Genomic DNA, 72,089 nt, shown 5'->3' with positions numbered 1-72,089 from the left:
TAGACTGATATATGACCAAAAATTGGGCACCAGAGCCTGACGGAGTTGACGCACAAAATGAACCATCACAACAGAAGGTGAGGACCTAGAGGATGGGTGACAACCACAGAGCCTCTAAATGAGAGAAGGAAACACACCCCTAGATGTGCATCCCTCCCCAGGGACACCTTGAGAACCTTGAGAAGTGATTTAGAGAAAGTAGAGGGGGGAACAGAGAGTGGGAGCTTGCCAGCAGTAATTGTCTCAAAGGGCCAAGTGCCACGATCAGTATTCCAAGCACAACACTCACCTTCTGCAATCCCTGGATAAATTCCTCATCTTCCTCACTAGATTTAAACCATTCAATTTAATATCACGGTTGCTCACAAAAGACAAAACTCCAAAGAAATCTGAAGCTTCATATGATATTGTTGTCAAGAGTACTAGCGTTGCAATTTTGCAACTGTTTCATGTAAATGTAAAGCAAATAAAACATATTGATGTTATAAGGATCCACAATTTTCTTTTTTTTTAAGATTTTATTTATTTATTCATGAGAGACACGGAGAGAGAGAGAGAGAGAAAGAGACACAGGCAGAGGGAGAAGCAGGCTCCATGCAGGGAGCCTGACGTGGGACTCGATCCCGGGTCTCCAGGATCACGCCCTGGGCTGAAGGTGGCGCTAAACCGCTGAGCCACCCGGGCTGCCCAGGATCCATGATTTTCAACACAAAAGAGATGAATGCAGAAAAGAAAAATCCTTTTCTTGAGGGGGGAGAAAAAAACCTCTAATGTTAAATTGAATTGAAATTATCAGTTCAAACACATGATTTTTTTTTTTTTTTAGTGTATATTCCCTCGCTTTGTCCAGTAGAAGGAACTGATAGCAATGACATCCCAATAGCCATGAGCACAACACCCAGACATGGCCTTTAAATACTATTCTCAATTCAAGAGAATGGGGCAGGGAGTGGGAAGGAAGGGTGCTTGGGCGGCTCAGTGGGTTAGGCAACTGTCTTCAGCTCAGGTCATGATCCCAGGGTTTTAGGATCAAGTCTCACATCAGGCTCCATCTCTGTGGGGAGCCTGCTTCTCCCTTTCCCTCTGCCTCTCCCCCTGTTTGTGCATGTGTGCACATGCTTGCTCTCGCTCGCTCTCTTTCTCTTTGTCTCAAATAAATAAAATCTAAAAAAAAAAAAGATTTCAGGCAGAGAGCATACAAGATTACAAGATGAGCCCAGAACACCTTTGCCAGGAAAGTAAAAGAAATCCATAAACATCAACACAGTCATAGCAAAGAAAATAGGGGGAATCTGTTTGACATTATCAAATACAGTTGAACATACCCTCTGAGCAAGCAATTCCACTCTGAGGTATGTGTCCCCCATCCCCAAAGACAAGTACCAGAATGTTCATAGCAGCATTACTGAAATAGAACCCAGAAACATCCCAATGTCCACCTGTACTAAAACAGATAAATAAGTTGCAGGAGCAATGAAAAACAAAGACCTGCGAGCTACACACATCACAGATGAATCTCATGAACACAGCGATACTCAAAGAAGCCACACATAAGTATGCTGTATGAGGCCATGTATATAAAATTCCAAAACAGGCAAATTGGACAACCAGGCTTGGAAGTAAGACTGGCGGGCACCTGGGTGGCTCAGTCAGTTAAGGGTCTGCCTTTGGCTCAGATCATGATCCCGGGGTCCTGGGATTGAGCCCCACATCAAGCTCCCCACTCAGTGGAGAGTCTGCTTGTTCCTCTGCCTTCCCCAAAGCTTGTGCTCTCTCTCTTTTAAATAAAGTGAAAAACAATATTAAAAAAAAGAAGAAGAAGACTGGTGGTTACCCTGGTAGGGGGCAGTAGTGATAGGAAGAGGGTGTGATGGGGCCTCTGGGCTGCTGGCAATGTTCTATTTCTTGATTTGGGAACTAGTTCCACAGGTATTTGCTCTGTGGGAAAAAAAAAAAAGAACTACAGGCTTGATTTTTTATGTGTATTGCTCTATGTTAAAATTTTATTTAAAAATTGTACTTTTATTTTTATTTATTTATTTTCTTTTGGAGATGGAGGAGAGAGGGAATCTCAAGCTGGTTCCACGCCCAGTGCAGAACCATAAAATGTGGGGCTCGATCTTAATACACTGAGATCATGACCTGCCCTGAAAACAAGAGTCAGCCGCTTAACTGGCTGAGCCCCCCAGGCGCCCCTTAAAAATTTACTTTTAAAAAAGCCAGCTTGAAGGGTTTCCCACTGGCCAAATTTAGTGCAATTTGAACATCAAAAGGGAGGTGTTACACTGTGTCTATAACTTCCGAGTTCGTTGCGCTAATCTCTCAACTTGTATGTTTGTTTGAAATGGTTCATAAGAAAAAGGTGAAGAAATGAGAAAAATTTTAAGCAAGGATAAAACCCTATTCATAAGGCCATATAATTTCCATCTATATTATTTCTCTCGAGAATTTTCCAGGAAGACCCACTTACAACTCAATTTTACACAAACAACCTCACACCACACCCAACAGTTAAAACTGCATTTCTCAACCTTTGCCCACTGGCTCTAAATAGAAGACACCTGGAAAAGATCTCTTATTCAAATAAGTTTTTAGAAGCTCGGTTATGCGAAGTTTTCTTGCTATCACATGACTCAGAAATCTTCATATATTTAATATGCATTGTCCTGTGTGGGGGAACACACCTACAGAGTAAAGCGACATTTCTTTTTCTTTTTTTTTAAAGATTTTATTTATTTATTTATTCATGAAAGACACAGAGAGAGAGGCAGAGACATAGGCAGAGGGAGAAGCAGGCTCCATGCGGAGAGACGGGTGCAGGACTCGATCCCAGGACCCCGGATCACGACCTGAGCCAAAGGCAGACATAAAGTGACATTTCTTAACCCAATTTTATTTCCAACCCTCTTTGAGCACAGACCCCTTATATCCCAGAAAATCTTGTAGGTTAAGGGTTCTCCAGGCTTTTAGGAAAGTACTAGTATGAGACATCCTCTACCTCATTTTACAACTTCTCTGTCTTTGATTAACCAAAGAGCCCTCAGATTTCCTTCTGGGTCCTGAAGTCTCCAATGACTCATTTGCAGCCACATGAAGATCCGTCTCCCAAACAGTGCAATTTCCTGTTCACCAAAATACAAAATGTAATTTTTTGTTCAGGAACCTATTGTTTAAATATGTATGCACTGAAAAAAAAAACATGTATGCACTGTTTTATGTGTATCTATGCAAGCTTTGCTTCAAGTACACGAAAAATATGTTTTTTTAAAATATCTGTTTAAAACAAAGGGTTGCTGGAGGTGAGGTAGGCGGGAGGATGGGGTAACTGGGTGATGGGTACTAAGGAGGGCACTTGATGGGATGAGCAGTGGGTGTTATACTATATGTTGGCAAATTGAATTTAAATTTTAAAAAATAAATAAAATAAATAAATCTGTTTAAATTGAGAATTCCTAAAAGACCACCCCATGCAGCTCCTTCTATTTGGCACCAAGGATGGCACCATACACCATAGACAGTACATGCTGACGCACCCAAACAGCAAGAAAGAAGTACTCCCACCCAGCTCAGCCCCTGCAGCACCACTATTCACAGGTATCTCGCTGGTTCTCCCCTCACAACCCTGTGAGGTGTGTGTTATAATCACAGGTGAGTTTCCTGAGGGTCAGAGAGCCTGTGAGGCCTATCAGAACCAGGGGGCCTGAGCCCCAGGAGCCTGAGACAAGAGCTCCTGTTCTCACACTAATCTGTTTCCTGTGACCCCAGCCTTAATCCTCATCCACAGCTCCTGCTTTGCTGCATACCATGTCAGGACTTCCAGGACTCCCAGGAAAAGCAGACTCAATCTACCCCTGCCACCAGCATCCTTCACTTCATGCATGGCACAAGCAACCTGGCAAGTGACAAGTACAGATTCAGAAGCTAAATCATCATTAAAGTCACCCTTTGACTAAGCCAAGTTGGCCAGCCCTGTGACACATCCAACCTCAAAAGACAGTTGGTAAGTGAAGGGCTAATGACAAGTTTGAACACAAAGTTGCTCAGTGAGTCACTGCCCAGAACAACCTGGCTGAAGCTCACCCTGAGGTTCTCCAAACCTTGAGGGCTACCAGCAACTCTCATGAAACATGACAGAAAATCCTGGAGATTTCCCACCACTCCCCTCCCACAAAACAGAAGCCCTGTAGACAGGAGCAATATGGGAGTTCACTCAACTAAGACCAACTAAAGACCAAAAACTGAGCTCAAACCAAAGAGATGAGAGTTTGTTCTCAGCAGATCTCAGATCTAGTATAGAGTTTCAACTGGTTGAGGGGAGAAGGGTCTCATATTATTTCTTCAGTTGATCAAGGCGGAAGGGAGACCTCAAACCATTCAACTCTTAAACCTGCACCAGAGCCCTAGGCTCTTGGGCTGAACTTGGTCAAGGCCAAATTAGTGGAGCACCATAGTTGCCACCTACCTGCCCAGAGTTCACAGTGGGTCCAGGAATTTAAATTCCTTCCCAGAATCTGAATCGGCCTGTGATTCAGACACATGAAGTTGTGGAGTAATGAAATGGTGAAATGTTAAGAAGTTCAACTTCAAGCCATGCAAAACTAGTTCCTCAGCTTACATCAGGGCTTTGCTCATCTCTTACCAAAATGGTAGACGTTGCAATCTGTCATAAGGAACATTTTTAAGCAACATAAACTTGTGCTGTTCAGCAAGCATTTCCCAAGCACTTGCTCTGAACTGTGACCACACTATATCCTGGTTTCAGGGACAGTTTTGTCCCAATATCATGGCAGTCTCCCTTCTCCCAAAAACCTCAGAAATGATAAGCACATTCTTCTTACAAATTAATTTGCAAGAGGTTCTGAACTCTGAAACATTGGTCTGAAGAGTTTTTACAGTGAAGTCTCTTTTTTCTACTCAATAATAATGAATAATTAGGTAGGACTTATATTAGTTTATCAGACTTCTAACTTTGGTGTTCTCTCCTTAAATATTCAACATTTTTAAAGTCCAAATAAACAGTCAAGATCCCCCGAGTCAGAAAAGGTTAACTAAGGATGCCTGGGTGGCTCAGTGCTTCAGTGTCTGCCTTGGGCTCAGGTCTCAATCCAGGGTCCTGGGATCAAGTCTCACATCAGGCTCTCCAAAGGGAGTCTGCTTCTCCTTCTGCCTGTGTCTCTGCCTCTCTCTGTGTGTCTCTCATAAGTTAATAAATAAAGTCTTAAAAAAAAAAGAAAGAAAGAAAGAAAAGAAGAATCAACCAAGCTGTATCCACAGTCAAGCATGGTGACAACCACCTGTGATGCACCTGTCTCTTCAGGTGAGCTGCCTCCCTACCACGCCACTGACAGTATCCAGGCACAAATTTTCCTACCTTCTTTGGACTTGACAAGTGGGCGTCTTCTAGTCTGTGCCAGAGGCGCTTCAAAGTAACAAGGCTGAAAATATTATCATGATGTAATATAAGCCCTATATGAGATATAAAATTAATCTACAACCATGCCCTGTCTGGTTTCTCGTGGGATGGAAACACCTAACCCATGCCCGTCGGGCTCTAGTGGTAATGTCTTAGCAAAGAAGGGAAGCTGTAAAACACGACAAATGGCAAAAGGCCATCTCAGCCTTTTCTCCTGGACTCTTCAGGGGCTGTGCCTAGCTGGAAAGAGCACAGTGATTAAGACGCTTGCCCGCCCACCGGCAAAGTGCTCACCGTCTACTGGGACAGACAGACACCTGCTTCTCATCAGGCAGATTGGAATAACGGCAGGGGTATTTCCAAAGAGATGTGGGTGTTCAGAAGAGAGAAGCATTCATCCTATCTGTGGGTTTTGGAGAAAGCTACCAGAACCAGTTCCTGGGTTTCTGGCAGTTGGAAATGTCAAGAAAGTGAAGGGAATGGTGTCCTGGGCAGAAAGATACATCATCAAAAGTGCCAGCTTGTGAGAGCGCCCAGTGTGCTTAGGAAATGGCACCTGGTCTGGGAAGGAGGAGGAGCAAGATAGGACCAAGACGATCTGACTTTTTAGCAAGGCAAATTTTACTTAGTGTGTCTGTCTGCTTCCATCCCATGTTCCTTTTACCTTTAGGTCCTTCCATCGTTATGTGACTCTCTGCTGTCTCTCTCCATATCTGTCTCCTTCTCTCCTTCTCCTTCCCTTCTCACCACTTCCCTCTCCCAATTACATTTCAGAGCCACAGAATGCTTCCAGGCCTGAAACAGACCAGTAATCTAGAATTAATTCCATATCATAAAACATTCCCACTGGCAGCCTGAAGACCCCAGTAACTCAAGGTCACTGTTAAAAGGCAAATGAAGGTAGCAGAAAAAAACGTGGACTCACAAATCAGACAGATAAAAACTCTTACAAGTTACACAAACCTCAGTCTCCTCATCTGTGAAACAAGTAACATAACCATCACATACAGCTATTGTGAGGAACAAATGCAATAACAGACATAAAGCTCTTAACACAGAGTCGGATATATGCTAGGCAGCTAGCAACAAAACCAGTTATGTTGTTACTATTATTACTCAGAGTGTCTTATTTGCCTTTAAACTCTGAAGCTAGCATCATACTTGGCACATAGTTGGAGCTCAGCATATGCTTGGAAAAACAAGACAGAAAGAGAAAGAAATACTGAGACACACATGGAAAGATACCAGACAGAGAGAAACAATGAGAAAGACAGACCTGAGGGAAGAAGGCGGAGAAAGGCAGACAGATGCACAGACTGACAGACACACCGATCAACCCACTGACCAAGTATCTTGCTCTGTCCACATTTTCCTTTCCTACTGTGGGTCCCATATATTTCCTTACATGATTCTCATAAATCAACATAGATGATGAACAGGGAGGTCACATCCCACCACCAGGCTTCCCATGCTGCAGAGGAGAGCTGAGAAAGAGGGGAACTCGGTGCCCACATCTGACATGGTATCATGGAGCAGTGCATGGCTGGCAACTGGCTGGTGCGGGAGCAGGCTGTCCTGGCACTCTCTGAAGCAGAGAGTTAAGGAGAACAGTGTTCAAGTTCAAGGAGAACAGTGTAGTGCCCTGTCCCGTCAAGTCCTGGCTGTGCAGACCCCATGACCTTGAACTCATTTGCAGACGACGCCTTGATTGAAGAGGCCACCCAACTACTCCATCCCTAGCAACACCACAGGGACTTTTCCCCACAAATATAAAGGGCAAGCTTTTATTTCCACATCGAAGGGAAGAGCAACCCAGTAGTCCAAAGGAGACATTTGACCCAGTCAGGAGGACACCTCGGGCCTCTCCGTGCTGCTGTTGGCCTTCAGGGCAGCTGGCTGTAAACCGTGGGCCCATTAACATCTGTCATCAAGGCACCATGACAGAACAGGGTGAGTATGGATAAGGTCACATGTGAACAAGGAGGTCATTAGGGAACAGGTGTTGAGTGAATCATTTTGAAGACGGTATCTCTCTTTCAAACGATGCCAAAGAAAGGCTGAATCCTGGGGAAAGAGGTGAAGACCACCAGAGTTGCATGCTTGAAATTTCTAAACTGCCACCCATCACACTCCCACCCTACAGCATTCTCAGATTGCACGGGGACAAAGCGGGGGTTTCCCACAGGATGTTAAATTGACTTCAGCTGCCCCGGGTGAGACCTTTCTCTCCTGTGAGCAGGCCGGGGCAGTGCCCTCCTCGCTCCCTGAGGACGGACCCTGTGCCGCTTCATCCGCTCACAGCCACCCTCCTGCTCCTCCTACTGCTCCCGTGCGGTGGCCGTGGGGGCTGCAGAAACTGACTGATTCGGGCCGGAGATGTCGCTGCCAGCATGTCCCTCAGCACGAAGCCCACGGGAGCTCCAGACACGAGGCAAACCTGGGAACTCTCGGCCCTCCAAATAAAACTCACCTTAGCCGGTCAGCAAACAGTAGCTTCGAGAACCTTCGGGCTGAGCTGTGATAGAAGTCCTTAACTCCTGGGGACCCCGCCATGGTCAGTCTTTAATGGGGGCCTCTTGCCTTCACATCTTTCCATTTCCTTTCAGAACCATTCCTCAAAAGTAAGAGGCTTCCCAGGAGCAAGGCGTCCCTCAGCCTGCCAGCTCACTACAGGTCCCCGCACAAGGAATCCCTGAAGCCAACACACAGATCATTTCCTTTCATTTCTATTTTGGAGACGGACGGTAGTGTCCGTAGCACAACAATGGGAATGTACTTAATGCCACTGAGCTGTATGCTTAAAAGTGGTTAAAACAGGAAGTTTTAGGTGATGTATAGTCTGCCACAATTTTTAGAAGTAAAAAAATTAAAAAAAACCATTTTTTGTAAAAGTACAGGTAAGTCCCAGGTAGCTTAAAAATATATACCCTTCTGCCAAAAAATGCTCTTAACTCAAAAATCAACACACTCTCCGGTGCATAAGTGTTGTCCCTGAGTAAGATTTTCTGAAGAATGTTGCTAAGCTTTTCTCTCAGAAACCGGTTCTTCCAAAATCAGAGCTTGGAGAACATTCAGATCACAGGAGTGGCTTAGAAGGGTTTCCAACCCTCCCTTCAACAATAATATGTTCAACGTTGTTCTCATGGTACCTCTCAGAACTGTCAACAGACACAGTCCCCCAACAACGTAAGTGGGAACTCTTATTTGTTTTTACAGATTATAAAATGAAAGCATGGGAGATCTTAAAGTCTGAGCCGAGATCATTCCATAGGACAAGAAATTCAGAGTTCAGATTCTGAGTCCCAGACCCAGACACCACCCTTTCCCTGCCTTCTGGCTCAAGATCATTTAAGAAACAAAGGTCATTCCCTGTAAATTAATTAACTCCAATAAATATCCACCCACATAAGTACCTACTTTCTTGAATCCTGCCCATTGACTCACTCTTCTAGAAGACTCCAACACCGTTTGGCTTCTGTTACTTACCACCCAAAAAGCTCTGACTAATTTAAACCTACTCTCACTCCTGGTTCACCTCCTCTCTCTCTGGCTTCTCCTTCTAGGTCTTCTCAGCAGGCAACTCTTTCTCTGTCCTTCCCTTAAACATTGGTTTATCAACCAGAATTGTGGGAGAGAGGGGATCCCTGGGTGGCGCAGCGGTTTGGCGCCTGCCTTTGGCCCAGGGCGCGATCCTGGAGACCCGGGATCGAATCCCACGTCGGGCTCCCGGTGCATGGAGCCTGCTTCTCCCTCTGCCTGTGTCTCTGCCTCTCTCTCTCTCTCTGTATGACTATCGTAAATAAATTAAAAAAAAAAAAAGAATTGTGGGAGAGAGAAAGAAAAGTAGTCATCCATGTCAGTGAACCAGCATGACCAAAGTCTTTGGATATCACTGAGCCAGGCCAGGCCTCACTCAGAACAAGCTATTTGCAACACGGGTTTCTATGGGAAATTTGAAGAAAAAACCATCAGAATAAATAGCTGCAAAGCTGACTTAAGCTATATATCAAAGATGAAAGACCTAGAACATGTATCACTTTGTAGAAAAGACCACCTATCAATCTAACATTTGGAGCCAAATCTATGTCTTTGTCAAGTGCAATAGTTTGGATGGTTTCAGATATATAGGTCAAAAATCTGATTATAAAAGGGGCCTGACCCCGACATTAGCATCTCTTCTGATATGATGCAGTGGGAGGTAAAAACATCACTTACAGTGAACTGCTGGAAATGGCTGACCTAAATCTAACTATGATCCAGAATGTGGACTGTCCTGTAGAACAACTGACCTAGACTCTCAAAGCACTCAGCGCCACGGACAACGGAGGGAGGTGGGGGACTTCTCAGACAGAGACAGTGGAGAGGTGACAGTCAAAAGCAATGAAAGAATATCTTGATTGGGGCCTGGGTTTTAAGAAACATCTGAAAAATACAGTTTGGGGAATTTGAGCATGGACAAGATTTTGAATGTTATTGAAGAAATGTGGATTTTCTTTGATGTAGAACTGATATCCTGGTTGTCTATAAGATAATCTCTGTATTCTTGAGAGACACCTGTTGTAAGACTTTAGGCTTGAACTGTCCTACTGTCTGCAGCCTGATGCTCTTTCATTTTCTGTCTTGTCTTCTCATTTTTCTTACTCGACTCTACTCTTACTCCTTCATCTACTCTACTCCCACTTACTTAACCACACCCACCCACAACATAACTCCCAAATCAATATTTCCATCCAGCTCAGAACATTCTTCTTAGCTCCAGACCTGTGGAGCCCCTGTTCTTCTTGGCGTTCCCACCTGAATGTTCCAGCAGTTCCTTACACTCACTATACTCAAAACCAAACACATCTTTTCTCTTAACCCCTCCCCACAAAACCAATTCCTCTTTCTGTCTTCTCTTTGTTTGTTTTTAGTTCTCTCCCAATGTGGGGCTCGAACTCACAACCCCGAGATCAAGAGTCACATGCTCCACAGACTGAGCCAGCCAGGCACCCCTGTCTTCCCTATCTTGATAAATATCAAACTGACCAAGCCAGAAACCTTCCTCTTCCTTGCCCCCCCATCTAATCAACTACCAAGCCCTGGATACTTCATAAATCTCTCCTCGTCTGCCCTATTCTTTCCCTCTCTGTCTCCCAAACTAAATATTATGAAAGCACCCTCACTGGCCTTTCTCACCTCCTACCTTCTGCCCTCTAACCATCTTCCATCCTTCCACCAGACTGGATTTTTCTAACATAAAAACCAGATCATATCAGTATACTGCTCAAAATCCTTCAGTGGCTTTCCCGTGTCTCCAAGATAAAATCTAGTAAACTCCTTTGCCATGATACTCAATGCCTTTCATGATCTTTGTCCCTGCTTTCCTCCCAAGTCTCATCTCCTTCTGCACCACACCCCACAGCCAGTTCTTCAAACATACTAAATTGCTGTGGTTACTCCAAGCATGCCTTGTCCTCCAAAGCTACTGGTCCCTTGCTACATGCCATTCTCTCAGCCTAGATGCCATCCCCTGCCACCTCTGTACCAACCTCTCCCCATATTGCATACCAGCACACTCCTACTAGAGAAGATAAGTCTGTTGGGAAGCCTTCCCTATGCTCTCCAGGTCAACTTATAAGCTCCATTTCTCCTATGGCCCCATTAACACTGACACATAATCTCATTAAAGCAATTTAGCTTATTATATTAGGCTATTTGTTTATGTAACTGGCTTCCCAACTGACTGTATGATTCTTAACAATATGCGGCGACCTTATTTTTAGTTTGTTTTTGAAGTGACTAGTCCATTCCCAGTTGATAGTAGGCACTTAACAATTGTTTATTTAAAAATTGACAGTCAGGGTAGAGGAATGAACAGGTGGAGCCCAGAGGATTTTAGGGGAGTGAAACTACTCTGTAAAATATTATACTGGTGGATACATGTCATTATATATTTGTCCAAACCTATACAAGGTACAACACCAAGAGTTAACCCTAATAATCACTAAGTTGTACACCTAAAACTAATGTAACATCGTTTATCAAGTATACTTTTAAAAAAAAGTGAACCCTGGGACGCCTGGGTGGCTCAGCAGTTGAGCGTCTGCCTTCGGCCGAGGGCATGATCCAGGGTCCGGGACCAAGTCCCACATTGGGCTCCCTGCATGGATCCTGCTTCTCCCTCTGCCTGTGTCTCTGTGTTTCTCTGTGTCTCTCATGAATAAATAAATTTAAAATCTTAAAAAAAAAGGGGGGGGGAACCCTAACAAAAACTATGGACTATATATGGGTGATTATGATGTATAAATGTAGGTTCACCAACTGTGTCAAATGTCCCACTCTGGTGGGGGGACACTGATAATAAAGGAGACTGCATATGTGAGGACAGGGGATATATGGAAAAATTAAAACTGCTCTAAAAAATAAATTATATATGGGGCACCTGGGTGGCACAGTTAGTTAAGTGTTCAACTCTTGGTTTTGGCTCAGGGCATGACCTCAGGGTCATGGGATCAAACCCACAACTGGCTCTGCATAGAGTCTACTTAAGATTCTCTCTTTCTGGGACACCTGAGTGGCTCAGTGATTGAGCGCCTGCATTTCATGCCCAGGGTGTGATCCTGGAGTCCCAGGATCGAGTCCCACATTGGGCTCCCTGAATGGAGCCTGCTTCTCTCTCTGCCTGTGTCTCTGCCTCTCTCTCTCTCTCTGTGTCTCTCATGAATAAATTAATAAAATTAAAAAAAAAACAGATTCTCTCTTCCTTGGGACACCTGGGTGGCTCAGTGGTTGAGTGTCTACCTTTGGCTCCAGGCATGATTCCAGAGTCCTGAGTTCAAGTGCCACGCTGGGCTCCCCGCAGGGGGCCTTCTCCCTCTGCCTATGTCTCTGCCTCTTTCTGTGTGTGTCTCTCATGAATAAATAAATAAAATATTTAAAAATAATAATAATAATAAAGTAAAAGTTTTTTAAAAATTCACCCTCTGCCCCACATCCACTCACTCTCTAAAATAAGTAAATACATCTTTTTAAAAATAAATACTATATATTAAATATTAAATTATATATATTAAATATATATGTATTGGGGGGTCATCTTTGAGGACTACAGTTAACAAAGAAATAGAGGTGAGGAAACATATAAATGCCAGAAAGGACCAATGCATAGCAGCTATTCAACGCCAAAATGAAGAAAGAAATGGACAGCAAGAGAGGAACTTTGCAAAGAGCTTGTTGAAAAACTATTTTAGATGAATCACCACAAAAGTACTGTTAATAAGCAGGAGAATTTTCAGGGGAAAATTAGAAATGCAGCTTCCTGTATTCAGCTGTAAAAGACAAGCAGTGGAGATGAGAGATAAGCCAGGAATGAAATGAAAAATTTGAAAGTCTCTTGCATAGACATGGCAAGATAATTATTTAAACCACGAAGGCAGTAATTTAGGTCTAAAATGTCACTGCCATTAATTCTAAGTTTTATTGTAGTCTGTTAGGGAAGAGTTCTCTGGGGAGTATGAATAACTGCTTCTTGAAATGGAAACTCTGCAAAAACAATTGACATTTCTATAATCCTCAAGGAATAGAACTTGGAGAAAAATGACTTTGCAGGTGGCTATCTGAACATCAGTGTCTGAATAGCTAATATTCATCCTTGCTTTGTGTCACCTTCATTAATCAGCTCCTATTAAAGATAATGCCATAGATGAAATTATATGGCAAGCATAACGTTAAATATTTAAGATGTTCCTATCACACCATATCTTGGGTGTGGTGATGATATATTGCCCCAATTTGAGTACACGTGTCAATTTTTCATAGATTTTCATCTATATTCATGACTCAGAGCCCCTTAGCAAATTAATAACCAAAAGGGTATAAACTCCTCTGCTTGTAAGTCCACAGTCAGGTGCTTAGCAAACTTCTCCATATTTGTTTTAACCCTAAAAAACTAGTCAGCTTTCTAAAAATGTCTACCCTATCTTCTAATTGCACTGGTTCCCACATTAGATTTTTTTTTAAGATTTTATTTATTAATTCATGAGAGAGACAAAGAGAGAGGCAGAGATATAGGCAGAAGGAGAAGCAGGCTCCCTGTGGGGAGCCCGATGCAGGACTCAATCCCAGGACCTCAGGATCAGGCCCTGAGCCACACAGATGTCCCTAGATTTTTTTTTTCTTTTAAGATTTTATTTTTAAGTAATTTCCACATCCAACGTGAGGCTCAAACTCAGACCAAGAGTGCACGCTCCACCAACTGAGCCAGCCAGGCACGTTATTTTTAATAATCTAACCACAAGTGACTTTAAAATTACAACACACTTGTAAACTGAGTCATCAAAACAAACAATAAAGGAAATAAGCATTGTACAATAAGGAAACACCAGATTAAACTAAGTCCAACATCTTGCAATTAAATCTATCTTATCCCACTTATTCCACATTTTTAACAAACCAAACCCACTTAAAAAAAATTACTCATTTTCATAAAGTATCCAAGTGCAAACATGGGATTCCATTCATTATTCCTTACAACAACCCTATGAAAAAGTCAGTTTTGTCCTAATTATATAATCAGTGCAACAGAAAAGGCAAGGCCCTTGTCCAAATGTCCGTGACAGACAGCTAAACGATGATCAGAACTCTCTGTTCATATGCTTCTAGTCTGTTTTCTCCTGCAGACTTTTTCTGAAAATTCTGCTGTTGGGCACCAGGCCTCTTCTGGGCTGCTCACATCAATCATTAACCACCATTAAGCCAATAAACTCCTGCTGCTTCCTTCCTGAACCCAGCCTGCTCTTGGGAGAGTGGTGGGGCCAGAATCCAGGGCCGGATACTGCTCTGAAGATGGCTGCCTCTTTCTTGGAAGGTTCTCTTCCACCAGAACTCCCCAAATAAATTTCCCTTACCCTTTCTTTTAAGTCACACAAACCCAAACATACTCTTCTAATTTGGTGAAAATCTATCTTGCTGTGTTCATTTAATGTCATAAAGAACAGGCATGGGGACACCTAGCTGGTTCCGTTAGTAAAACATGTGATTCTTGATCTCAGGGTCTTAAGAACAAGCCCCACTTTGGGAACAGAGATTACTTAAAAAAAATAATAATACAATAAAAAATAATAAAGAGGAGGCAGAAACTTTGTTTTATCCAAACGGATAAGTATTATCATCCAGCATGTTGGAGCAAACTCTTTAGCAGTCGGCAATGCACAGGCATAAGGTGTTAAAACTGTTGTGGGGGCACTTGGGTGGCTCAGTCAGTTAAGCACCTGCCTTCAGCAGAGGTCATGATCTCAGGGTCCTGGGATGAGCCTGCTTCTCCCTCTCCCTCTCCAGCTCCCCCTGCTTGTGCTCTCTCTCTCTCTCTTGCTTGCTCGCTCACTTTCTCGTCCACTCTCGCAAATAAATAAATAAAATATTTTTTTAAAACTGCTCTGGTACGTGGTGCTGATTATTATTTCTCCATCAGTGGCCTTAGAACAAGGGGCTAACAATGAAGATTCCTAGGTCCCAACCCAGACCTATCGAATTTCAGGTACTATGGTTATTCTTAGATGACCCGAAGTAAGAAAGCACCAGGCTCACCTGGGACTTCTCAGACTAGATTAGACTCTTCTTAAGGGCAGGAAGCAGCTCTTAGTCACCCTCACAGCTCCAGTGTCCAGGTGAGGTGCTTAATAATGCTCAAGAATGGACTGCATATGGATTGGCTGTGGCCAAAGTCTTTTATGTTAGAATTAGTTCATGCATAGTGTGAAAGAATTTCAATCTAAAATGCAACGAGGGATGCCTGGGTGGCTCAGCGGTTGAGCATCTGCCTTTGGCTCAGGGTGTGATCCCAGAGTGTTGGGATCAAGTCCCACATCGGGCTCCCTGCGAGGAGCCTGCTTCTCCCTCTGCCTGTGTCTCTGCCTCTCTCTGTGTGTCTCTCATGAATAAATAAATGAAATCTTAAATAAATAAATAAATAAATAAATAAATAAATAAATAAATAAATAAAATACAACCAGAGGAGGGGCGCCTGGGTGGCTCAGTCCCTTGTGTCCAACTCTTGGTTTCAGCTCAGGTCATGATCTCAGGGTCATGAGATTGAGCCCTGCATCTGGCTCCATACTGAGTGTGGAGTCTGCTTAAGATTCTCTTTCTCCCTCTCCCTTAGTCCCTCCCCCTTCTCAAAAAAAAAAATGTTAGTTAGTTAGTTAGTTAGTTAGTTAGTTAGTTAAAAAATACAACCAGAGGACATAAAATGGGGAATTTCACACATTTGCCCTCAGGAAAACAACTAAGAGTGATTCCACATAAATACCTGACATACAGAAAACTGATAGGGTGGGATTTTTTAGCAGATTGGAGGTTGATCAGAGGTTGTCTCTTATCAGTCTAGGGAAGTTTTGCCAGAGGCATAAACTGGAAATGACCTAGGTCAGACTGTCCCACAAACTGGGCTGAATTGAGCTTTGTGTGTATGACTGGTCTGATTCTATCTGCTTAGGAAATTTTTCAAAAAAAAAAAAAAAAAAAAGGAAAATTTTCAAGGGTGTTTCTGTTTGCTTTTTACTTGAACAGACTCTAACTGGACTCCCCCCCTCCTATGCTCCCTGCCAGTAGGTGCAGCCCACCCCAACCCTCAGCAGACCCGCCTGCAGCTTGCCAGTTTGCTTGTCCTGAATTGCGATCCCTTTACCCTTCCTGCATAAACTCATTTCTTTTAGCTTGCCTCAGTTTGCCTCTTTATTTAGGTCAACAATAGGTACTTAGGAGGCAGTATAAACACTTATAAACCTTTTAAACTGATTTTTAGATTCATCCTATTCACAGGATGTAGAGTGCAGAACTGAATGACCCAGAGGTATGACTACCTCTACAAAACCCACTGGGTAGACCTGCTCCTTCCCAGCTTAAGGCTCACAGATTCTCCAGCTACTCAGAAAATAAAAATCCTTCAGTCACTTTTAGGCAAAAACTCTTGTCTGCTCAAACAGTTTATCTACAAACTTCCCTGTTTTCTGATGGAAAACCTCCTGAGGATGGTGGGTGTGGGGCCTACCTTCTATGCCTACCTCAACCTCATCCCCAGTGTCCTCTGCTGCTTCTGGCTCCTTCCAGGACTGAAAGGGAAAACAGGTAATGACATCGAAGTCCTCCAACACCGGAGGAGTTATAATCTGAAAGTAGGTCTCAATGCGGAGATGCACAATTACTGGCTCTTCTTCTCACAGGACCCTCCTCCCCACTGAAGACTTTGATGTAGTCACCAATATAGGTGGGAGTTTCCTCCAACTGGCCACCAGTGGTGTCCCTCGGCTCCAGCTTCCCCTCTGCCCACCTCCAGCCTCTTTTTTTTTTTTTAAGATTTTATTTATTCATGAGAGACACACAGAGAGGCAGAGACACAAGCAGAGGGAGAAGCAGGCTCCCCATGGGGAGCCTGAAGCGAGACTCGATCCCAGGACCCCAGGATCAGGCCCTGAGGCGAAGGCAAACGCACAACCACTGAGCCACCCAGGCGTCCCTACCTCCAGCCTCTTAATGCTGGGCTCACCTAGCCTTCCAGGAGATCAATCTTTTTAGGACAACCCAAGTCCCACCTCCTTTTCCCTGGGGCCTCACCTGTTCACACCTTAAGCTCCTCCACCACCGGAAGTACATTTCTTCCATCTTCACCTTCTTGCCTTACTGTGCTGGCTCTGGCAAGAAAAAGACATGTACCAGTCCCTTCACCTGGATCTCTGAAGCTTCATTTGGTTTACAGCCCCATGGAAGCTCTCTCTCCTCCCCATGCAAGGCACACTGACAACTCTCCCCAAGAATTCTCATTGCCCACACTCACGATGATTCTTCACCCTCTTCACCCTCTCCTAGAGCATCTGAGGGGTGAATGTTGGCAATACCAGCTCACTGTCTCTCAGCCATGTCCTTCCTGGGGGGGGTCCAACATTTCATGAGTGGGGAAGTGGGGGCATTTGTCACCTGTCATACCATCTGGTGAGACAACCAAAAAGTCACTCTAACATCCTAACATACATTTATCAGACTCTCAGTTACAAGAAGAAGAAAAAAAAAAAGACTCTCCCAATTCATCTTAATTAGTGGAGACTTGAGATAAGAATACTCACGAAGAAATACTAAAATATTATGGCAGCCCAAGGGCAGTTGTACCCAGCCCTCACAATAACTGGAAGGCAGTTCAGAGTGTGAAACAGATATAATGACCAAGAAGTCTTGTCACCCCCTTAGCAAAAGAGTGCCCTCGCTCCCCTAATGTGGGGACAGAGCTGCCTCTGATTCTGCTCCCATTCGTCCTTTGGGAATGGTTGCTCTCATGCCAGCTCCTCCTCTAAATTCTGTTCCATGGAACACGGTTTTATAAAAGATGTTAACAGGAGAGAGTTCTGTTGTCAATTAAGTCTGGGAAACACCGAGTTAACATTAGACAAGCTTCTTCCTGGGGATCCTCAGAGTCTTTAAAATGCCAAAGCACCATGGGACTCTCCCAGAGGGGATGTACATATGGTGTTTCCTAAATGCCCTGGCCCAGGGAAACCCCCTTCAAGGATTGCCTGTATCTGGCTGCAAGACCCAGCTCAGGGTACATGACCAGGGACTGTATATGCTCTTCCTCTATCTCTTGACCTCAGCCTCCTCATGGCTTTGAGGAAGCCATGGCATCTGCAGACTGCCCTCCCTTTGTATTTTCAGTTCCTGCACCCACAACCAATCAACTCTCTCTGTATCTCAATCTTCTTAAAGATGAAGACATTGCTCATTCCAGTGTGATCACCATCAGAACAATCTGGGCAGATCCTTGGTATCGTGCCATCTTATAGACCATTGACCAACATGTAGCCTGACTCACGTTGGTCTGGGTACTCACCTTTGACTAGGAGAATAGAAATATGACCTCCCACCCTCAGCAGGAGATGGTGGAGGGGACAGATGAGACCAGCCTATAAGGAATTGCAGTCTCTTTAGAGAGAGACTTTTGTGACAGCCATCCACTAATTGAAAAGGGTATGACCAGGAGACTTAAGTCAAACAAATGTTTTTCAAGTGCCTTGACAGTCCCCCCAACCTAGTGAAGTATTCCATAATCAAAATGAGACCAGGATCCATATTAACACCTCCAAATTTCTTCAGTGAGTAAGTGAGCCATATTTTAAACATATACATTTTCAATGTGTGTGAGGGGGGTATATTTCAGTACTATATAGGTATATTTTAAGTATATATATTTAAGTAGCATTGACTCCTTTCCTTAATCCACTATATAGCTCATTTATCAAGGCTAAATTATATTTGTTTTTTATTACTATTTACCCAAATGCTTAAAGTCTTTAACAGCTAGAGGCAAACCAATAGTAAATGATTTTTTTCATTTAAATCATCCAAAGTAAAAAACTAGATGAAAAAATGCTTTGTAGGCTTCTATTTTTTTTTTAATGTTTATTTGCAACACTGAACTCTGTAGGTGGGTTTGGACTTTCTGCCATGTACAGCCCTGTTTCTATTAAACAGCTCATCCCTCCTCATCTTCAGCTCGGTGGTCATATTCAGCCCATGTGAGGACAGTAGCCGTTCATTGACATTCCACAGACTGGATCATAAAAATGCACCTTCGATATTATAAAAACATAAGTCGGCCACTGTGACCAATTTAATAAGTCATGCACTCGTCCAGTTGCTCCTCCATAGGGTCATTTGTGAGCCATAATTAATATGCAGTGGCGACAGAGGGCTCCTGAACCAAGAGAAGGCAGTGTAATGTAATGCACACAGACCAGGAGTCAGGCGGCCTAACTCCAAGACTTCAAGCAAGAATGTTAAATTGTCTAAGTGGCAGTTTCCTCTTCTCTAAAACGGTGAGCATCATGAGTAATATTCAGAAAGGGCCTGTGTACATAAAGGACCTGCTCTGTGCCTAGGACACAGGAGTTGCTCGATAATGGTGGTGATGGCAATATAGTCGTATAGACATCACCTTGGTTGCCTTTTTTTCCCATCTGCCCAAAATTATTTTCCTCCATATTCTAGTAGCAGCACCCCCATTTTCTTTGAGTAGCTACCCCTCCAATTCTTTGTGCTTCTGGATAAATACCAATCACAGTGTCCCACACCCTTGACCATAGAGATGAACTTTTGATCCAAGCTTTGGTAATCAATGTTCCCCTTCCTCCTAGCCCCAGGGATTAGAGGGCAGGGGGTAAACTGAAGCAAGGACAAATTAGGAAAGCAGAACCAATCATTCTTTCTTCTTTTTTTTTTTCCTTAAGTAGGCTTCACATCCAGCATGGAGCCCAATGTGGAGTCCAATGCAGGGCTTGAACTTACAACCCTGAGATCAATGCCTGAGCTGAGATCAAGAGTTCAGACGCTTAATCAACTGAGCCAACCAGGCACCCCCAGAGTTTTTCCTTGGTATTTTATGGAGAGATGTTGAGAGCAGCTTCCCATTCTTATGGGTAGACAGAAAGCTGCAGGCTAGCCGGCCGCCCTTCACCTCCTACACACCTCCTAACACATCTTGAAATAGGAGAGAATGTGGCCAACACAGAGAGTAGCAAAACAGAAGGGAAGAGAGAGAAAATAATATTTATATCCCTGGATTCAGCTCTACCCCTAAATGTACCAGTTTTAAATATGTCAATAAATTCCCTTTTTAGGCTTAAATTAATTTGAATTGAGTTTCTGCCTTTTGAATTAAAAGGTTCCTGTCTGGGACACCTGGGTGGCTCATTGGTTGAGTGTGTCTGCCTTCAGCTCAGGGCGTGATCCCAGGGTCCTGGGATCGAGTCCCACGTCAGGCTCCCCATGAGGAGCCTGCTTCTCCTGCTTATGTCTCCACCTCTCTGTCTGCATCTCTCATGAATAAAGAAATAAAATCTTTTAAATAAATAAATAAGAGGTTCCTAATATAAATATACTTTTTATGAATGAAAAAGAAAGAAAGAAGGAAGGAAGGAAGGAAGGAAGGAAGGAAGGAAGGAAGGAAGGAAGAAAGAGAAAGAAAGAAAGAAAGAAAGAAAGAAAGAAAGAAAGAAAGAAAGAAAGAAAGAAAGAAAAAGAAGAAGAAGAAGAAGAAAGGAAGGAAGGAAGGAAGGAAGGAAGGAAGGAAGGAAGGAAGGAAGGAAGGAAGGAAGGAGAGCGAGGGAGGGAGGGAAGAAGGATAGGACAGAAACCATACCCAGAGGCATCCTTGCACCTTCATTCCAGCCCAGCCAGCGGAAGCCAGCAGGCATGCATCATAGCTACACTGATGTGAGCAGCAGCCCAAGTGGCACAGCCCCTGAATCAGAGGCAGGTGACCTGCTGGAAGTCACAGAAAAGTGTGACATCACTGCAATTTCTTGCCTGCAGCTTAGGCAGTGGAGGTAGGAAGGTGACCCCTGATCTTGTTACCCCGGCCAGCTCTGTCCTCTGGTCTGCCCCCAGGATAGAGAGACGACAGCGAGCAAAGCCAGGGAACTTAGGAGAGACCATATTACTGTGGCCTCACAGTGAAGTGAGAACTTAGATTTTCTCTAATAAGCCACTGAAGTTTTAAGAAGGGGGATGACATGATTTTTGTGTTTTTGAAAGCTTTCTCTGGCCCAGAATGATGCCTGGGTTGGAGGAGGACAAAGCTGGAAGCAGTAGGACCAGTGAATATTGAGAAACAATCAAGTGAGTACTCAAACGAAGACAAACCAAAAATGACAGAGGATAGAGAATGTGCATTTAGAAGGAAAAGTCTATAAGACTCGGTGGTTGATCACATAGGGTGAGGTGGGGGCCCGGAGGCAGGAAGAAGGAAAGAACCTAGGACATGACTTCAGGGACCCAGAAAGGAGGTCCGAAGCTAGGCGTGGAAGAAGGGGAGGAGTGCACGTGGGAATGTGCTCAGTTGGAGGATCCATGGGGATATCCAGGTGAAGATGTCCAGAAATTAGGTTATTTGAAGATTATTTGTTTATTTGACAGAGATGGAGCGAGAGAGCACAAGCAGAGGGAGAGGCAGAGGGAGAGAGAGAAGCAGGCTCCCCACTGAGCAGGGAGCCCAAGCTCCATCCCAGGACCCCCAGGTCATGACCTGAGCCCAAGGCAGATGCTTAACTGACTTACCTTTCCAGGCACCCTGGAAATTAGGGTATTTGAGCTGCTGATTTTGTGATCATGGGCAGGTTACTTAACTTCTTAGAGCCTCAGTCTCCTTATTTGTCAAATGGGAATAATTTTTTTAATTTAAATTTTACTTATTTAACATACAGTGCTCAAATAGGAATAATATTCTCTAATCAGAGATTTTAATTACCTTGTCCAAGTTCCGCCCAGCATAAAACATTGTTCTTAAATAGAAAGAACTGGTAGAGGGGTCCTAATTACTCTGAAGGTGAGAGTAGGAGGCCACTGGTCCTGAGGGAGTATTCTGTTCTCCTCAGTCACCCATGCCCCAACTCCTGCCTCATCCCAGGGAAGCCCAAGGACTTGCGTAGCTTTGCCCTAGGGGTTTTCTTGCAACTCAGCCTACCTAAGGGTTCAGGCCCTCTTTTTGGCCTTTGCACATGGGTTCCTTCTGACTGGAACACCCTTCTTACACTGCTTAGTGGTTAGTTCTTCCATGGGTTCTTCCCCTGCCCAAGGAACTCCTTTTCATCCTTCCAGATTCACTTCCTAACACCAGCCTGATGATGTTTTATCTGCCTCGTCCCCCTGGAACAATTCAAATGTCATGCTGCAATAAATCATTCTTCCTTTAGTCACCAGACTGTCCCTTTAAGTAATTGAAATCTGTAGGCCTTACTTATGAGGCTGACTGATGCAACTTGAAACAATCTGAATTTAGACACCATCGAGGTGTATGCCAATTACTAAGCTATATACACAGCTTCTCAGCTCCAAACCTATCTTCTGTGCTCGGCTTCGTGGCCCTGGGACTGGGACTCTGCAAACCACATTTCTGCTTGGCCAGCAGTCTCCCAGGTAGGCTCTGTTCTGTAGATCAGGGCTGGGAGGCTGGAGGAAGGAGAAGAGAATCCTTCCCGTCTGTTCACAAGCCCTCTGAGCAACACATTGGCAACGCTTCTGCCCCAGCAGCAGCATTTAGATGCAGTTTGCAGTTTTGCTTATGCTACTAGCCTCATCCCAGCTGTTTTCTCCTTCCTGGGGGTCTGGTTCTCAAGCCCACAGCACCCCTACTCAGAGCTAAGACAGTTCCCAGCAAAGCTGTGCCTCCTCCTTAGAGGTCTAATCTCTGCCTCTCTCTGTGTGTTTCATGAATAAATAAATAAAATCTTTAAAAAATTTTTCAACATCCTCACCTAAGCTGTGACCCCAGCCCTTCTACTTGGCTTGGTCAGAGCCCTCAAGAGACTATCCCCAGAATGCCAACTACTAGTAGTTCCCCACATGTACTGCTACATATGTACAGACTTGCATCTTGGGAATCAATGTATATAAAACACAAATTCCCTCCAGTTAGGCCTTTCTGTGGTGACATTCAGAATTCTAGGTGTGCCTGGGTGGCTCAGTCAGTTGGGTATCTGCCTTCAGCTCAGGTCATGACCCAGGGTCCTGGGATCAAGTCCCATGTTCCAGCTCCCTGCTCAGTGGGAGTCTGCTTGTCCCTCTGCCACTGCTTGTGCTCTCTCACTCTCTAAGTAAATAAACGTCTTTAAAAAAAAAAAAAAAAAGATAGTGAACTGGAGGTCAGACTGCCAGTACTGACTAGGTAACCTTGGGCAAGTAAATTAACTTCTGAAGACTTGACTTCCTCCTCTGTAAAATGGAAATAATAATAGAATCTAGAATTAAAAGGAATCAGGGGCACCTGGGTGGTTCAGTGGTTGGGCCTCTGCCTTTGGCTCAGGTTGTGATCCTGATATGTCCTGGGATTGAGTCCCTCCATCAGGCTTCCCACAGGGAGCCTGCTTCTCCCTCTGCCTATGTCTCTGCCTCTCTCTGTGTCTCTCATGAATAAATAAAATCTTTAAAAATCAATCAATCAGTCAGTCATTATTAAAGGGCTTATCACACAGCTAAGCCTATAGTAAATACTCGATAACTGCTAACTGTCTGTAACAATAATTACGACACTATCAAGCCCACCCCCAGTTGGATGCATACCTGGATCCTAAGGAGTACAAGTAGCATTAAAAGGAAAAAGCTCTAGTGATATGTTTGGGCCCTACTGCTCTGTTATCCCCGTAGCTGAGAGCACCATCAAGCTCTAAGGTCAGAGGGCATCTCTCCCCACCTCACAGATGCCACACAGCTCTGGTCTGTGGAAATCTTAGGGCATTGGAGACAATATGAGGACTCAGGACTCAGACATGGCACTGGGCCCCAGCAGGAGACAGCAGGATCTAAGGGGTACCTCATGGAGGTGGCAAAGCAGCAGCAGTGCCAGGCTGGAGAGTGTTCCTTTGCACGCCCTTAGGAGAAAACTGCTGGTGACTTCTTTTTTTGTTTGTTTTTTGTTTTTTGTGTTTTGTTTTTTTTCTGCTGGAGACTTCTAAAAATGCTTTACAGGGTGAAGCCCTGCTGGAGTGTGTGGGATAAGAACCAAAGTCATTTGGGTCATTATGATTGAGATGATTCTATTTGTACTAATAGGCAGGTATCTTGAGTCACACGTCAGGTGTTGCCTAAGAACCAATCACAATCATGTCGCAATCAACATTATCATTGATGATAAGAGGGCTCACATTTAATATGACAACCAAAACATGCTGCCTCACTTAACTATAAGAAGTCTTCATTTTCCTGTGCCCAAGAAATGTTTATCACACAGTAATTTTATTTAGGCAATAAATACGTACAAACACAAAAACAAATTGAACTTCAGATACACATGAGTTGAAATTAAGTATTACCAAGCAAAAGTCAGTGGAAAAAATATATATAAAAAGGTATCACTGTGGCAGGGCTGGATATCAGGATACTAAATTGCTTCCTACCCCAGCTGCTTTCACATGTTAATATTAAATCGGCTATTACCCATGATTCGATACTTTAAAGGGCATGTCAAGAGGTTTCCACTTTGGACCAGCCACAAGCAAAAAGAGCTTAACTCTAAGAGTTCCTCAAATTCATAAGTGATAACTTCTTTAAATGATGGGATCTAAACTATCGCATCTCCATTTCTACTGATGACTAAGATATCCTTCGATCCTGGAACACACAGAAAAAATAACTTTGGGTTTCTCCTCGCCCAGAGTTTTGGTTATGCTTGAAGGATGAAACAGTTTGAAGTATTGCAGAGGGTCACCCTGTCATTTCTTTTTCTCTCAAATTCATTAAGACGGAAACCAAACATCCTGGCTAAGGTAAGAGCTGACCCTTTCCTAAATTTATAGAAGAAAACTCCTCTTGGCCAATCCAGAGCTCCTTGAATCAATGGAAGTGCAAGGCCACTGCTTTTGTAGATAACAAATTGGTTCAGTCAGGGAAAGACTGTAGATCTGACAAGGAAAAAATGGCATGCTCAAGAGAAGATGAATTTTTACCATATTTCATTATAGAAGACCACAATGAAAGAAAAATGACTTCATCAATCCCTTTCTGGGAGCCCTGGTGAGGCTAAGGATAAAAGGAGAAAGCCCCTGGAACCGGCTTCCTGTCATACAAGTTGCATCCATCAATTCAGGACAGCTTCAGAGGGGCACATGCAATCACAACTGACAGTGGATAAATCACAATTATCAAGACCTTATTAGCTATTGCCCTAGAGTTAAAGAGGGTCATTTGCTTCAATCAGATAGCAATCGATTGCTTTGTATGGGCTACAACTTATAAGGCCAAGGTCAAGGTATGGTGATGGAAAATTAGGTTAGATATCATAAATCCTCCAGCACCAATCCTTCTTATCTGAACGAGAGTGCTATAAACTATTAACTCTGAAGACAGGTTTGTGGGAAATATAAGGGAATCCAGAATCATAGCAAACTTTCTGATGGATAATACAGTATATCAGAAAAACCTAGAAAGATTGAACTTTCTTCACTTGCTAAGAAAAAAAGAAAATGGAATTCACCCTACCTTGATGCACATGGTTAAATCTTCAGACCAGCAAGTACTCAGCAACAGGGGTGAAAAGACATTTTATAGAGGAAAGATAGTCTTCTTTCTCCTCTTCTTCTCTTGCTATGCTCCAAGAGAACCCATGCCCTGAACAAATGGCTCATAAGTAGCAAATACCATGAGGTTGGCACTGACCAAAGTGCGGGGATACTTCTGTTGTAGTGTCTTTTTGTCTCTGTAACTAATCACCAAGAAGGAAACTAACAACAACAAAAAAATAAACAGAAACAAAATACAATTCTCAGCTGACCAAATAAAAGATGTGCTGTAACTCTTTACAATTGTCAGGAAATATTAACAATTCACAAACCTAAGGTAAAGGCCATTTAGTGTTACTTGTACCATTCTTTCAACTTTTTTGACTCAAAATATTCCAATTAAGAAATTGGGGGAAAAAAATCATGCCATAGTTGGTACTAAAGTAAAAGTAGCTGTCGTTTAACTCATAAAAATAATTTTGTGTACTCATCTTTCTGTTTTTCCTATAGTTACTTGCATTTTTACTGTCATAATGAATGCTATCTATTTTTGTGTATACTAAAGTTTTTATACCTAACATTGTACCAACTAGAAATATCTATAAATCGGCTTTTTCATACTGATCACAACAATAATCAATGGACCTTGTTCGGCAAGGTCCTTGTTCGGCAATTTCAAAAAACTCTGAACAAGGTGGAAAAGGCAAAAAATAATGTTATCTCTGATAATGGTCTTTAACTTCGGTGACTAAAGTTACCAAGGTATAAAATACTTTGGTATTTTATGCTAAAGTAACAAAGTTACTTTATACTAAAGTATAAAATGTTATTAAATCCATGAGAAATGATAGATATTTCTCAAATGAATCCTCTTCACAAATGTTGTAAATTAGAGATTGTTCTTAAAGATTAATGGGCAATGAGAATGACTGATAAATTCTCCAAGCCTAGGAAGGAACACAAGAAAATGTAAATCCAAAATTGTCTCTGGATTCCTAGCTAGCTGAACAAATCTTGACACCAGTTCAAATTTTTCTTAAATCAAAAACCGAATTTTTCCACAGATTTCTATAAAGCCTGAAGCAGAAAGCTTCAGAAGCAGATGCCCATGAAAATTTTAAAAGGTCAAAAATTTATTACTTTGCAAACTCCCACCACTTTCTTCCCACTATTGTTGGACACTATTTTTTCCCAAAAATGATCTATAAGAAATGCTAGCTTTATTGTTATTATGTTATTATGTTATTGTGTTATTATGTATCCAAGTCTCACTAGCCTACATATATTTCTAATTACTCAGTGACAATGTATGTCTGCTTTAGTAATCTTTCAGTTGTAAATACATTTTTTTACTAGAATCTTATATTTTAAAATGCTGTGATGTTCCACACCAGGTCAAATTTACAATAAAACACAACTCTGGTTGCACTACTAATTGTAATGAGTTCTAGAAGATTTGGGGAAAGTATAAAAGCCTCCTAGACTGAATTACATTTTTACAATATTTGTGCTGAGGGTTTAGTGAAAACACATAAGGGAAAAAAATTGTCCTGGAAATGTCCTTAGTTTCTTCTGCCAGCTAAACATTAATGGTAAATCACAAAGTGAGCTTTTACTTTCCACCCTCCTAACTAAAAAACTGGTGTTCCAGGAAAGGCTCTTAAAAATTAGTATGAGAGACAGATAGCAGAAATGGAGAGCAAAGGCAAATCCCCAGCAACCTGGAAACGTAGGCAGCTGATCTGCAAAACAAGAAGATATCCAGTCACTATTCTGTACACCTTAAACTGATATAATGGTATATGTCAGTTACGTCTCAGTAAAACTGGAGGGAGGGAAGCAAACATTACAGAACCACACAGTCTAAAAAGGGAAAGTCACCAAGATCCCCTTTCCTGGAGACCCCTGCCAACTGTTTGGCACCCTATCCTCCTGATGCTTTCTTCCACATATATACTAACATACATATGTATTGAAGTTGTAAAGTTTAATTTGTTACAATGCGTATTTGCACAGAAAATGAATTTGTGTTACAGTTCTCTTCTTAGGCATAAACCGCCTAACATATAGTGTATATATTATACATATACTACCATATAATCTATATAATATTAATAATATAAAGTAGATAAATATTTTACTGAACATCTCCTGCAGCTTAAGCTTAGATCCAATATTTTGAACAGTCTTTTCGGTCTTCTGTCTGGATAAAGATGCTCAGAATCTCAGAAGGCTTCCTCCTCCCTCTGAAATACACTAACACATCCTTGGGGAATATTGGAGGAGAGTCGTGGTCTGTGCTGATCATTGGGCTACAAGCCTCATGTGCCCTAAGCTCTGGGGTGACTCTCTGTGTCTGCTAGATGGCCCAAGTCCAACTTGTCTGCTGGCCCCCCTGAAGACTCCATGGCCTGTTCTTTTGGCTCACTCAATGTTCTCAAGGATTATTGGCCAGCTCTTGGTTGACTTGACCTCCTCTCAGTTCGTGTTGCTTCAATAGACCCTTCCAATTTTTCCGTGACCCCCACGAGGTCCTAGCATGGAGGAGCCACTCCATAGCCTCCTCCCTAACATACAGAGATACCTCCCTCTGCCTTAGGAAGTCCCCTCGGGCTCCCCAGTCTGTCTCTCAGCGGTTTTCTGGGTCTCATCCAAACCCCAAGAGAACTAGAGCAGCCTAGAGAGACACAAATTCAGTGTCTCCCATTGCAGCACATCAGTAAGCACGCTGTGTTGTGGCAAAGTCCCAAGTCGGCAATGCGCAGCCTGAGAGGTAGTCTTCTCCCAGAGCCCTCCTGTCTTCCATCTAACATAGCTCCCCACCTCCAGGTAAAGGCCTTTGAGCCACTTCACTCTCTACCCTTCTTTCTCATACAATCCAAGGCTCTCAAGCCTATTGGTTTGCTGCAGAAATTTCTTTTGCACCTCTAGACTTTTGTTCTCATGTCCAGATGCAGGCTTTTTTTTAATAGGATGATTCTATAAATCTATTTTGCAACTTTTTATGTGTTTCTTTTTTCTGTTTCACAACATAGTATGGACATCATTTTAAGTCATTTCAGAGAAAGTTAACTCATTCTATATATTATATTTAACCTATATATTATTCAAAATATTATCATTTCAATATGTAATCTATATTAAAAATTAAGTGCTTTACATTCTTTTTCTTATCCTAAATCTCCATAATCCAGTGTTAATTTTACACTTACAGCACCTCTGAATTCCAACTAGCCACATTTCAAGTGCTTATTTGCTCTAAGTGGCTAGTGGCTACCACATTGGACAGTCCAATTCTAGCAGACAGGAGAGTTAGGAGAGAGGTGAGCTCTCGGGGAGAAAAGTAGAGCTGTAATTGGGAAGGACATGTGGGAAATTCTGGGGAACTGACATTGTTAGCTTCCCTGAGATGAGTGTTGATTATGTATTTGCATTGTAATTATCTATTACATCATACGTGTGAATTTTGTTAACTTTTTTTAATGCGCTTTATTTAAAAAAAAACAAGTTTTAAAAATACTGAATGTATATTCCTATACATGTATCAAAACAAAGTTGAACAAGTCTTTCTGAAAGATAAATTTATAGAAGTGTAACCATTGGGGGCGCCTGAGTGGCTCAGTCAGTTAAGCATCCAGCTCTTGATTATGGCTCAGGTCATGATCTCAGGGTCATCAGATCAAGCCCTGAGTCAGGTTCCACACTCAGCATGAAGTCTGTTTAAGATCCTCTCTCTTCCTCTCTATCTGCCTTGCTCTCTCTCTCCCTCCCTCGAAAAAAATTAACATAACAGGGACGCCTGGGTGGCTCAGCGGTTGAGTGTCTGCCTTTGGCTCAGGGCCTGATCCCGGGATCAGGGATCGAGTCCCACATCAGGCTCCCTGCATGGAGCCTGCTTCTCCCTCTGCCTGTGTCTCTGCTTCTCTCTTTGTGTCTCTCATGAATAAATAAAATCTTTTAAAATAAATAAATAAATAAATAAATAAATAAATAAATAAATAAATAAATAAATAAATATTTTAAAAAGAATCATAAAGGGCACCTGGGTAGCTCAGTCAGTTAAGTGTCTGCCTTCAGTTCAGGTCATGATCCTGGGGCCCTGGGATTGAGCCCTATGTCAGGCTCCCTGCACAGTGGGGAGTCTGTTTCTCCCTCTCCCTCTGCCCCTCCCCACTGCTCGTTTTCTCTCTCTCTCTCTCTCTAATAAATAAATAAAATCATTTTTAAAAAAGCATAACTACTGGAACAAATGATACAAACATTAAAATATTTAATAGTACTAAATTACTTCCCATATGCTTGTATCTGCATTTCAGGGCTACCCCAGCTCTGCACCAGCAACCTTGTCCTGCAGCTCCATGAAATCTGAAACAGCCTTCCCTTGAAAGTGCAAACACCAACCTTCATTGGGACTGAACATTTTAGATTTGGACACTTCATTTCAGGGTTGTTCATGCTGTCAAGTGTTGGCTTGAGTGGTGGCCAAATGCAGAGACCTCAAAGCCAAAGATGACCTTGATTCCACAGAATTTTTTAAAAATCTTTCCATCTAGTCCCCTAGCCCAAAGTTTCTCCTCTAGAGCACTATCACAGTCCTGTTTCCCTTTATGTGACAATGTAAAATGTTTAAAATACATGTTTGGAACTCCCCTAATAAAACTGTCTTCAGAGATGGATTATCGGCCATACAAGAAAAATGAGATTTATTACTCTTTTGTCAGTCTTCTCTCTCTCTCCTTCTCTTTCTTCCTTCCCTTTCCTCTTCCTTCTATCTCTCTTTTATTTCTCAACATTGTTTGGCTTAGTTCTGACCTCTCCTTCCTTGCTCTTCCACTTGAGCCTGCAACCTAAGAATCCCAGGAGGTCACAGTCCACAAGCAAGATGCCCCAGGATCAAAAGGTAAGCAGCAGAAAAGTAAGGAATCTCCATTTTAAGGAGATAAAATGAGACCTTGACCACGGAAGGACACACCCAGGAGAATTAGCAAGCAGGTCTACGGAGGAGGGCTCCCATGGTCAGTGCTTCTCTGCTGGCCGGAGTCAGTAACATGAGCATAAACAACTTGGCACCTTAAGTGAAATGATCAGATATTAAGTCAGGGCTACTTGTACTTTTCTCTAAATTAAAAAAATACGACTGTAGAACTATAACTGTAGAACCACATAACTGGCTAGTAGTTTTCAGGCTCCATGCCATAGCTGAATCAGAACTATCAGGGATGATCATCCTGGTTAGGAACCACTTACCAAAGAGAGGCACACAGCGTTTGTAGCCTAATAGCCCTGGGCATAAATCTGCAGACACACTCACACAGACACACACGTACACCCTTTAGTGTGTGATCTTTGAAAGTCTCTATGAACCTTGCTTTTCTTATCTGTAAAATAGAGATGATGCCTACCACACGGAACTAGCTTAAGGATTCTGTGTGCAAAGCACTTGCACATAATAGATTCTCAACAATAAGTACTGATGATAATATGATGATTTTAACAAAATGTGATAAGTACCATCCAATTTTATTGAAATTTGTCCAGTAAATTTATATCATTGTTATACTTACAGGAAAAAATAAAGGTACTTCTATTTTTAAGAAGTCTTGCTTTTTCAAAAACATAGACTTTAAGTATCCATTAAGTATCCATCTGCTACTAAAATTTTAAACAGAACTGAATGTGGTTCAGTTCCATGGAATAGGAACTAGGAGGAAAAGTAATATTCATATCTTCAAAATATAAGTTTTTTCATCCCAATTATATTTACAGATATTGAAATAGAAAAAACAAGACAGACACAAGACCTACTTTCACAGGTTTTATAGACTAGTAGGAAAGAGATGACTTATAACAGAAATCACTGAAATGTGCTGACACTGTGTCACAGGGCCGTTCCCTTGGTCTGGAGTGTCACAGAGCTTTCCTGAGAAAGAGACACCTGTACTGGGTAGATAAGAGAAAATCTAGAAGGAGGGTGGGGAAGCACCCCCCAGATTGAGGAAAGAGCTTACGTAAACACCCTGAGCTCACAGGTGGAAAGGCTGAGGAAGGGAGGGGTGGTTGGGTAAAAGTCAGAAGGAAAAGCTTGTGAGGGTAATGGGCTGGTTCAGTCAGTGGGCTTGTGACTCTTGATCTCAGGGTTGTGAGTTCAAGCCCCATGCCAGTGTGGAGATTACTTTAAAAAAAAAAGAAAAGAAAGGAAGAAAGGAAAGGAGGGAGAGAGAGAGGGAGGGAGGGAGGGAGGGAGGGAGGGAGGGAGGAAGGAAGGAAGGAAGGAAGGAAGGAAGGAAGGAAGGAAGGAAGGAAGGAAGAAGGAAAGGAAGGAAGAGAGAAAGAAAAGCAATTGATCTTGTGGAATACAGAGGGGCAAATCAAGTAGGCCTAATGGAAACATTAAGGGCTTAGGACATGGTCTCAGATGCAGTAGAAAGCCTTAATGGGTTTTAGGTAAAAATACTATAATTTAACCTGTTCTTTCATAGATCAGTCTGGGTCCTTTGTAAAGAATGGAAATGTCATGACATAAGAAATACATGTTTGTCCTCATCCTAGGTTCCTGGCACAGAGCTCATAAAACCCTTATAACTTCCTGAGTGATAGAAGTATTTCTTGTTATTCATAGTAAGTCCCTTTTAGCCATAACTGGGTTTAAGTTAATGAGGGACTCTTAGGGTGCCTGGCTGGCTCAGTCCGAAGAGCATGTGACTCTTGTTCTTAGGGTTAGGAGTTTGAGCCCTGTGAGTGGTGTGGAATTTACTTAAATTTTTTAAAAAGGATGGAGCCTTAAATAGCCTTAGGATGGGGGCTGGAAGAATCAACCTTATAATTAGTGTTGGAGGGGATCCCTGGGTGGCGCAGCGGTTTGGCGCCTGCCTTTGGCCCAGGGCGCGATCCTGGAGACCCAGTATCGAGTCCCACGTCGGGCTCCCAGTGCATGGAGCCTGCTTCTCCCTCTGCCTATGTCTCTGCCTCTGTGTGTGTGTGTGTGTGTGTGTGTGTGACTCTCATAAATAAATAAAAATTAAAAAATAATAATAACTAGTGTTGGAACTTTCAGGTCCACCCCACTTCCTCACCTCCAGGGAGAAGCAGTAGACACTGAGTTTAATCACCAATGACCAATGACTTATCCAATCTTGCCTATATATTGGAATCTCCATAAAAACCCTAAACAACAACAAAACAACCCTAAACAGGGGATCCCTGGGTGGCTCAGAGGTTTAGCGCCTGCCTTCAGCCCAGGGCGTGATCCTGGAGTCCCAGGATCGAGTCCCACATCAGGATCCCTGCATGGAGCCTGCTTCTCCCTCTGCCTATGTCTCTGCCAATCTCTCTCTCTCTCTCTCTCTCTCTCTCTCTCTCTCTCATGAATAAATAAAATCTTTAAAAAAAAAAAAACCTAAACAATGGGATTGGGATTGGGAGAGCTTCTGGGTTGGTGAACACATTGAGGTGCTAGGAGGGTGATACATCTAATGAGGCCATGAAACTCCATGCCTCTTCCCACATACTTTGTCCTACACATCTCCATTTGGCTGTTCCTGACTATTCTTTATAATAATAAACCAACAGTAGTAAGTAAAGTTTTTTTCCTGTGTTCTGGAAAATTATTGAACCTGAGGAGTGAGTCATGGGAACCCCCGATTTATAGCCAGTAGGTCAGAGTATAGGAGCTCTGGACTTTTCATTGGCAGTCTTGTGGGACTGGGTGCATAACCTATGGCATCTGATGCTAACTCCAGATAGATAGTGTTAGAATATAAATGAATTGTAGGACACCCAGGTGGCATTGGAGAATTTGTTTTGGTGTTGGAGAAATTACTCACATATTTGGTACCGGAAGTGTTGTGAGTACAGGAAAAGAGTTCTTTTAAGAATGGATTCAGGGAAGGTAGGAATGGATGGAGCAAGGGCAGTGTATGTAGAAAAATAAAGTGAAGGGTTCAGATCGATTACATAGGAGGTGGAATTAACAAAACGCAATTCATCAGAAATGACAAAGGAGAAAAAGGGAAGCAATCAGATAAATACTAAACTTCTGACTTGGGTAACTGAACTTTAGGTACCATATATTGAGATGGGAGACACTGAAGCAGGATCCAGTCTTAGAAGCCAAGAAGAGGAAATTAGAGTGTCCAGTACATAGCAGGAAATATAAGACAGGCACTCAGAAGCAAGGTCTGGGCTGCATTATCAATTTAGGAGTGGTGGGCCCAGAGATGTACAATCAGAATGGCCCCAGACCCCATATCCTATAACTCTAAAGTGAGGCTACATCTCCTTGAACACCTAAATTGCTCCATCCCTTCCCAGGGCTCTCTTCCAGAAACACCCAGATACTCTTAGGGCTGCTCATGCTAGCCCAGCTCCCCCAACCTCTATGTGTCTCTTGCTGCCATCACAGGACTCAAGATGTGTTCCCCAAGGCAGGTCTCCACCACCGCTGGCCTCTCTGCCAGTAGCTGCTCTCCAGATGCCAGACTCAGAGGCCAGTGTCAAAGGAAAAATTGCTCCCACTCCCAATTTCCTAGAGGAAAGATTTTTCTTCACTACACTCCTGGCTTCTCTCCACCTGCAGAGGTGAAATGACTTAACCTGCTTGGAAATTTGGGAAGAACTGGGAATGCAAGACTTGTATTCACCTAGCTTCTTGGGAATGAGCTGCCCACAGGGAGCACCAATTTGGATGCTCCTCCAGAGGCTGACTTCCCCTCCACGGCCTGGTCCAGCAGTGCTTGCGATTGAGAGGGTAAGTCTGCCTTATTCTGGCTTTGAGGTAAGCAAGTCCACCTGAATAGCAGACATGAAATACATCGTGTCCTTCATCAGCAAAAAGAAAAAGATGGTTATATAACACTTACCACTTGCCATCTCTCTGTAACAAAAACTAGCTGTGTACTTCATTTTTAAGGCTTAACAGTTCTCCATATAGAGACAACATTACTTAACTATTACTATGGTTAAATGTAGAAACCATTACTATGAACAGCCATTCCTCTTGTTACTTTTCTATTTTATATCTTATCTCAATCAATATGCTTGAACATACAATTTTATACAACTGTCTATAGCCGAAGAGTAGAACTACTTGGTCAAAAGAACAATATATAGTTTGCTTGTTGTGTTTGCTTTTTAAATATTGATACATCTTATTTGAGACAATATGCACTTCTACCAGTATGAATGTATTAGTTTTCCATTGCTGTATAATACACTGCCGCAAACCCAGAACATAAAAGTTTCTGTGGTTCAGGAGTGCAAGTACATCCTCGGTGTCCTCCACTCAGGGTTTCACAAGGTTGCAACCAAGGTGTCAAGTGGGCTGTGCTCTCATCTAGACATTCAACTACAGTAGAGTTCTCTTCCTTGGAGCTGTACGGATGAAGCTCTGGCTTTCTATTTGCTCTCAGCTAGAGGCTGGCCACAGCTCTTGGAGGCCACCCATACTTCCCCACCATATGGCCCTCTCCATAGTAAGTTCAAAGCATGGCTCTTTGCTTCTGGGCCAGCAAAAGTATCTGTCTATCCAGTCTTACAAAATGTAGCATAATCATGAAAGTGACATCTCATCCCCATTGTCACAGAAGCAATCACATCTCCTATCCCCTCTCATAAGGAGGGAACTCTAGAGAACACAACACCAGGAGCAGAGATGATGAGGCCATCTTAGTATAATGAGGGTGCCCAGCTACCCATGCCAATCCTAGTTTATCAACCTCTGCCAATCTGATGGAAAACAAAAAAAACTCTGCCAAAGGATGGGTCACAAAAGATACCTTGTTTTTACTACCATTCTTTACTAGTTAAATTAAAAAACTTTTTATGTTTACTAGATATTTCCTATTTCTTATTTTGTGACATGTTTCTCTCTCTCTGCCCAATGTTTTATTGATATGTTAGTACAAATCAATAATCTCTTATCTACAATCCAAAAAAAGTTTTTAAGTTCTGTAAATCTTAAGTTGTTTACAATCCATTTCGTGACATAATCTGGATTGATCTATATTTATTATCAGCAAAACTTTTTCTGGACTAATGCAAGAGATTATTATAGATTTGCTTAAGTCATGTAGTATGATTATTCATATATTTCAATGCAGAACTAAAACGTATTTGATTAACCACATACTAACATGGGCATACTAAATAATACATACCATTTACCTTTCTAAAGACCCCCAAAATGAAATATTTATAGTCCCAGGGGTTTTTGATAAGGGGTTACAGAACTCTATACCTTACTGATTTCCAAAATGTTCTTGTAGATTAGGAAAGTAAACCCTTTTCATAGATTCTATCAGTTTTCCCCTTTTTTGTCATGTTCCAATCTAGCTTACAGTGCCATAGATTTTTTTTAATTACTAATTAATTCATGTCCATTTAAAAAAAGTAAATATAGATTATATAACAATTGGGCTTAATCCTTTCAAGTCAATGAAGACTTTGAAAATCTGATTGAAGAAATGGGAAAGCTCCTCAGAAAATTTACATATAATTTTGCATATAATTTCAGGAGCTTTAATAGGCTTACGTACCAGATTATGAACCTCTGCTTTCTATGCTCTTCCTAGGAACTTACCTCTTCCTTTTTTTTTTAATTATTTTTTTTAAACTTTTTTTTTTTTAATTTTTATTTATTTATGATAGTCACAGAGAGAGAGAGAGAGGCAGAGACACAGGCAGAGGGAGAAGCAGGCTCCATGCACCGGGAGCCCGACGTGGGATTCGATCCGGGGTCTCCAGGATCACGCCCTGGGCCAAAGGCAGGCGCCAAACCGCTGCGCCACCCAGGGATCCCTAATTATTTTTTTATTGGAGTTCAAGTTGCCAACATATAGCACATCACCCAGTGCTCATCCCATCAAGTGCCCCCCTCAGTGCCCATCACCCATTCACCCCCACCCCCCGCCCTCCTCCCCTTCCACTATCCCTTGTTCATTTCCCACAGTTAGGAATCTCTCATGTTCTGTCTTCCTCACTGATATTTCCCACTCATTTTCTCTCCTTTCCCCTATAATCCCTTTCACTATTTTTTATATTCCCCAAATGAATGAGACCATATAATGTTTGTCCTCCAATTGACTTGCTTCACTCAGCATAATACCCTCCAGTTCCATCCACGTCGAAGCAAATGGTGGGTATTTGTCGTTTCTAATGGCTGAGGAATATTCCATTGTATACATAGACCACATCTTCTTTATCCATTCATCTTTCGATGGACACCGAGGCTCCTTCCACAGTTTGGTAATTGTGGACATTGCTGCTATAAACATTGGGGTGCAGGTGTCCTGGCGTTTCATTGCATCTGTATCTTTGGGGTAAATCCCCAGCAGTGCAATTGCTGGGTCATAGGGCAGTTCTATTTTTAACTCTTTGAGGAACCTCCACAGTTTTCCAGAGTGGCTGCACCAGTTCACATTCCCACCAACAGTGTAAGAGGGTTCCCCTTTCTCTACATCCTCTCCAACATTTGTGGTTTCCTGCCTTGTTAATTTTTCCCATTCTCACTGGTGTGAGGTGGTATCTCATTGTGGTTTTGATTTGTATTTCCCTGATGGCAAGTGATGCAGAGCATTTTCTCATGTGTTTGTTGGCCATGTCTATGTCTTCCTCTGTGAGATTTCTCTTCATGTCTTTTGCCCATTTCATGATTGGATTGTTTGTTTCTTTGCTGTTGAGTTGAATAAGTTCTTTATAGATCTTGGAAACTAGCCCTTTATCTGACAGGTCACTTGCAAATATCTTCCCCCATTCTATAGGTTGTCTTTTAGTTTTGTTCACTGTTTCTTTTGCTGTGCAGAAGCTTTTTATTGATGAAGTCCCAATAATTCATTTTTGCTTTTGTTTCCCTTGCCTTCATAGATGTATCTTGCAAGAAGTTGCTGTGGCCAAGTTCAAAAAGGGTGTTGCCTGTGTTCTCCTCTTGGATTTTGATGGATTCTTGTCCCACATTTAGATCTTTCATCCATTTTGAGTTTATCTTTGTGTATGGTGAAAGAGAATGGTCCAGTTTCATTCTTCTGCATGTGGATGTCCAATTTTCCTAGCACCATTTACTAAAGAGACTGTCCTTTTTCCAGTGGATAGTCTTTCCTGCTTTGTCGAATATTAGTTGACCATAGAGCTGGGGGCCCATTTCTGGGTTCTCTATTCTGTCCCATTGATCTATGTGTCTGTTTTTGTGCCAGTACCACACTGTCTTGATGATCACAGCTTTGTAGTAAAACCTGAAATCCAGCATTGTGATGCCCCCAGCTCTGGTTTTCTTTTTCAATATTCCCCTGGCTATTTGGGGTCTTTTCTGATTCCACACAAATCTTAAGATGATTTGTTCCAACTCTCTGAAGAAAGTCCATGGTATTTTGATAGGGATTGCATTGAATGTGTAAATTGCCCTGGGTAGCATTGACATTTTCACAATATTAATTATTCCAATCCATAAGCATGGAATATTTTTCCTTCTCTTTGTGTCTTCCTCAATTTCTTTCAGAAGTGTTCTGTGGTTTTTAGGGTATAGATCCTTTACCTCTTTGGTTAGCTTTATTCCTAGGTATCTTATGCTTTTGGGTGCAATTGTAAATGGGATTGATCCCTTAATTTCTCTTTCTTCAGTCTCATTGTTAGTGTATAGAAATGTCACTGATTTCTGGGCATTGATTTTTATCCCGCCACACTGCCAAATTGTTGTTTGAGTTCTAGCAATCTTTGGGTGGAGTCTTTTGGTTTTTTTTTTTAAGATTTTTATTTATTAAAAAAAAAGATTTTTATTTATTCATGAGAGACACACAGAGAGAGGCAGAGACACAGGCAGAGGGAGAAGCAGGCTCCATGCAGGGAGCCAGACACGGGACTTGATCCCAGGTCTCCAGGATCACACCCTGAGCCGAAGGTGGCGCTAAACCACTGAGCCACCGGGGCTGCCCTCTTTTGGGTTTCCTATGTATAGTATCATGTCATCTGCAAAGAGGGAGAGTTTGACTTCTTCTTTGCCAATTTGAATGCCTTTTATTTCTTTTTGTTGCCTGATTCCTGAGGCTAGGACTTCTAGTACTATGTTGAATAGCAGTGGCAAGAGTGGGCATCCCTGTTGTGTTCCTGATCTTAGGGGAAAGGCTCCCAGTGTTTCCCCAGTGAGAATGATATTTGCTGTGGGCTTTTCGTAGATGGCTTTTAAGATGCTGAGGAATGTTCCCTCTAACCCTACACTCTGAAGAGTTTTGATCAGGAATGGATGCTGTATTTTGTCAAATGCTTTCTCTGCATCTATTGAGAGGATCATATGGTTCTTGTTTTTTCCTCTTTCTTTTTAAGATTTTATTTATTTATTCATGAGAGACACAGAGAGAGAGGCAGAGATACAGGCAGATGGAGAAGCAGGCTCCATGCAGGGAACCTGATGTGGGACTTGATCCTGGGTCTCCAGGATCATGCCATCCGCCAAAGGCAGATGCTCAACCACTGAGCCACCCAGCCATCCCTTGTTTTTTCCTCTTGATATGATCTATCACACTGATTTCTTTACAAGTGTAGAACCAGCCTTGCATCCCAGGGATAGATCCCACTTGGTCATGGTGAATAATCTTAATGTACTCTGAGATCCTATTGGCCAGTATCTTGTTGAGAAATTTTCCATCTGTGTTCATCAGGGATATTGGTCAATAATTCTTTTTGGTGGGGTCTTTGTCTGGTTTTGGAATTAAGGTGATACTGGCCTCATAGAACGAGTTTGGAAGTACTCCATCTCTTTCTATCTTTCCGAACAGCTTTAGTAGAATAAATATTGTTTCTTCTTTAAACGTTTGATAGAATTCCCCTGGGAAGCCACCTGGCCCTGGACTTTTGTGTCTTGGGAGGTTTTTGATGACTGCTTCAATTTACTCCCTGGTTATCGGCCGGTTCAGGTTTTCTATTTCTTCCTGTTCCAGTTTTGGTAGTTTGTGGTTTTCCAGAAATGTGTCCATTTCTTCTAGATTGCCTAATTTATTGGCGTATAGCTGCTTATAATATGTTTTTAAAATCATTTGTATTTCCTTGGAATTGGTGGTGATCTCTCCTTTTTCATTTGTGATTTTATTGAGTCTTTTCTCTTTTGTTTTTAATAAGGCTGGCTGATGGTTTATCTATTTTATTAATTCTTTCAAAGAACTCCTGTTTTTTTTTAATCTGTTCCACAGTTCTTCTGGTCTCTATTTCATTGGACTCTGCTCAAATATTTATTAACTCTCTTTTTCTGCTGGGTGTAGGTTTTATTTGCTGTTCTTTCTCCAGTCCCTTTAGGTGCAAGGTTAGCTTTTGTATTTGAGTTTTTTCTGGTTTTTTGAGGGACGCTTTTATCGTGATGTATTTCCCCCTCAGAACTGCTTTTGCTGTATCCCAAAGATTTTGAATGGTTGTATCTTCATTCTCATTAGTTTCCATGAATCTTTTTAATTCTTCTCTAATTTCCTGGTTGACCCATTCATCTTTTAGCAGGATGCTCTTTAACCTCCACACGTTTGAATCTCTTCCAAATTTCTTCTTGTGATTTAGTTCTAGTTTCAAAGCATTATGGTCTGAAAATATGCAAGGGATAATCCCAATCTTTTGGTATCAGTTAAGATACCAAATGTGATTTGTGATCCAGTATGTGGTCTATTCTGGAGAAAATTCCATGTGCACTTGAGAAGAATGTGTACTCAGTTGCATTTGGATGTAGAGTTCTGTAAATACCTTTGAAATCCATCTGGTCCAGTGTATCATTTAAAGCTCTTGTTTCTTTGGAGATGTGCTTAGAAGATCTGTCATTTGCAGAAAATGCCATGTTGAAGTCTCCCAGTATAAGTGTATTATTATCTAAGTATGTCTCTTTTTTTTTTAAGATTTTATTTATTTATTCATGAGAGACACAGGGGTGGGGGGGGCAGAGACACAGGCAGAGGGAGAAGCAGGTTCCGTGCAGGGAGCCCAATGTGGGACTTGATTCCGTGTCTCCAGGATCACGCCCTGGGCTGAAGGCAGCGCTAAACCACTGAGCCACCTGGGCTGCCCTCTAAGTATGTTATTATTTGGTTATTAATTGATTGATATACTTGGCAGCTCCCACATTAGGGGTATAAATATTCATGATTGTTAGGTCCTCTTGTTGGTTAGATCCTTTAAGTATGATATAGTGCCCTTCTTCATCTCTTACTACAGTCTTTGAGATAAACTTTAATTTATCTGATATGAGGATTGCTACCCCTGTTTTCTTTTGAGAACCATTTTAATGGTAAATGGTTCTCCAACCTTTTATTTTCAGGCTGCAGGTGTCCTTAGGTCTAAAATGAGTCTCTTGGAGACAGCAGATAGATGGGTCTTGCTTTTTTATTCAGCCTGAAACCCTGCGCCTTTTGATGGGATCGTTAAGCCCATTCACATTCAGAGTTACTATTGAAAGATATGAATTTAGTGTCATCATAAAACCTATTCAGTCCCTGTTTTTCTGGATTGTTTCTTTGAGCATCCTCTTTCTTTTACAGAGTCCCCCTTAATATTTCTTGCAGAGCTTGTTTGGTGGTCACATATTCTTTCAGTTTCTGTCTATCTTGGAAGCTCTTTATCTCTCCTTCTCTTCTGAATGAGAGCCTTGCTGGATAGAGTATTCTTGGCTGCATGTTCTTCTCATTTAGGACCCTGAGTATATCCTGCCAGCCCTTTCTGGACTGCCAGGTCTCTGTGGAGAGGTCTGCTGTTAACCTAATACTTCTCCCTATATAAGTTAGGGATCTCTTGTCTCTTGCTGCTTTAAGGATTTTCTCTCTATCTTTGGAATTTGCAAGTTTCACTATTAAACGTCGGGGTGTTGAACGGTTTTTATTGATTTGGGTGGGGGGGGGGGAATCTCTCAATCTCCTGGATCTGAATGCCTGTTTCCCTCCCCAAGTTAGGGAAGTTCTCAGCCATGACTTGTTCAAATACACTTTCTGGTCCTCTGTCCCTTTCGGCACCCTCGGGAACCCCAATTAAACATAGAATTTTCCTTCTGAGGCTGTCATTTATTTCCCTTAACCTTTCCTCGTGATCTTTTGTTTTTCTCTTTTTTCCTCAGCTTCCTTCCTTGCCATCAACTTGTCTTCTATGTCACTCACCTGCTCTTCTACCTCATTAACCCTCATCATTAGGACCTCTAGTTTGGATTGCATCTCATTTAATTGATTTTTAATTTCGGCCTGATTAGATCTAAATTCTGCAGTCATGAAGTCTCTTGAAATCCTTATGCTTTTTTTTCCACAGCCACCAGTAGCTTTATAATTGTGCTTCTGAATTGGCTTTCTAACATCAAATTGTAATCCAAATTCTGTAACTCTGTGGCAGAGAGTGGGAGTTTCTGATTCTTTCTTTTGTGGTGAGTTCTTCTTTCTAGTCATTTTGCTCAGTGCAGAGTGGCAAAAACAAGTTGCACTGGAAAAAGGAAGAAAAAAAAGGGAAAAAACAAACAAAAAAACAAAACAAAGAAAAAAAAAAGGAGGGGTATCCTCTGGTTCTGTATACTGTAAATCCTTTGACTTCCCCTGGAGCTTTCCAGAGCTGCTGGGTCAAGGACTTGTTCTTCCCCTGTCCTTCCAGCTGGTCTTCTGGGGGAGAGGCCTGCTGGGCTCTCAGGTATGTGCACCTGGGGTAGCTGCCCCACCCTCCCCACCAGGTGCTGGGCTCAGTGGGAGCAGTTGACCCCATTGGGCCCCTGTTCCCTGGTGGCCCCCCTCCCAGGCACAGGGTGACACCAGGAGGAACAACCCCACTGGCGGCAGCCAGCTCCCCAGCCCTGGAGTCAGCTCCCGCAGTAGCTCCCGCAGTAACTCCTGGAGCTCCCAGTCCGCACTGGTGTAGATGCTCCAGGGGCGGGGGGGGCACTGATCTGCACAGCTCGGGGTGCCCGGCAGGAGTGTCCTCACTGGCCTGTGCCCTCCCCACCTGTCCGGGGGGGGGGGGCACAGGATCCTGGGCTGTGTCCCCCAGCGCCCTGGGATCTGGGGCCTGTGCTGCTGGAATCTCACTCCTGGGGTGCGGCTCCTGAAGGCAGCAGGGCGCAGCCCCCTCCACCTGGAGCCCCCACCTGACTCACTGGCTTCTCCCTGAGGCCCCGCCAGGTACGCACTCCAGCCCTTTACCAAGATCAGCCCGCGGGGTGTGGGGCACTCTCCCCCTGGGCGCACCTCCTCTGTTAGTGACCTCAGGAATCTGGGGGCCCCACTGCCCCTCCTGGGATCCTGCCCGAGCTCCTTGCGAGCACCTTTCTGTCCAGGAAGATTTTTAAAGTTCCTGCTTCTCCAGGGCTGGGCTTTCCTGTCCTGGAGGCTCTCGCCATCCCCTTAGCCCAGATCCTCGCAGGGGCTCCTGCCCCACTGGATGCTTTTTTGTTTTATTTTTTCCCACCTTCCTACCTTATTAGAAGTGCAAACCCTTCTCTCTGTAGCATTCCAGCTGTTCTCTCTTTAAATCTCAGGCCGAATTCATAGTTTTTCAGGATGATTTGAAAGTTATCTAGGTAACTTGCTGGGGACAAGTGACTTGGGGACCCTACTCTTCTGCCATCTTGCCCCACCCCCCCACTTTCATCCTTTCCAAGGGATGATCCTTTTCAGTCATCTATCCAAGACTGGTATGTGTGTGTGTGTGTGTGTGTGTGTGTGTGTGTGTGTGTATGACATATATATGACATATATATATATACTGACATCTCTATTTATATATCTATACCTATATACAGCTTCATCCCAGATCCTTTTCCTGATTATATCTCCATATTCATCAGACTAATAAATATCTCAAGTATTTCACTAACATCAAACTCAACATATCAAAAACTAAAATCATTTCCTCCTATGCCAAACTCATTCATCTCTTTAATTTTAAAGAATGAAACCACTAACCATTCAACTGAGTCAGCCAAAAATCTGATCAGCAACCATGATACCCATCTCTCCTCATCTTTAATTTTATCTCTTCTCAGATTGGTATCTTTCAATTTTATCTACTTCTCATCTCCATTACAACAAACTTAGTTTTGGTCACCATGCATTGCATGAATTATTCTAACAGCCTCCTAAATAGCCTTCCTACAAGAGTTGTATCCTTTCCAACCCTTTTAAAATGTAAATCTGTTAACACTCCATTACTTAAAACTCTTCAAAGACTCCCCAGTGCTCCAAGGATAAAGTCCAAACTCCTTAATATGGCTTACAAAGTCCTTTACCATGTACAACCCACCTAATTCTTGCATGATCACCTTATATCTGATCCCTCCCCCCCAGTGGCTGCATTAACGAATGTCACCATTTACCAAATTGCTCAAGACAGAAGCCTGGCCTTTCTCCTTCCCATTGCCTTCTATAATTTGTCACCATATCCTCGTTTCTACCTCCAGCATCATCACCCTGGTTCCAAGTTACCGCATTTTTCTCACCGACTACTAACCTAGCCTTCTCTCATTGAGGAGAGAATAAAATAGAAGGTTCTCATGAATAAACTGACCAACCAGGCTTAATCATCTTTCTTCTTAATGAAACTCCAGTCAGGGTAGAAGAGAAGGGAGAAGAGGGCACGGAAAGAGGGAGCAACCAATAACCAAGGCCTTGCGTTCAATTTCAGTGGTCACTCGCTCATGGCTCACCTGAATGAACTTCTAATATTTTCAGATCTTTATTAAATAAAATATTCCTCACTGCTGATGCCATTTATTTGTTTTCAAGATTCTTTTGCTTCCCAGCCACAATCACATTGTCTTTAAACTTGTCCCATTTTCATAAGATTCCTTCTTCCAACTGCCCAGAGGAGAGTGACCAACAACTAAGGCACCTTTTGGGCAGCTTGTTTCAATCCTACTTCTTACTACTCAGCCTCTAATCATTAATTAACAGGTAGGGGACTTATTCCCATAACCCACTCAATATTTGGGAAACAGCATTTACTACTGGATCACAGGCAGCTGTCTCCATCCTCAGTCTGGCCTGTGGGGCCATCACCCTTCCTCTTCCAGAGACCATGTCTCTGTCAACAACTCCTCCTCAGCTCCCTAACTGCCAAGAACCATGAAGGGTTTGAGACTTTATCCTACCTGTAAACTAACAAGTTAGTCTGGCACAGTTTTGTGGGTGCTGTCAGGAGACTTGAGATTCTAGGGCTGGACACAAGGGACCTTATTACTCATAGCAATAGCCAAAGTATCATTGTCTTGATCTGGTTCCCAAGCCCCAATTCCAACAGGACAATCAAAGGAAAGTCCAGGTGATATATATAAATGCAGGGAGTGACATTACAGGGAGGAACCCTGAACCTAGGGAACCCAAATCTTTTATAGTGTCCTTTGCTCCAGAAAGAGACACTCTCTGTCTTCTAGGTCACTAAGTAAACTTGCCCTTTGTTCTAAAGGGAGACATCATTTCTTCTCTATCCTCTCTATCAGAATAAAGGGAATCCATTACCTCTGTCTGGAAGACATATAGAAACATACAAAACTCATGGAGAACTGGCCAATAAACAGCTACTTATAAAAAGATAAAGTAAAATGATTTCCAAATTCATTACTTATTAACAAACAGACCAGACTTGCATCAGGTGGTGGAGAGTACACTTTGCTGATAAAATTCAGATAGTAGACATCAGCTCTCAATGGTTCTGTATGGGGGGAGGGGGAGGTGCCTGGGGCAAAGTCAAATATGAGCATTAATTGAACAAATTCAAAGTTAATTGCTCATATTCATTAATTTGCTTGAATTCTGAACCTAATTACATATTATTTTCACCATCCCTATTTAATAGTGATGATATAAATTGACTCTTTGAAAATACCAAACTTTTATAAATTACTCCATACCTCTAGACTAGAAAACACTTCAAAAAGCTAGTCCTTAAAAGTTAGAGCCAAAAACACATCTTCTAAAATAAACTTACTATGGGAGGCATATGTCTAGTTTTTTTTAATTAGCAATACTTTTATGTTGAGAGACATGTTAAGATATACTTACTGCTTACTTGTCCACAGCAATCAGTTCAGAAATTTAAATACTAGATCAATATTTAACAATCAAGGAAAAAAAATATACTGTTACATCAACTGATTTTTCTTTGAATTTAATGAGTTTACGTCAAAAAATCAGGTAGTCATTTTACATTTAAGGAATAAAAATCTTTAAAAAAAAATACAAAGAGTGAAAGGATTTTAACCAAGTTTACATTTCTTTTTGCTATAGTTTTTAACAATTCATCTCATCTTATTGCAATGTGCAAATGCATTTGCAGCACCCATTACAATCATGAAACTAAATTTAAGGAAGTACATTGTTAATAATAACTCAAAGGAAACTGATTTACTTTCTACTAAAAACTCTGTGGCAAATAAGCATTACATAATAATGCTATTTAACCACCTCTTGTCATAAGAATCATCACCAAAGTTTTCTGGAAATAAGTCCACATAAGAATTAAATATTTAAAAGGTGAAATGTTCCTTATTTTAACTTTAGCAAGATCTTCCTTTTTCATTGTTAAGAAATACTTTAATAGTGATAAGCAAAAGCTGTTAAGAGTAGAGTCTAGATAGCTAAAACTGTACTCCTGAGTTCAAACTTACAGATAAGTCTTTAGTAAATAGTTCTCAATAAAATATCCTCCCTCCCCATCCCCCTGCCCCAAATCTTGTATTGTTTCTTACAAAACTTTGGTCAAGAGTAGAAATATATCCAGGCAGATGTATGTGCCATACAATAGCAAGAACAGTAAAGCCCAACTAATGACTTTGGGTTTTAGAAATAGAAGGCAATTAAAATGTACTCAAAGTTACATTAAGAAAAGCTTTCACAGGGTAATATTGAAACAGTCACAAAGGTTAAGAAAATACTGATATCAAAGTACAAATGACTACAATGTTAAAATAGACAAAAACTACTATACAAGAGCCTCTTTTAAAATTAAAAATAAAGAACACAACACATGAGTCAGGATTATTTTCCTGTTCTACTCATGAATTTTAGTCTTTATATTCATAGGGTTGGTTATGTTGACATCTAGTAGAGTTTCTTATGACATCTGATGAGGTTTCATTCCAACATCAAAGGGTGGTTCTTCCCTAAGGAGCCGCTCAATTCTGGTCACATCTTGGTCATTGTACTATTTCAAAGTAGTGCAGTATTGCCATGATGTGCTGAGGCATGAAGACATATCCCGTGTACAGTGCCATCCCCACGATGGAAACCAGCATGGAATCTGAGTTGTAGTTAAGGAAACAATTTACTTTTTCTTAATTTATTCAAAAGTAAATCCCCACATTTTTTCAACTGCTTTATGTTGAAGTACCCATTCACTTAATACTTTCTCATATATGTCAAGAACTCATCATTATAGCCACTAATATTAACTATGCCTGGCACCTTCCAAGATAGGTATCTGTTTGTTACTTTCCTTATTATACTTCGAAACATCAGACAGCTTAAAATGAAGCATACAAAGTGACACTGTTCAACCTAAGAAACAGCAATAAAAATAAAACTGTATGTAATGACTTCAAAAGGTCTACTAACTTCAATAATAATGTATGAGGGAAAAAAAGAATGCATGATCCAAGAATGTTTAGATTATTTAGATGATTTGGCTAAAAGCACCAGCTTTTAGAATCTGAGCTAAAATCAATCATATACTTAATGACATATAAGCTGACAGTACCTACAACTATTAAACATTTATTACTATTATCACTAAACTTTACAACATCAAATAAAAGTCATCTTGACAATCTAAACAACGAATATTTGTATTGTTTTCCTTTTTCCTCATTCCAAAGGAACTAAAATGGTGTACATGCAAATCAGCAAGGGGCCCACTTCTTGGGCCACACAAAATACTGCTAATGAAAAGTCCATAAAATCTAAGGGCTTTCTGCTTTGCTATCGTGTCGCTATGTTCAAAGGAAGAACTGCTCCTGAACTGGGACCACATTTTATTAATTCATTCATTCATATTCTCTCTCTCTCCCCGTCCCTGCTCCTATCTTTCACACCTTTCAGCTCTACATACTAGTAGTTCTACAATGTGACATTCCTTCACGAGAAGATAGGGTTTAAATAAACAATGTGCTTACTACCAACTAATATTTGTATAACAGTTCAGTTGACAAATCTCTTTTATGCTATCTTGCTTGACCCTAACAGCTTTCCTGTGAAATGTTTATCATGACCATTACTCATCTGAGCCTGACAAACCACTGAGTGACTTGACCGGGGCCCTACAAGAAGCTATCTCTGGAGCCAGAGCACAAACTGAAGCCATCTGACTTAAACCTTCAATTCATTCTCCTCATCCAGCAAACATGGATGAAAGTCTCCCATAATCATTTTTTAAATTTACTTTTTAGCCTCCCTTAATCCGGTTCTTTCTAAAACTACCACCTTCTATTTACCTCTTAATTTCTCTAAACACACACACACACACACACACACACACACACACACCACACCACTTACTGTTTCCATATTCTTGCCTATCACCCACACAACCACCTAAATCCTACCCCTGCAGGCTACTGACACTGTTCGCAGGTCACCAACAGCCACCTATCAAAGCCAATGGCTGAACTGACAGGTTGAGTCCTTCCTCCTCAAAACTCTTCCCACTCAGAGCTAAGAAGGTACTTTTCTCTATGATTCTCCTCTGATTTCTCTCACCACTTTCCTGTGTCACCAGCTCTTTTTCCCCTCTCTCTGTCCCTCATACATAAGAGAATTAGAGTGAATTTTGTACTTTTGTCCCAAACACCCACTCCACCCCTTTTCCTAGTATAGTAATCATGCTCTTTAGATGGGCCTAACCTAACTCATCTCCAGCCTGGACTGATCTTCACCAATTAGAAAACCCTTCTCTTGGTCACAATGCCCACCCTCAAAACTGATCAATCAGCTCAAAGTTTAGAATTTCTACCAGGAATTAAGGAACACAGATTCTCTCCTAAAAACGCAGCTTGCTGATGAAATCCTGGAATCACAAGATTCACTTTGCCCCCATGAGGAAAGCAAAACTTAGAACGAAGCTGACCCATGAAGGTGATGGAAAAAAAATAATCACAGAAAAATGGAGCCAGAAACCTCACCAAAACACCTGAAACCCACCCTACTACTGGATTTTCAGATACAGAAGCCAATAAACTCCCTTTACTCTTAAACTGGTTTTATATTTTGTTATACTTGTAGGTGAAAGCATTATTAAAATAAAATGGAATCCCCAAAGTTTTGTCTTCGGCCCTACAAACTCTTACAGCCTAAACAATCACTTTAATGTTGTTTACCTGAAACCACCTTCTGTACTGCAAACAAGTATTTCCTACAACTTACTAAACATTTTCACCTATGACATTCCTGAGGTACTATAAATTCAAGAGAGCCAAGACCGAACTCATTAACTTCCTCCAAAACTACCTCTTTCTATGAGTCCTATTTTTTCCACTATTTGAAATAGTTGATATAACTATTAACTATTTGCCTAGTCACTCAAACTAGAAACTTCTTTGATTCCTCCTCCACAGATTCCAATTATCTAAGACTTCTCAGTTCTTCCCAACCCCTACGAATGACTTTTTTTTTCCTACGAATGACTTTTATATCTCATGTTCCCCTACCTTAATCTATGATAAATGAGTGAGGTATTTATCATTCCATAATTGTGTCAAAGCTCCCATTGTAGGCCTCTAGCCACTTCCACGCCACTCTTTACTAAGCAATCCTTTTAGGGATCTGGGTGGCTCAGTCAGTTAAGCATCTGTCTTGTGCTCAGGCTGTGATCCCAGAGTTCTGGGATCAAGCTCCACATCAGACTCCCTGCTCAGTGGGGATTCTGCTTCTCCCTCTCCCTCTGCTTGTGCTATCAAATAAATAAATAAAACCTTTTAAAAATAAAATAAAGTGATCCTTTTAAAATACATTAGGAGGGGCACTGGGTGGCTCAGTCAGTTGGGCATCTGCCTTTGGCTCAGGTCATGATCCTGGAGTCCCAAGATCAAGCCCACATCGGGCTCCCTGCTCAACAGAGATCTTACTTTACCCTCCTTCTCTGCTCCCCTTCCACCCCCGCCCCCCACCTCTGCTCATGCTCTCTCTCACTCTTGCTCACCCTCTCTCTCTCAAATAAATAAAATCTTTTAAAATAATAAAATAAAATAAAATAAAATACATTAGGCTTCCCAATGCTACAGGATAGCATTTTGAATTCTAAGCCAAACATCCAAGAACCTTTCTAATCTAGTCCAAAGTACTGGTCTTGGGTTGGAGTCCCTAGAAATAGACCGAAATTGAGAGACTTGGGCAGGGATTCTTGTACAAATTATTCTTGAGAGAGTTTTAGCAGAAGAGGAGTATGTAGAGCAGAATTGAGCAAGGAGGAAAAGCTAAGTAGGTTGAGGGGCTCAGCTCCCACAGGATTCTCTGGAGCATGAATCATACCACATGTTGGTTTTGCTTTGAATCAAGAGGCCTGACTTTCTATATCTCTTTATCTGTCAATCATTGGCTGTAGAAGTGAGTGAGAAAAACCCACCTGGGTAAGACAGCTGCCTTGGCCAAAGCTAATACTCTGAAGAAGGGGACAGCTAGAAGGGATTAGCAGACAACAGCTGGGGGAGAGATATATCAGCTAGTATAGGGGGTGAAGGTGGAGACCAAGAACATCACCTACTATGCTACTTTCCCCTGACATTCCAAACAATTCCAAATAATTCCCTCCAATGACAAACACATCCTACTCACAGCCATAATATGTCTCAGAAAACAAGGCTTTATATTTTCATACTGCTCTGCTTTTGCTTATGGTTTAATAATAATATGAATAATAGTAGTAATAGCAATTTTCATTCTGTGAATGTCCACTGTGTTAAATCCTTCAGCAAGTTCAAGTAATCTTGAATCTCAAAATCAGAGTAAGCAATGGAGCCAATTCCAAATCAAATCAATCACACCAAAAATCTGTGTTCTTAACCATTATGCATATAATGCCTTTCTATATGTGAAAAATCTTATTCCATCTAATAAAATCCAATCATTCTTAGAGCCTGGTTTGTAGTTATCCTCTCTCATCTGAGGCCTTTCCTAGCTTTCATATTTTTCCCATTCTTACTCCCAGCTTCCTGGCCCTACTGCTCATAAAGCTTTTTCTTCATATAATTTGGCACTTATCACCTGACATTGCCTATTCTTTTATATATTTATCTCATCCAGATTTTCAACTTCTTGAGTATGGGAACAATGTCTTCTACAACCTCCAACATCTAACATAATACATGCTTAACATTTGATGAATAATGAAATTCCTCAAGAAACATTATTTGATTCTAGATTCACTGTGGCACTTTCTGCACATTTCACACACATTACTGTGATGAAAAGCTTCATAGTGACTACAGAAAAGAAAAATAAGATCTATTTCTAGGCAATATTGTATTTTCAGAATGTTTATGTTTTTTACACTTTTATTTTCAAGTCTTACAAATGTACACACTAGGGTGTCTAGGTGGCTCAGTGAGTTGAACATCTGACTCTTGATTTCAGCTCAGGTCATGATCTCTGGGTCGTGGAACTGAGCCCCAAGTCTGGCTCTGTGCTCAGCTGAGAATCTGTTAGAGATTCTTTCTCTCCTCTCCCTCAGCACCTCCCCCATTGCTCTACCAAGTAAATAAATAAATCTTTAAAAATAAAGCAAATGGGGATCCCTGGGTGGCGCAGTGGTTTGGCGCCTGCCTTTGGCCCAGGGCGCGATCCTGGAGACCCGGGATCGAATCCCACGTCAGGCTCCCTGTGCATGGAGCCTGCTTCTCCCTCTGCCTGTGTCTCTGCCTCTCTCCCTCTCTCTGTGACTATCATAAATAAATAAAAATTTAGGGATCCCTGGGTGGCGCAGCGGTTTGGCGCCTGCCTTTGGCTCAGGGCGCGATCCTGGAGACCCGGGATCGAATCCCATATCGGGCTCCCGGTGCATGGAGCCTGCTTCTCCCTCTGCCTATGTCTCTACCTGCCTCTCTCTCTCTCTCTCTCTCTCTCTCTCTCTCTCTCTCTGTGACTATCATAAATAAATAAATTTTAAATAAATAAATAAATAATAAATAAATAAATAAATAAATAAATAAATAAAAATTAAAAAAAATAAGCAAATGAAATGGTAAAGATTTTCAAATCATTGGCTCAAATTCAACTCAACTAGGAAGTGATTAGTAAAAACAGCCATTTGAATGATATTACATACTCTTTATGGCACTATAATTCTTTAATTTAGTATAGAGAATATATCAGTTAAGAACCATGTATAAATTACCTTAACAGGTTACTCTACTGTAAGACAAGAAACTGAAACTTAAGCTCTATTTTGTGAATATTAAAGTGTCAAAATTTTAAATTCTTGTATGCACATAAAATTATGTTTTGCAAGTGAAACAAGAATTTACCAAATTTGAAAGGTGTTTTCCCTGATTAAAACATAAGGTACCAAAAAAAAAAAAAAAAAAACATAAGGTAATAGAGGGGCACCTGGGTGGTCGGTTAAGCATCTGCCTTTGGCCCAGGTCATGATTCCCAGGTCCTGAGACTGAGCCCCGCACTGGGCTCCCCATTCAGCAGGGAGTCTGCTCTTCCCCCTGCCCCTTCTTCTGCTTGTGCTCTCTCTTGCTCACTCTCAGATAAATAAATAAAATCTTATTTAAAAATCATAAGGTACTAGAGTTCATAACTTTTTACAACACTATGCTATGATGCATATATATGTGGAATAAAAGCAGTAGGAAATAAATTATAATTATATATATTAAATTCAGGATGGTTATTTGGTGAGGTGAAATGGGGAAGAGGAAGAAAGGAGTAACTGAGAAAGGGCATAAATGGAACTTCAAATGTATTAGTAATGCTGTTCTTCACCTAGTTGGTAGTATATGCTCATTCACTATATTACCCTTTAAGGAGTTTTTGTATGCCTAAACAGTCTATAACTTTTTTAGATCCCCTATAAAGGAAGGGGATCCCTGGGCGGCTCAGCAGTTTGGTGCTTGCCGTCAGCCCAGGGCAAGATCCTGGAGTCCCGGGATCGAGTCCCACATCGGGCTCCCTGCATGGAGCCTGCTTCTCCTCTGTCTGTGTCTCTGCCTGTGTGTGTGTGTGTGTGTGTGTGTGTGTGTGTGTCTCATGAGTAAAAAAATAAAATCTTAAAAAAAAAAAGAACTGTAAAGGAAAATGAAACTACATACAGTACTAGACTAACAATTGTCTTGTGTGAAGGATTTTTCCCCTTCACAAAATTTGAGTTAGAGACCACTGAATCTAATTTGTTACCAGGAAATAGAAAATCTCAGCTCTCAGAAATAGAATAAACAATTCTTTTTTTAATTTTTTTTATTATTTATTTATGATAGTCACACAGAGAGAGAGAGAGGCAGAGACATAGGCAGAGGGAGAAGCAGGCTCCATGCACCAGGAGTCTGATGTGGGATTCGATCCCGGGTCTCTAGGATCGCGCCCTGGGCCAAAGGCAGGCACTAAACCACTGCACCACCCAGGGATCCCAGAATAAACAATTCTGATTCTGGCCAAGACAAACAGAAAATTATTGAAAGTCACTTGAACCTAGATGCAAAAATGCCAATTTATAAGCTGCCCAAAAAGTGCCCAGAGCCACTTATTAAATTTAGCTTTTATCCTGTGTCTCTCCAAGAAATGTTTCTAAATTCTGATCCCATTTCTCAAAATTATTTCCAGAATCACAATAATTAAATAAACCTCTAACAGTGAATTTTCTGGATAATTAAATGTCAAAATTATTCCCAAAAAAATCTTAAAGCTCTGAAACATAAGAAAATATTTAAAAGCAACTTGTACAGTGACACTCCTACTAGGTAAATAACCAATGGGACCATGAGGAACATCTACTTGCCTTAATAATCACCTTTTTAAAAAACGCAAAAAGAAGGCACCTGTTCTAAGTAGCTTTCTAGGGGTGCCTGGGTGGCTCAGTTGGTTAAGTGTCTGTCTTCGGCTCAGGTCATGATCCCAGGGTCCTGGTATTGAGCCTCACATTGGGCTTCCTACTTGGCAGAGTCTGCTTCTCCTTCTCCTCCCTGACTGTGCTGTCACTATCTCTGTCTCTCTCAGATAAATGAATAAAATCTTTAAAAAAAAAAAAAAATTGCTAGGGCAGCCCGGGTGGCTCAGTGGTTTAGCACTGCCTTCAGCCTGGAGACCAGAGATCGAGTCCCACATCAGGCTCCCTGCATGGAGCCTGCTTATTATCTCTCTTCTCTGTGTCTCTGTCTCTTTCTGCCTCTCTCTCTCTGTGTGTCTCTCATGAATAAATAAATAAAATCTTAAAAAAAAATTGCCTAAAAGTAGCTTTCTACAATTTCTACAATGCAATTTAAGCAATGTAGTTGGAATAGCTCCCACATAACTGAGTTGAATATTCCCTGAGAATATGTTTGACATCACTTAAAATGGTAGTTTTATTGACATTCTTAGGCACTGGTTTTACTGTGACATTTGCAAGATTAGGGAACATGTGACATTCATCTCCTTAGAAGTATTCTCACAAACTGAACTAAACATATACCACTTGGAGTATACTACCTATAATTTGCTATCTGGTACCTGAGTGGATTTCTCAATACATTGCATTCTTTAACACACCTCTCAAAGTTTCAATAATCCTTCACACACTATGAAGTACAAGTAATGGGTACTGGAAACATCACGGCCCTGGAGGAAACCTGGGTCTGAGCTGTGACTCTGTGATTCCCTGATTGTGTCAAAAAATCTCCGATCACTAGTCTTCTTACCCATAAAAAAAGGACACACATGACCTACCTTTCAGGGCTGATGTGAGAATTTTGGACAAATTCATTGGGCAACAAAAGGCAATATAGTCCTTATTAAAACTATTGTTTGGGGATCCCTGGGTGGCGCAGCAGTTTGGCGCCTGCCTTTGGCCCAGGGCGCAATCCTGGAGACCCGGGATCGAATCCCACGTCGGGCTCCCTCCGGTGCATGGAGCCTGCTTCTCCTTCTGCCTGTGCCTCTCTCTCTCTCTCTCTGACTATCATAAATTAAAAAAATAATAATAATAAAAATTAAAAAAAAAAAGATTAAAAAAAAAAAAAAACTATTGTTTGAGGGCTCAGGCATTTAACATCATGACTTAGACAATGCTTGGGAATTGCCTAAGGTCACTCCACTACTAATTTGTTATTAATTTATAGTGCAATTCTGGGACATCACAGCCCCTCTGGAACCAAGTTTTTTCTCCATAAAATGAGGCCACTTCCTACATTAACAATTTAGGATCCTACTTGCATGGGGAGGGCACTTAGGCACCACCTCTCAATCACTCTTAATGTAATTTTCTGTTTCACACACGCAGAAAAAAATGTAAACAAATCAATGTTTTATAACACATACATTGGAAGGTAATACACAATATACCTATCAGTAGCTGTACACAAATTAACCTGGTTGACATTCTAGAGAGGGCTACATGATTTGCGAAGTATAGAATAAAGTTAGTGAAATCTAGAGTATAACAACAAAAAAACTCAAAAAATTAAAAAATTGTCTCATATGTTTATAACTGTCTCTACCACTGAATTTTAAGTGCTTAAGAGTGAGAGAGCCTTGGCTCAGCTGCTCCTTTGCTTCCAGCTGTGGTGCATTGCTAGATAAAGCAGGTACTTCATAAATCATTCAAAAACTGAGGAGATAATGTGCCAGGATATGTGCAGGCACTGAAGATAAACGTTTGTTCAAGGACTGAATGAACAATCAGAGGTTATTTATAACCTGGATGTAACATAAATATTTTATGGCTTCAGTGGATTTAAGAGCAAATGAATTTGAAAGCAAATGTGAAACCATATTTCTGCATGTTGTTTGCTGTTTCTTTAACAGGGATCCCCAACTAATCATAAGCTGATAAGTTTCTAGCTAAATAGGAAAAAATAAAGATTTCTTTTACTCATACAAGGACCATCCCCCAACCCAGCAACTTAAAAAAAAAAAATCCTGATAACAAAGAGAGGAAATGCTTTAAAGATAAGTACAATACATCAGAAGCAAGACCACAGTAACTTAACACTTTCCAACCCAACCAGTAACCGCCACTATCACTGCCTACCTTAGTAACCTAGTAAACTCCAAGACTTTGGGGAAATCAAAAGTAGTTTCTCAATGGGAAAAGGCCACGGACCTTTGTTCCAGCAGGTATGATTTACACCTCATCAGTAATCTAAATAATTCCAATGCTTTAAGTCTCTGATTGCACTGGTCACTCAGAAGACAAAGCTAAAATGTCACTTACAACAATCCAGTCTTCCATCAGTCAAATTCCTTTTATAAAGTCAATTCTGAATGCTACTTTTATCCTTAGAAATACTCAAGAGTTCTAATAAATCTAATTTAAGGAACCATTATATAAAAAAAGAAAAATCATTTAATAAAGTATTATTGTAGGTTGTTTTGTGAAAAGCAATCAAAACTCCAAGTGAGGGATGCCTGGGTGGCTCACTTGGTTGAGCCTCTGCCTTTGGCTCTGGTTGTGATCTCGGGGTGCTGGGATGGAGCCCCACATAGGGCTCCTTGCTCAGTAGGGAGCCTTCTTTTCCCTCTCCCTGCTTGTGCACGCTCTCTCTCTCTGTCAGATAAATGAATAGGATCTTTAAAAACAAAACAAAACCCTAAGTGAAAACAATTGTCGACACTGAGTAATGCTCTAAAAAGGAAATCTTCCTTACTACTCCTGGGGTTTTTTAACCTTGACCTCAAAAAACTGGGGATCACCTTATATAACTCAACACCCAAAAAACAGGTAATGCAATTTAAAAATGGGCAGACGACATGCAGACATTTCTCCAAAAAAGACATACAGATGGCCAACAGACATATGAAAAGGTGCTCAACACCATTCATCATTGGGGAAATACATATCAAAACTACAAAGAGATATCACTTCACACCTGTCAGAATGGCTAAAATCAATAACACAAGAAACAACAAGTGTTGGTGAGGATGTGGAGAAATGAACCCTTGTGCACTGTTAGTGGGAATGCAAACTGGTACAGTCACTATGGAAAAAAGTATGGAGAATCCTCAAAAAATTAAAAATAGAACTACCAAAAAAAATAATAAAAAATAAAAAAATAAAAATAGAACTACCGGGGATCCCTGGGTGGCACAGCGGTTTGGCGCCTGCCTTTGGCCCAGGGCGCAATCCTGGAGACCCGGGATCGAGTCCCACGTCGGGCTCCTGGTGCATGGAGCCTGCTTCTCCCTCTGCTTCTCTCTCTCTCTCTCTCTCTCTCTCTCTCTCTCTCTATCATAAATAAATAAAAATTTTTAAAAAATAGAACTACCTTACAATAAAGTAATTGCACTACTGCGAATTTACCCAAAAAATACAAAAACACTAATTCAAAGGGATACATGCACTCCTATAATTATTGCAGTATTATTTACAATGGCCAAATTATTGAAGCAGCCCAAGTGTCCATCGACAGATGAACAGATAAAGAAGGGGTGTGCGTGTGTCTAAATATGTATTTATACACATACACACACATATATATAATGGAATATTATTCAGCCATAAAAAAATAGAATGAAATCTTGCCATATGAAACATGGAGAGTATAATGATAAGCGAAATAAGCCTATCAGAGAAAGACAAATACTGTATGATTTCACTCATATGTGGAATTTAAGAAATTAAATGAGCAAAGGAAAGAAACAAAGGGGAGAGAGATAAACCAAAAAAAGCAAACTCTTAACTACAGAGAACTGATGGTTACCAGAGGGCAGGTGGTGGGGGGGGGTGGCGGGGGGATTGGGTAAAATAGATGATGGGAATTAACAAGTATTTATCCTGCACTGGGCGGCTCAGTCGATTGGCTGTCTTGGTTTCAGCTCAGGTCTGGTCTCAGGTCAAGGGATCAAGCCCTGTGTCCAGCTCTGTGCTCAGAGCAGACTCTACTTGGGATTCTCTCTCCCTATCCATCAGTCCCCACTTGCACTCACACACATGCTCTCTCTCTCTCAATAATATATAAACAAAATCTTTTTTTTTAAAGATTTGGTTGTTTCTTTTTAAGATTTTATTTATTTATTCATGAGAGAGAGAGGCAGAGACATAGGCAGAGGGAGAAGCAGGCTTGGAACTCAATCCCAGGAACCCGGGATCATGCCCTGAGCAGAAGGGAGATGCTCAACTGCTGAAACACCCAGGCATCCCTATTTAGTTATTTGAGAGAGAGACAGAAAAAGGCACAAGCAGGGGGAGGGGGTAGAGGGAAAGAGAGAAACAGACTCCTTGCTGAGCAGGGAGTCTGGACCCTGAGATCAGGACATGAACTGAAAGCAGATGCGTAACTGACTAAGCCACCTAGGCCCCCCCTAAATAAACAAAATCTTAAAAAAACAAAAGAGTACATTTATTATGAGCACTGAATAATGTATAGACCTATTGAAGTACTCTACTGTACATCTGAAACTAATATAACTGTATGTTAACTATACTCAAATCTAAATAAAAAACTTGGTTAAAGGGGCACGTGGGTGGCTCAGGGGTTGAGCATCTGCTTCGGATCAGGGCATGATCCCAGGTCTGGGGATCGAGTCCCACATTGGGCTCCCTGTGAGGAGCCTGCTTCTTCCTCTCCCTATGTCTCTGCCTCTCTCTGTGTCTCTCATGAATAAATAAACAAAATCTAAAAAATAAAAAAAATAAAAACTCAGTTAAAAAAAATAAAAACTGGAGGTCATCATCAAGAGAAGTGTTAAGGAAGTGTATTGTTACCAAACATATCAAGTATCTCTTGATACTTTTCTGATTACCTTAAATGAAACCAAGTGGAAGATACTGATACTGTTACAGTCATGTATGTTAGCCAATTTGATATTTATGGGTCATATTAAAGGACATCAGCATCAGAAGTTAATATTTAGCAAGCAAAATACATTCTCTGACCTTTCTGTAGTGTGTGGATTATACCAAAGCATAGAAATAGATTTTAGGGATCCCTGGGTGGCGCAGCGGTTTAGCGCCTGCCTTTGGCCCAGGGCGCGATCCTGGAGACCCGGGATCGAATCCCACGTCGGGCTCCCGGTGCATGGAGCCTGCTTCTCCCTCTGCCTATGTCTCTGCCTCTCTCTCTCTCTCTCTCTCTCTGTGTGACTATCATAAATAAATAAAAATTTTTAAAAAATTATTAGAAATTGATTTTAGAAGCTACAACTTGATGACAAACTCTTTTAAAACTAAACAAAAAAAGCATGCTGCTGCTACCAGCAATGATCATGCTCAACTCTGAATGGAAGTCCTAGAAATGGTTTCCAGCTCTGAGCCCAGAGACACCAAGGCTATGCATCACTGTGCACCTTTATAATTAAAGCGTCTTTTAATTTCATGCAGATCTGAAGTCCAAAGGTCAAAGGGGAAATATAATCCGTTCTGTTGTCATACATTTCTGGAACATCAGCTAGCTCACATCTGACCAGTATAGCTTACGAGCCGCATTGTTTCATATGGTATTTTTCATAAATTAGGGGAGCCAGATTAGTGGGAGAAGAATTATAACCTTCTTCAAGAAACATCCTTTAGCTCAGTTGATGCTCAGGCAGGAATCCTTTGAGCTCCATCGTAAGAAAATTAAAAGTAAGCATCTGCACCCAGGCTCCCTCTCTAGAAAGGCATACCTCCAGGCCAACACAACTGTCAGCGGGTGGCAGGTTGCCCTGCCTCCTGCACCTCCTCAATGGCAGCCCACACCATCTGCACCACGTAAGCATTTCCAGTCAATTCTGTCCATGCATTTTTAATGTCCCCTGAGGCAGCCTCCAGACTGCTGGCCTGGACTATCCAAGTTATCCTCCAAGATGTCAATTATTGTTTTGGTTAGTGCTTGATTTCTACGTTGCATAGGTTTTGAGTGGTCTGCTCTACTGCTATTTTCCCATGAACCCCATTATTTGGGGATTTTTCAGGAACACATGGTGACCAAAATTCTTGTTTTAGTACTAATTCTACTTTTCATAGCTATTGATCATAAGTAATACCTTTCATCATTTCATAACTGCTATTTTTAAGCATTCCATTTATGAAAAGTATATATGCTCTATTACATAGATCTTCTCAGACATATAGTTTTAATTATTAAATTTGAACACTAGAGTTTTGTTTTTTTTAAGTAAAAGAATCAATCTTTTATCTTTGTTCCTAAGTACCATAAATGTTACAACACTCAAAGCCTAGGGGTAGGTCACAAAGTCTTTAAGAATATGAAGTAGTTGGGATCCCTGGGTGGCGCAGCGGTTTGGCGCCTGCCTTTGGCCCAGGGCGCAATCCTGGAGACCAGAGATTGAATTCCCACGTCGGGCTCCCGGTGCATGGAGCCTGCTTCTCCCTCTGCCTATGTCTCTGCCTCTCTCTCTCTCTCTCTCTGTGTGTGTGACTATAATAAATAAATAAATAAATAAATTTAAGAATGTGAAGTAGTGAATGGGACAACTGGCTGGCTCAGTCTGTAGAGCATGGGACTTGATCTCAGGGTCACACGTTCAAGCCCCATACTGGGCACAGAGCTTACTTAAAAAATAAATATATACATATATAGGACCCACAGTCCTTCTACTGACACATCACTGGTACCACATGCCAAAACACTGAGAATATCTATATGTGTTCTGTCCCCACTGCCAACCTGTTGCGACCTTCTCTGCCCATCCTGGTACAGACCACTCAGTTCTTGTGTAGCAGTTTTATTCATCTACCATCTTTCTTGAGAGCTATTAAAGAAAAACTTATAGTATCTTTTAAGAGTATAGATAGGGACAGTCTAACATTTTCACTTAGCCAACCAAGTAAAACAGGCTAGAGCAGCTGCCTTTGAACTAAAAGCACAGGAGCCTCAGACAGACAAGACTTTTCAGAAAGTTAGGATGGGTTGAGGGGAAGGGCTTACACATTATCAGCTGCCACTGTACTCCCTCCTACAACTGATCTGAGAATTATGGTGACCTGCTAGTTCCCTTTCCCATACTGCTTACAACTCCATTTCTCCCACTCTACTTCCTGAGTCTTACAATTATGCATTTCCTCAGGGTGTGAAGTAACCTCTGCATCAGCAAACAAAAGAATAATAACTAACTTAAGTTGTACTTTATTTCATTCAGGTAAGAAACTCCTGGCACAGCTACCAGCCTCACCATCTACCCATCTAATAATTTGAATTCAAAAGTGAAACACCTTTCCAGTCTGGGCCTCACAGGATGACTCCCAACAAAAAAGGATGGTGAGAAGAAGGGCCTTTCTGCCATCAGTGGGGTAGTGGCCAGAGAATACACTATAACATTTACAAGTGCACCCATGGTGTGGGCTTTAAGAATCATGTCCTTCAGGCACTCAAAAAAAAAAAAAAAACAAAACTAGAAATTTGCCTAACGAAGATGGGAACTCCAGATATGCACATTGACATCAGACTCAACAAAGCTGTGTGAGTCAAAGGAATGAGATATGTCCCAGAGCACACCCATGTGTGGTTGTCCAGAAAACCTAATGGGGATGAAGATGCACCAAACAAGCTTAATACATTGTTTATCTATGTACCTGTTACCACTTACAAAAATCTACAGCCAATATGGAGGAGAACTAACCAATGATTGTCAAAGTCATAAATTCAAGAGAAAAAAATAGAGGTAAAACGAGTAAAAGTGTTGATGTAACATTTATTTGAGCAGAAAAATGGCACTGAGCTTTTTCCGGCAGAAATTATGGTTGATTTTGCTTATTTGACTTCATGATGAGAACTGGCTTTGCCAGTTAGGTTATGTGACAAATATTGTTCAGAGAAAACATAGTTTTAACATTTCAATACAAATATACAATAATAAAATACACATAAGAAAACTAAGGAAATTGGGGATCCCTGGGTGGCTCGGCTGTTTGGCGCCTGCCTTCGGCCCAGGACGTGATCCTTGGAGCCCCAGGATTGAGTCCCGCATCAGGCTCCCTGCATGGAGCCTGCTTCTCCCTCTGCCTGTGTCTCTGCCTCTCTCTCTCTCCCTCCGTGTGTCTCGCGTGAATAAATAAAATCTTTAAAAAAAAAAACCTAAGGAAATAAAATCTTTGTAACTATCTGAATTTACTCTGAAATATTCCAGATGTTAACTTAAAGGAACAAGATGATATTTAGTACAGTATGATTTTTGTTCTTGTAGGGGCTACAAACAAAAAGTCTGAATACCTCTGGGGTGGAGACTTGGAAGTATTAATTTATCAGTTAAAATTATTCTGACCTCTGCTTTCCCTCCCTTCAGCCTTCCCTTGTAACAGAGACTGCTTTCATTTCTACAAAAGGAAGTTCAAAAGGAAATGACACAAAATATAAAAGACTGAAGATTATTAAGAAGAAATTCTTTTTTTTTATTTTTCCACAAGTTTGAAGGCAATGTTTAGGTTATTCCAACATTATTCTGAAATCATATTTTGTTTGAAGGTACCTTGAGAAATCTTTCTAAAAGGCATTAAGCTGATTTGCTGTGAATATTTTTCTAGAAGTAACTTTCTCTGATGTTAAGAATTTTGCCTAATCATCAAACCACATGCTGATTTTTACTGGAACTCTATTTAAAGTGTCAAAGAATTCTGTGCACACAAACATTTTCTTCAAAAGGCACTCATTAAGAAGAAAGTTATAGTAGAAGACTCTGGTGAATTAGGGTTTTTATGATAATTTCTTCTATTGAATAGCTCAGAGGAAGCTCTGCCAAAGACAGAGAAAGTGATCTAAAGTGCCCCCCCTGGCCAAAATATAGGGTTTTTCTTGATCAATTTTGTTTTGTTTGTTGTATTTATTTACAAAAACATGTTACATAGGAAATACAAAGAAATACTAACTTAATTATTGCTACCTCCAAAAGTTGCATGGCAAAATTTATTTCTCAAACAACTCTCCGCTGGCTTATAAAAGCTCTGATTTCGCCCAACCAGGCACTATTAAACACAGATATAGAGCATTCTCCAAGTTTTCACAGAATATTTCAGGAGAGAGGCACAGAAAACTAGTGACACTGGTTGTCCTGATGTGGCTGGGGTGGAAAGAAGACTTTTACCATCTACCTTTTTGGAGTCTTTTGAGTTTTGGACCATGAGAATGTATAATCTATTTTTATTTACAATTTAAGAATTTGTTTATTCTAAATTCTCAAGTGCTTTTTTATGTTGAGATGCAAAGAAAAATTCACAGTTCTAGCTGTAAACACTTGAGGACACGGCAAAAATCTAAGAAAATAAATTAGCTTAGCTGCTACTGAAATAGCACATACCATTAATTTTTTAATGCTGTTTTTCCATTATCATGCAAAGCCTACCGCAATCCAAAATACCTTCTACCCTTGCCTCCTCTCACCACCCTTAATCTATCCCGAACCCTGCAGCCAAAGTAAACCTTTTCAACTAAAAGTCAGATCGGATCACTCCTCTTTCAAAATCTTCTAAGAACATCCTTTTCAACTAAGATTAAAAGCCAAAGGGTGCCTGGGTGGCTTAGCAGGTTAAGTATGTGCCTTTGGCTCAGGTCATGATTTCAGAGTCCTGGGATGGAGCCCTTCATTCGGCTCCCGGCTCAGCGCAGAGTCTTCTTCCCTCTCCTGCCTCCCGCCCACCCCAGACCCCGTCAAATAAATAAAATCTCTAAACAACAACAACATCAGAAACAGCCAACTTCCAAACCTACCCTAAAAGTGTTTTAAAATCAGGTCTCCTGGGGCACCTGGGTGGATCAGTTGGTTGAGTGTCTGCCTTAGGCTCAAGTCATGATCTCAGGGTCCTAGGATAAAGCCCCACATCCGGCTTCCTGTCCAACGGGGAGTCTGCTACTCCCTCTCCTCCCAGCTTGTGCTTTGTCACTATCTGTCTTGCTCTCTCTCAAATAAAATCTTTTTTAAAAATAAAAATAATAGGGATCCCTGGGTGGTGCAGCGGTTTGGCGCCTGCCTTTGGCCCAGGGCGCGATCCTGGAGACCCGGGATCGAATCCCACGTTGGGCTCCCGGTGCATGGAGCCTGCTTCTCCCTCTGCCTGTGTCTCTGCCTCTCTCTCTCATTCTATGTGACTATCATAAAATAAATAAAAATTAAAAAAAAATAAATAAAAATAAAAATAATAAAATAGAATCAGGTCTGATGAACAGAATTCAGTTTTTTTTTAAGATTTTATTCATTTATTCATGAGAGACACACAGAGAGAGGCAGAAACACAGGCAGAGGGAGAAGCAGGCTCCATGCAGGGAGCCCTTGGGACTCGATCCCGGGTCTCCAGGATCACGCCCCAGGCTGCAGGTAACGCTAAACCGCTGAGCCACCCAGGCTGCCGCAGAATTCAGTTCTTGGAGAGAATCAGGTCTCTTTACCATTCCCAAATACTTCTGTGATTCCTTTGAAATGACAAAATAATATATAAACATGTTTCTCAAGCACTAGTTGTGTGTGCAGTACTGTGATTTAAAAAAATTATTTTCTTGGGTGCCTGAGTGGTTCAGTCAGTTAACATCCAACACTTGATTTCAGCTCAGGTCATGATCTCAGGGTCATGAGATCAAGTCAGTGCACAGTCTGTCTACCTGAGATTCTCTTCCTCTATCTTGGCCTCTGCCCCTACCCACATCCCCTAAACTTGTGCCTGCTTGCTCTCACTCTCTAAAAAAAAAAAAAAATTTCCTTGAAGAAATACAGACTGTCTTTCAGGGGTAATCTAATTCCTAACACAAACCAAAAAAACTGCCCACAGTTTACTTAAAATAAATAGAAGTATAAAATGCCATGGAAACATAAGAAGACAGAGAAAGATAACAAATATAGCTCAGTGATTACAGAATAAAGCCTTTTTTAATTAAAAAAAAAGACTAACTTTTACTTATGCCTCAAATAATTTTTACAAGGTATTTTTAATTTTCCACACCTCTCCTCAACAGCATGGTTACAATGTTATTCCGTGAGGCACCACAGGGAGTGTCTCACTGGTTACAAAACCTGGTCTTCTCCTTTCCCAGTGAGGCTACCTGTAGGGAAAGGGAGCTTTAGAAACATGTTAAAACTACTCTGGAGAAGGAGCTCAGTGGATTTCAGTCAGCTGCAGTATTCATTATTACTCTGCACTCATTTGATTCATTTGATTGTTACCTTCTGTTTTAATCAGGAGTCCATCTCTTTTTCCTGCATGATAGAAACTATGTCTGCACATGGAAAAAGTTCAAATACTGGCTGACAAACCAAAGCAAATGTATCATTTCAAATGTGATTAACAGCAGGCAGATAATAAGAGAAAATATGGGATATGAGCCCTAGCATGGAAGGATTTACAAAATGGATTTTTAAATCTTATTGTTTCAAGAACCATTTACAGTGTGCCTGACTTGACACAGATGCATTTCCTTAAAAAAATACTTAAAATTATTTTTTGCAACTCACAATTTCCTTACCTAGATAATTTCAAAAACCCTCATATTCAACTAGGATTGACCTTTCAATTGACAACAACTATCAAATTAACTTCTAGCTATTTGATATGGAGAAAGAGAAATAAATTCAGATGTTCAAGGACGTCCCTCTAGAAAATGTGCAGAAGTAGTTAATAGCAGGCTATCAGTGTTCTCTAAAACAGAGACAATTTATTAAAGGAGTTATAGCAGTGACGTGTAAACTAATGAAATTACCTTCTTCTAGAGTCTTGATCTAGGACTTCTAACTCAGAGACCATTTCTCAGACAGCCAGACAAATTTCTCTTATATGAAATTTTAAGATGCTAGCTGTGATAAATGGATTCAATGTATTTTTTTAAGATTTTTATTTATTTATTTATTCATGAGAGACACAGAGAGGCAGAGACATACGCAGGAGAAGTGGGCTCCCCACAGATAGCCTGATGCAGGACTCAATCCCAGGACCCCAGGATCACACCCTGAGCTGAAGGCAGACGCTCAACTACTGAGCCACCCAGGCATCCCTCAATGTATTTTTTTTTTGTATTTTTAAGAAAGTATGTCTCAAAAAAAAAAAAAAGAAAGAATGTCTCTTTCTAAAACCATGTAACTAGCCACAAAATTGTTCTATACAAAGCTTACAAATTATTAATGAATTTATGAAATTCAAACTACACAGTAATTAAATCTCCTAATGAGTGGGGAAAAATCCAACTTTCTCATTCAGTTCCTTCCTCCAACCTAGAATGAAGGTTCATCTCAAATCAATGTTCCAAACTATACAATAATTAAATGACTGACTTTAACTCTAGAAGTTCAGTTAGAATAATATAACAGCTGATAGTAATTTAAGATTGGCTTACGTCAAAAGGATTACATTTCTACCTTGGGTTAATTCAATCATGGAAGCTTTGATGTAAGATTTTTTTTTTTTTAACCTTAGGTATAAAACCATAGCATTGAGCAGCCCAGGTAGCGGCTCAGCAGTTTACCGCCGCCTTCAGCCCAGGGCCTGATCCTGGAGACCAGGGATCGAGTCTCGCATCAGGCTCCCTGCAAGAAACCTGCTTCTCCCTCTGCCTTTGTCTCTGACTGTGTGTGTGTGTGTGTGTGTGTGTGTGTGTGTGTCATGAATAAAAAATCTTTTAAAAAATTAAAACCATAGCATTCTATAGGACCCAATGCCAGTTGGTTGCACTTCTATTTTTTTAAGATTTTATTTATTTATTCATGAGAGACATAGAAAGAGAGGCAGAGACATAGGCAGAGGGAGAAGCGGACTCCCTGTAGGGAACCCTATGCAGGACTCTATCCCAGGACCCCAGGATCACACCCTGAGCCGAAGGCAGATGCTCAACCACTGAGCCACCTAGGTGCCCCCTCATTAGTTTCTTAAAAACAGAAATCACTTGGTTACATAAAACAATGAAAAGTTAAAAACTTCAAAGGGAAAAATCTACATAAGCACTAATTTCAGTTCGTAATTTATTCCTCCATTCCCCCCAAAAGCCATTATCTAGGTTATTGACAGGATACTATTATTAATTACAATATCATACTGAAAAACCTTAATATCATTGACACTGTAGCATGTATCCACATGCAAACAAAAGTTTTTTTTTTTAAGATTTTATTTATTTATTTGACAGAGAGCACAAGCACAGGGAGCAGCAGGAGAGGGAGAAGCAGATTCCCTGCTGAGCAGGAAGCACAACATGGGGGTTAATCCCAAAACCCTGGAGTCATGTCCTGAGCTCAAGGCAGGTGCTTAACCAACTGAGCCACCCAGGTGCCCCTAAACAAAAGCTTTTAAGTGTGAAATCTTTAACAGACTCTGACAGAGGCTATACAGTCAACTTCTGACTTAAAGAGTGTCAATTTAGCACATTATTTAAATTCACTTTTAAGGGGCGCCTATGTGGCTCAGATGGTTAAGCATCTGCCTTGGCTCAGGTCATGATCTCCATCCTGGGATCCAGCCCCATGTTGAGACCCACATCAGGTTTCTGGCTCAGCAGGGAGACTGCTTCTCCCTCTCCTTCTGCCTTTTCCACCCTGCTCGAACTTGCTCTCTGTGTCAAATAAATAAAAAAAAATTTTTAATTCATTTTTAAGCTTGTTTTAACTGAGAGACACCTGGCTGGCTCAGTTGGAAGAGCACATGGCTCTTGATCTCAGGTTTGTGTGTTCCAGACCCACATTCAGTTTAGATTGCTTAAGTAAATAAATACATAAACTTTCAAGGAAAAAAAAAAAAAAAGATGGGGCTCCTGGGTGGCTCAGTCTGTTAAGCATCCAACTCCTGATTTCAGCTCAGGTCATGATCTCAGGTTCTGCGATGGGCATGGAGCCTACTTAAGATTCTCTCTCCTTCTCCTTCTGCCCATTCCTCCCTCATCCCTTAAAAAGATTATTTTAACTGAGTTAAGAAGTTTGTTGTTTTTCTTCTTTTAAAGATTTTATTTATTTATTCATGAGAGACAGAGAGAGAGGCAGAGACACAGGCAGAGGGAGAAGCAGGCTCCATGCAGGGAGCCCGATGTGGGACTCAATCCCTGGACTCCAGGATCACGCCCCGGGCCAACGGCAGGCACTAAACCTCTGAGCCACCCAGAGATCCCAAGTTTGTGCTTCCATATTTTAGTATACATTTTACAAGGATGACTTCATGAGCTCTGACCTATAGAACTTAGAATAAAACTAAACTGCAGCTACAAATAAATGGAGCCGGAAATCAGAACACATTTTACTTTCGGACTTTATATCCAAAATATAAATTATGGTTCTTAAAAAGTTCTGGAAAGCTTTGGAACAAACAACAATAAAAAATAAATTTCCTCATAAGCAGCTTAAGATTCCTCCAAAGTACTGAAACAAAAGACAGCTTTGAGTGCAATCTCAGGCTAGTTCAATACAAATAAACACATTTATTAATGCCTGGAATGAAACCATCTCAGTCACTCTACCTGAATGCAACAATGCATTTGCAAAGCTGTTCTGAACTACTCCAAACTAAACCACGTTGACAAGGAGGCGGTATAACATACAGAGTTGTCAAATCGCTGTTGCGTACCTAAAACTAAAGTAACACTCTGTTAACTGTACTTCATTGTAAGAAAAGGAGATCTTGTATGAAGTAAGCATGTTATGTGAAATATGTTTCATATTGGTCCCCAAATTTAAAAAAAAAAAAAAGAAGAAGAAGAAAGAAAGTTACAGCTCATTATCAGTACGTATCCTGCAAGAACAGTATCAAGGGATGTCAACACAGACAAATGAAGACACAAACATCACAGACTTCAGAAAGCCTACTTTCTCGACCTTGCGCATTCAGTGAGGTTGTTGCGAAGTTAGAGGAGTTAAGATACAGATAAAGCACTCAGCACAGCTGCTTGGCTCACAGGGAACACTCAATAGTCATTAACAATCAGCTATCTATTAAAACACCGTTTTCTACAACTCACCACAAATTCCTTTCTGGGCTCGACTTCTACGGACTCTAAACACAGCACTTAATGAATAAAACACACTTTTTAAACTCCCCACCCCTGCAAACCAGAAAGGTACAACAGTTTTCAGAAACGATATTGGGATGTAACAAACACAAGTTCACACGACGAAAGGTCTGGCAAACCGGTTAGCAGTCTCGTGAGGACCAAAGCCAGCAAACTCAGGGACAGTTAAAGGTCAAAGGCGTCCCAGGCGGGAGCGGTCCGCTCCACTTACAAGGTCCCTGCCTCCCAGAGGCCACGGGACTGAGCCAAAGGCAGGCGCGGCCGCAGCGCAGGCAGGCGAGGACGTACCTGGTCAGACATCGCCCTGGGGGATTTCCTCCAACGGTGGAGCCGCTTCCACGTCGGCTCCAGCGACTCCCAGGCCCCCGCCCCTCCCGAGCCGCGCGGGAGCCGCTCGCCCCCCGACCTCCGCGCCGCGCCCCCCGCCCCCGGCGCCTGGGCCGGGAGGATGCGGCCCGCGCTCCAGCTCCCCCGCCCCGGCCCCGGCCCCGGCCCCGGCCCCGGCCCCCGCGCCCGCGCCCGCCCCCGCGCCCGCGCCCGCGGCCTGGGCAGGATACTGAACACAGTCCGCTCCCAGGGCTCCAGCATGTAGAGCGCCGTGACCAGCAGATACTGGTAGTAGAACCAGGACATTTGCTTCCAGGCCCGCGCCAGCGCCATCCCCGCCACGCGCTTCCCTCGTTGAGGCGGAACGTCAGTCTGTCCGGCCGGCCTCCGGGGAGCGTCCTCCAGCCCCCGGCCGCGAGGCCCGCCCGCCCGCCAGCGCGCGCCTATTGGCGGGTCCGGCCCGGCGCGTCACCCGTGGGCACGCCCAGCCCCGCGCGCGCCCCGGCGGTCCGCCCCGAGCCCCGCCCGCCCGACGCTCATTGGCGGGTCCGCGGCCACGCGTCGCGCCGCCCCCTGCCCGCTGGCCCCCGCCCCGGGCCGCGCCCACGCGAGCCGGAGAACCGTCTGCGCGACAGCGCCCCGCCGCGCCCTAGCCGCCCGCCGGGCCCGGCCCTCGCGGGGCGGGGAGCTAGTCCGCCCGGGGGTGGTCGGTACCTGCCTTCGGGGCCAGAAACGCTGGTCGGGGCCTCCTGGGGGAAATCTGGCCCCCTGCCGGGCAGGGGGGTACAGGGGAGTCCACGGGCGAACGTATTAGGTTCCTTACCTCGAGCAGTTTACGGTCTAGCGGGGGCACTAAGCACTCGAAAGCGGGTAAAGCTGTGATGGGTGCACAGAGGGAGAATAAGGTGCTCTGGGGGATCCCTGGGTGGCGCAGCGGTTTGGCGCCTGCCTTTGGCCCACGGCGCGATCCTGGAGACCCGGGATCGAATCCCACGTCGGGCTCGCGGTGCATGGAGCCTGCTTCTCCCTCTGCCTGTGTCTCTGCCTCTCTCTCTCTCTCTCTCTCTCTGTGACTATCATAAATAAATAAAAATTAATAAAAAAAATTAAAAAAAAAAGAATAAGGTGCTCTGTGGGGAGACAAACGTCGCCTAGTCAACGAGGTCAGAGAAGGCGGCTCTGAAGAAGTGATGCACACATTGCCTCCTTCCTTCCTCCCGCATCCATCGCGCGCGCACACACCCCCGCATGCACCAACATGCCCCGTGCACTCCTTAACCTAAAGACAAAAGAGAGATTGCCTTAAATATGTCTCTCCGCATACCTCTTTTAGTGCCTAGAGGTACCCTACAGGTCAAGTCCAGGAAAAGGACTCTGATCTGGTGGGTTCTGTAGCCAACAGGCTGCTTAAGATCTATCTGTGGGCTGACGGTACCTCCGGAAGATGCACTTTTAGATGTCCAGGTCTTCCCACTGGCAAATAAGCCAGCTTTACGGTACTCACCTTCAGGAACGAGATAAACAGCATGTGAAATGGTAATTAAATGGACTGCTGTTTAAATGTTTAAGTACCCGGGTGGCTCAGTGGTTTAGCGCCGCCTTCAGCCCAGGGAGTGATCCTGGAGCCACGGGATCGAGTCCCACATCCGGCTCCCTGCATGGAGCCTGCTTCTCCCTCTGCCTGTGTGTCTCTGTGCCTCTCTTTCTCTCTGTGTCTCTCATGAATAAATAAAATCTTTAAAAAATAAATAAATGTTTAAATATCCTACTGCTTAAACTTTAAAACTTCCATGATTGATGACTTTTATTTATTCATTTAGAAATATCAGCTGCTGTTTATGAGCTAAATATTGGGGATAGAAAGCCAGCTACTCTGAGATCTGCCTTCATAAAGTACCCAGTCTACTAAGGAAGAGAGACAAGTTAACTGATTACAGTGAGATCTGGTAAAGGGTATCTTTATGTTATGTGTTAAGCTGCCATGAAAGCCCAGAGAAAATCAGATTGGGGTTGTCAAAGGCTTCTGGGAAATGGTACTCGAGCTTAGTCTTGAAAGAAAAGTAGAAATGAGAGAATGGATGACTTTAGAGAGGAAAGGGTGAGAGGATATTCCAAGCACAGGTGCATGGAACCGCTATAGCAAGGTGTGATGCTCTCAAAGGGCTGGAAGGACTTTCATGTGGCTGAAGCAAAAAGAATGTGTAGTCAGTAGCAGGAGATGGAGCTGGATAGTAAAGAGAGACCACATCCCGCAGGACCTTGTGTAACAAACCAATGACTTTTTACCTGGACATACAAACATTGAAAGAGCCAATGGCTTAATAAAATTAAACAAGACTTGGGGGTGAGCAAGTTGCCTAGAGGATACTAAGAAGAGGATTAGGGACACCTGGGTGGCTTGGCGGTTGGGCATCTGCCTTCGGCTCAGGAGCATGATCCTGGAGTCCTGGAATCGAGTCCCACGGCAGGCTCCCTGCATGGAGCCTGCTTCTCCCCCTGCCTGTGTCCCTGCTTCTCTCTCTGTCTCTCATGAATAAATAAATAAAATTTAAAAAAAAAAAGAGAGAGGATTGGGTTGGAGACATTACAGAGGTAGATCCTGTAAATAGAGCATCTATAACCCACACTCACTATCTTCACCCTTGAGAGATCTAAGTACACCTGACCCTCCCATTTCCGAATCTTACTGTGTTAGGCTTCTCTCTCTCCCCATTCCTCTCTGAAGTATTTCTTTTTAGATCTGTTTGGGTGTATTCAAGCTTCATTCCTTTTTCTTCAAGACCTCCAAATACCTCAGCACGTGGTGATGCTCTGTTAATTTACCCAGGATTGGGAGCATCACCCAGAGCTACCCTTCCCTCACTGGGCCAGCTCCCTAAATGCCATTCCTACCACGTGGTTCTCCCCAATGTATGTAACTCCTCAATCTCTTTGGGAATACAGTCCTACTAAGCCATTCTGCATCCCTCAACTTCCCTGAGTATCTAGGGAACAAAAATTTCTTCATCTTGCTATTATTGACAACTGACTAGAATGAGGGAAAAGAGACTGGGATCCTGGATGATGACAATATTCACAAAGAATCCAGGGGAAGATGCCTGGCTGAAAAGACATGAATTCTGTTGGGATGAGGGTGAGTCTGAGGTACCTGAGGGAGGTGGAGGTGTCCAGTGGGCAGTTGGGCCTATAGGCCTAGAACTCCAAAGAGAAGCCTGAACAGGAGCTAGAGGCATGTGAATTTTCAGTAAGCCCCTAGTAAGTATGATTGCAGATAAGGTCACCCAGGGAAAGCACACAGCATGGGAAGAACAGTACAGAATAAACCCAGCCACTAGAG

The 72,089-nt window shown here is 42.0% G+C and overlaps 1 protein-coding gene across 1 annotated transcript; it reads right to left on the bottom strand.

Moving 5' to 3' along the window:
- Positions 1-45,494: 45,494 nt before the first annotated feature.
- On the bottom strand, positions 45,495-69,174 carry SPTSSA (serine palmitoyltransferase small subunit A). Its single transcript, XM_055309253.1, has 2 exons — positions 68,983-69,174; positions 45,495-46,641 (listed from the first exon to the last, which is right to left on the bottom strand). The coding sequence occupies exons 1-2, from the start codon at positions 69,083-69,085 to the stop codon at positions 46,538-46,540; spliced, it is 207 nt and encodes a 68-aa protein (XP_055165228.1). The 5' UTR covers positions 69,086-69,174; the 3' UTR covers positions 45,495-46,537.
- Positions 69,175-72,089: the final 2,915 nt, after the last annotated feature.

This window comes from Nyctereutes procyonoides, unplaced genomic scaffold, assembly GCF_905146905.1.
Source record: "Nyctereutes procyonoides isolate TBG_1078 unplaced genomic scaffold, NYPRO_anot_genome, whole genome shotgun sequence".
Taxonomy (NCBI): Eukaryota; Metazoa; Chordata; class Mammalia; order Carnivora; family Canidae; genus Nyctereutes; species Nyctereutes procyonoides.
Note: the sequence above shows the minus strand (reverse complement) of the source record. Positions and strands in the feature narration are given on the sequence as shown.

Coding starts and splice junctions, on each gene's coding strand:
- SPTSSA (XM_055309253.1), bottom strand. CDS start 69,085: ATGGCGCTGGCGCGGGCCTGGAAGCAAATGTCCTGGTTCTACTACCAG. Junction 46,642..68,982: donor CTGGGAGCGGACTGTGTTCA/GTATCCTGCCCA, acceptor ACTACAACTCAG/ATTCCATGCTGGTTTCCATC.